We start from the raw sequence: 72,089 nt of genomic DNA, 5'->3' as shown, positions 1-72,089 counted from the left end.
GTGTGTTTGATTGTGTGTGTATATATGTTTGCGCGCGTGTGTGTGTGCGTACGTATTTGTATGTCTGTGCATGCGTGTGCGTGTGTGTGTTTGTGTGTGTGTGCGTGCTTATTTGTGTGCATGCTTGTGTGGGCGTGTGTGTGCATGCATGTGTGTGTGTACGTGTGTGCACGCATGGGTGTGCGTGGGTGTGCATATGCGTGCATTTGTGCGTTTGCACGCATGTGCGTGTTTGTGTGTGTGTGTGCCTGCGTGCGTGTTTGTGTGTATGCATGTGTTTTATTGTGTGTGTGTGTGTGTGTGTGTGTCTGTGTGCGTATGCGAGTGTGCGCGCGTATGCATGCTTGTGTGTGTGTGTGTGTGTGTGTGTTTGTGTGTTATACCAGCCCATAGAGGAGGACATTAAGAGTCTGAAAGTAGCTCTGGAGATGAAGAACCAGGAGATCCGAGATCAGCATGATCATCTGGTAAAACTATATACTCTGTATATATACTATATACTCTGTATGTAGTACCTGGTTTATCACTATACCCTCTGTATGTTTTAAGTTGCAATCGGCTCATAATCAAACTCATACACGTATATATCAGCTTACTCTACTCTGCAGATGTGAAAAAATTAAACAAAATCTGTATCTGTGTATATGTGTGCACCTGTATTTGTTCCCCTGTGTGTGTGTGTGTGTGTGTATGTGTGTGTGTTCTGGTTCTCCTGCAGCAGAATGCAGCACTAAATGCAAGGAAAGACCTCATCACTCACACATCAGCATGTTGTATCAGCAGGACTAAGACCTTTAAGGGAGACTCCTTTAAACCTTTAATGGACTAACCCAGTGCTAACCCTAACCCAGTGCTTGTTTTGCTCATGTGGCTGGGTTTTTCACCTTTCATCAGAAGAATCTTTAGCACTAAATCTGGTAAAACTATACACTATATACTCTGTACATATCAAGTTGAAATCAGCTCATAATCAAACTCATAAACGTATATATATCAACTTATGCTAGTGTATCTACAGATGTGAAGAAATTAAACAGTTTGCCCGTGTGTGTGCGTGTGCATGTGTGTGTGCGTTGTCATCAAGCTCAGAAGAACGTGCTGTTGGAGAAGCGTGTTCAGGTTCTCTAGCAACAGAATAGGACCAGACTGCAAGGATAGGCCTGCATCTCACCAAGTCCAGGTCTCTACACCTCTGCACTGTTTCACTCACATATCATCATGTGGTATGAGCAGGACTGAGACCTTTAAGGGATTTAACCTTTAAGGGATTATCTGATCAGAACATCCTAAAAGATTATAGGAAAATTCTTAAGGGCTATGGTAGTGTTATTCAAATGATGTCATGAAAGTTTGTAAGGGTTACGTTAGGGTTGATCGAATGAGATCATTCCAAATTACCTCTATAAGGCTTCATATAATAAGCTCTGTTAGCTTCACAGATGTACTATATCTGTAGCCTTTAACAGCAGGCTACGCTTCACACCACGTCTCTTCTGCCCTCAGGTGGTTGGCAGAGATTGCTAACCTGCAGGAGTACCTGGAGAAAGAGGACATCGAGAAGGAGTTATCAACAATTCTTATCAATGCACATGTTCTGGAAAAAACTTATGTGAGGGTAAGGCTATCATGTTATTTAAATAGTCAGAATTTTAGCACAGAGTTACTGTGTGTGGTTCCCACAAGTGGATATATTTCAAAACACTATAAAACTCTTTATGACAGTCCTATGAATTTGCATAAAGCCTATTCCAACCCTTCAATGATGCGCTGGCGTGATGTTGAATTGTCTTTGAAAACTGAAACATTATCACAAAACAAATTCAGTGCATTGCAAGCATGTTTTGCATTGATTCTAGTGTTAAATCAAAGATGAAAAATAATACCCATTTCTTGAAATATTGCAAAATTTCTCTTTGAATTTGGAAAAGAAATGCATTTTAGTCATTTTACATATTTTTGAACCCTGAGTGATACCTTACACCTTGGACAGCTCCTTTTTAAACAGCAGGGTGATCTCTTGCCAATAAAGTCATCAGATGAACTCTAAGTTGATAAAAAGGGGAATGAAATATAAGACCTTCTCATTAGGAGATATACAGGCTTTAGTAGATAAGCTTCCCCCTGTGTCGGACGGAGGTGGAATATGGCTACAAAAATTTGATACGCTAACAGCAGGACAAACCCTAGCCTTAGGGGATTTCAGGGTTGTAGCAGCTCGATGCATGACACCCTCATGCCTTAGGGAGCTGGAGATCGATGGGGGCATGACAAATGAATCTGATGAGATTAGATTAACACATGTGATTTGTAAACTAGGAGAAGCTATGCGCACCAAATATCCCTTATTATCCGCAGTGGTGATCCCTAAATTAAAGTGGGATCCTATACAGAATCTGGGAGAATATTTAGATTTATGTCAGGAAAAATGGGTTAGATCCACAGGTCACCACCCAGGAAAAAAGGGGCTACATCGGGAGTGGTACCGGAGGGCAGTGTTAGAAGGGGTACCGAAGGTAGTGAGAGAGGCTATGCAAAATAACCCGGATTTGCCTGATAGCGACTCTCAGATGTGGGATAAACATTTAGTACATCACTTATTGTTAGCGCAAGATGAGACATCTAAAATGGAGGAGGCGGATAAGGAATTAGAGAAGCAGTTGACTAGAATTGCAGCTGGCAGAGGTTAAACAGAGATTGAATAAGGAAAAAAAGAATAAGCAGCCGGCTAAGTTAATGATCACCGCGGCCCCCCAGCTGGGACCGGCCGGTGCAGAGACTCAGACTCCACCACTGTGGGGTGGTCAGGGACACATATTTGCAGCTCCCCAATGGGGGCCCACTGGAGGAAGAGGAACGTGCGGAGGGTATTACGGATGCGGGAGAACCTGGGGGAAAGGTCGGGGTGGACGAGGGGCTTTCCGGCAGGGTATTCAGACGGGGTAAGTGTGTTATAATTGTGGACAACCGGGGCATATGGCCAGAGATTGCGAGGGACCGGTGACCTCACCTTGTTTCAACTGTGGACAGTTAGGTCATTGGGCCAGAGACTGTCAGGCACCCGGCCCCCCAGCATCCAGAGGTAGAGGTCAAGGAGGACGTGGACAAGGAACTGTTCAGGCCCCTTACCCACAGGTGGCCCCAGGAAGACAATATCCAGCAGGATACTGGGAATCCAGGGAGGGGGCCGAATGGGGCCCGGAATGACAGACCCCACAGGGAGGCCCTGACAGCGTGACAACACGTGTCAGCGTGTCAGCACGAGTCAATGAAGATGACCTGCCATTTTTGGTGGACACTGGCGCAACGTGTTCAACGTTCAACACGAGACAAGTAATCCATTTTTTATCACACTAAACCAGTGTGATGGGCTTCTCAGGGGTAAGTCAGACCCTGCTGATCATCAAACCATTATGCACCAAAGTGGGGACACAGACTGTGATGCACCCCTTCGTCTATTCACCGACAGTGCCTGTTAATCTGATGGGCTGTGATTTGCTCATTAGATTGGGGGCTACAATATTATGTGGCCCGGAGGGACTTATGGTTATGTTACCAGATGGAACTAAACTTCCTTGTTCTTCAGGACTGAGAACCACATCCCAGTATCTCATTCAGCCAGTTCAGGAACAATGGGCCGACATCTATTAGTGCCTGCTGGAACCGGAGTCCACCTGCCATACGGGAGCTCTGTCTGCATACCTCAGCTGGAAGCCTTGGATCTCCTTACTTGAACCCTACTCCCCGCCTCCTGACCCTCCTCACGTCATTTTGTATTATGACCGTCTTGGGGAGTTCCACGAGAACCTTGAAGGAGAACAATGGTATGTTATTACTAACTACATCTACGTCGCTCCTGAGGGCGTTGCCGCGGCAGTCCAGTTAACTGAGGCTCAAGAGCCTTGGTATAGGATGGGGAGCGAAGCGGTACCACATGTGTCATTGGCTCTCCATCCTAAACATCAGGCGAAGGACCTGGAGCCTATGGTCCTCAGGGCTTCACGTGTGACCGATTGGGTCCCGACTCAGATACCCAATTTGTTTTATTTTGCCAGCTGCAAGACTTATAGGATTGAGATGGACGGGATTGACTGGACCACCTTAGAGCACAGACCTATCGCTAGACATCATGGTAGAGAACAGCTAGATCACCCTGACGCTTAGGTAATGCTCAGTAATCTCCCTGAACATTTGTGGGCAGACAGTCCGACGGGTGTTGGACTAACAAACTGCATTCCAATAGATTTTCAGGTCCAACAGGGGAATCCCATATGGATCCACCAGTATCCTCACAAGCAAGTGGCAGAATTAGGTATTAGAGACACAATAGAGGGGCTGTTGCAGGCGGGAGTGTTAGAACCTTCATATTCAGCATGGAATACACCTATTCTACCGGTAGAGGAAAAAAAAGGGACTGGGAAGTATCGTACGGTACATGATTTACGGGCTTTTAATGATATCCTCCTGACCACAACTGTTCCGGTGCCTAACCCATATGTGGCCCTGACGAATCTGGGACCCCAGCATAAGTGGTTTACATGTATAGACTTAGCCAACGCATTCTTCTGTCTGCCTTTAGCTGAGCAATGCAGGGACATCTTCTCATTCACATTTCAGGGTCATCAACTCAGATATTCTCGCCTCCCTCAGGGGTTTGCATTATCCCCAGGTTTATTCAATCAAGTGCTTAAGGAGGCATTGGGTGAGTGCTCCTTACCACAGGACACCATAGTTATACAGTACGTAGATGATTTGATGATTGCGGCTCCAACCGCACAGACATGCCTGATTGGGACTCAAACAGTACTCCAGAACTTAGCTGACCGGGGATTCAAAGTTAGTAAGGACAAACTGCAGGTAACCAGAACTCAGGTTTCCTTCTTAGGCAGGCTTATTTCCCAGAAGGGAGCCGGCATGTCCCCCGCACATCGGTCGACGATATTACATCACCCTAAGCCTGAAAAGGTTAAAGACATGCTCTCTTTCCTTGGTCTCACCGGCTACAGTCATAATTACATCCCTGACTACGTGGGCCTTACACAGCCCCTCAGACGACTGGTTACTGAACAAGGTATGCGAAATCTCACCAACCCTCTTAATTGGATGGCAGATGCCAAAAAGGCATTCATGGCATTGAAACAACAGTTTGCTCAAGCTACGGACCTCAGCACTCCAGACTACGCTTTACCGTTTCATCTGGATGTTTCTGAAACAGAAGGGGTTAGTAATGGGGTTCTATTTCAGAAAAAAGGGGGGGTGAGGAAAGTACTCATGTATGCTAGTGTATTACTCGACCAAATGGAGAAACGGCACCCAATGTGTACTGAGCACGCAGCAGGAGTGGCAAAATTGATTCAGAAAACGGCCCATTTATTCATGGGGCACCCATTGCATGTACTTATAACACATAGTGTTGTAGCATATGTGAACTCACAAGCATTTACACTCACTTCACTGTTTAAATGGTATACAGAGTGTTAGTAAAGTTCTTTAAAAGCCACGTTGTTCTTTCAGTTCGGTTCCTTCGTAACAAACCCAAACTACGCAAGCCTTTGATTAACTGAAAATGCACGCTACTGACGTAAAGGTTTTCCTGAATAGAGCATTAGCCCCCCCCCCCTTTTCTTTTTTATATTGATTTTTATTGGCGGTTGCAGCGCCATTGTCTTGGAGTGACAGCAATTCACCCCTATGTGTGAAGGGGAAAGGGGGCAGGAGGGTGACTAGCATTTACTTCCAGGTGTTTCCAAGAGTTTCCAGGGCAAGCTGTTTGATTGGCAGCAGTTTCATCAAATAGAGGCTTAGATGAAAACGTAGACCCCTCACTTGCCTTATTTAGTCATACCTTTAATGCTTAAAGGTCTGTACACTGTGTACTGTCAGTGCTTCAGTGTTGTTAGCAGATAGCAAAGCGTATCGGTTTGACGCTGTTTGGTGAAACTCGTGCAACCACAAGAATGATTTGATGATTTTGCCAATACGTTTGGACATCATGGAAATGAAGTGGCTTATTTTCCATGAGGTTTATGTGGAGTTGTTTGGCTGCTGCTAGCATGGACTAGCTTGGCTGCTAGCTTCGATGTTTGCATAGCAAATCACTGGATGTTTCCATTCACTGATGGGAAAATTCATAATCCTGTAAATCGTAAGTATAAATGATAAAGTATACTATTTCTTTACAGTGTTACAGCATTTACAGTATTAGCTAGTATAGTAGTAGTAGCTAGTACAGTATTTTCTGCTAATGATGCCAACAATGATGCTATGAAGCCAATATTGTTGTGGAACTTACTAAAGTAACTTACTGTTATGTTTTAGCAAAAAGAAACATGCAAACTTGATATATAGTGATTAATAACTGTTTGCATTGGAGAGGTTTTTGGACCCTTCGCAGAAGTCTAGGACACCTAGTGGAAAACATTGTGTAGATATTTAGTCATTTCATGTATATGCTCAAAACCGTTCAATTTATTACACAAGACTCTGGTGAATCAGAAAATGCAGAGTATGAGTGAAAATCAGTCTCCAGCCTCAATAGACACATTATACACCAAAAAAAACAAAAAACAAAGGCGTTTTATGTTTTTTTTTACATTTTCTTCTGTATTAGATGAGCTCAAATGGAACCTAAATGATGGACAAATAAGCCAGGATATGAATGGATGTCTAATCCCTAGTGTCTACTTCAATTTGAATCCTAAATGATTATTGTGCTATGTGTACAATTCAGATACCTAATGTTAAAGTGAACAAGTACAAATCGATCATAAATGAGCTTAAAACTGTAGGTGCATAAAGGTTAACCAGAATGTGTCCAAAAATGGACATGAGCAGTCGTGTGAGTGGAGGGAAGGCGAGCTGCAGTCACCCTAATAACCCACTTTGAGAAACACCCTATTTGGAGAAGACACAACAGTGAGAGAGAGTAGCCTGCTGAAGCCTGTTTTTGCTGTGTGTGCCCTTTATGCAAGCAAGAGATGAAGGTGGATGAAATAATGCCCCTTCATGTCAAGCTGTGTTGGTGTCCTCGCTTGGGTCACAATTTAAAAGATTTATACTACACGTGCATGAATGAGGGGAAAAAAGAATGAACAAATAGCACAGTTATTAAATCTCTATAGATTTTCCTACTTTTCACCAAATGTGGCCTGCAGATGAATATAATTGATCTATAATGTTATATATCTTCTAGTTGTTGAAGTCAGGTGCTCGTTGATCACATTGACCTTTAAGAAATTAAGGCTATTCACACTTTGCCTTGGATTCATGGGATAGAATAATATGGGTAGATATCACTTTTCAAAACTGCTGTAAACAAATTAATTCTTCTCCCATTTTCAGCTGTCTATTTATTTTAATTTGCTCTTATGGAAGTTTTTCATCACAGCCAGAATTGGGCAGTTATTCATTCATCCAACATAGAGAAGAAAGAGCAACATTATAAGGGTTGGGGCACCTGCCTCTAACCTCATGTAACTAGACAAAGGTTTACCTTCATGCAGGGTGTATGCTTGGTCTTTACTGACTGACACAACATAACTGGAAAACAAGGAGCTGCCCAGCTTCTCATAACATCAAGATACAATCAAACACTATGACTAAGGTGATGAGGTCAGAAAGAGACATATGAAATTTGACATTTGAAGTTTGAAATTTCTAGGAAGTAAAAAGGACATCTTCATGGTATAAACCACTGCCTGATATTCAGCCACTGTAACAGCATCTATAGTCCACTGTGAAAGGACTGAATGTTTGCAGTCGACTCCCAGACTCCTTGACAAAAATAGCCTGCAGTCTTTTAATCTCTAGAAACTCTAGAAACAGTTTAATCCAGCTGTTGTATTTGTCGCATTTCCTAAGCGATATGACGGCTCCCCCGATCGTTGCAAGAAGTTCTTGATGCAATGTACTTTCCATCTACTTTACATATCACGCTTCTCAGTTTACGACTTTATGAAGTACAAAAAACAATAAATCAATGTGCATCGCTTTGTGAGAAGTACAATACACTATAAATCAGTGCTCATTCACTTTTGAAAGTACAAATGATTATGAAACAGTGCTCATTCACAACTGTTACATGCCCCTGGTTGGTGGCAAAAATGACAGGGCTGTAACATTCCTAAGAGGAGTGTGTGTGTGTGAGGCATGTGTAAACTAGCCAAGGATGAGACCATAACAACAGATAGGGGAAACATAACAGCAATCTGGTAAGTAAACTAAACAGTATCGTTCATACACTGTCACAAGACTTTAGTACTAACTCTCAATCATGCCCCGAATCAGCGCCACCCCGCATGCTTTTGCAGGAGATCTGCCTTTAAAGCAGTAGTCCTGCCTCCGTCTCGGCCCACAAGGCTTCTTATTGGTTTACCTGTAACGGAAAAGCAACCAATATAAAACACACAAATGTGCACACCTGGCACGTAACAAGAACACAGAATAAATAATGAAAAAAGGAATAAATATAAAACTATATACAACTATTTACAATGGGGTGAGTGGGCTGGTCAGTATCTTGTCTTCATCGCCTCCATCCACTGTTCCACGGTCTTCCCCGCTGCTGCCATGCAGAAGTGCACCCCACGAAAATGGCTGTGGCCAAACACAAACGCAGATTCTTGGTCAGTGCCAGCCTCCCAGAGTGCGCTCCGGTGAAGGGCGCCCTGCTGACCCTCTGATGCTGCTCTCTGTGCAGTGTCTGCTTCCAACCCTCGGGCAGAAGCACCTTAAACAAACAAACAGACGCATTATGAATATGGGCTTGGCATTTTCCTCAACCTACCACAAAAGCACCAGAGGCACGGTGGTGGTGCTCACCTCAGCAGTGGGCACTGGCTGCTTTTCCAGTTCAGCCGTCGGCAGGGAGCGCTGAGGTGGTGCAGGGACCTGCAGATGAAGAGGGAGCTGGAACGACACGCATTAATGAGCTTAGAAAAGGTGTCACTTAACATCACAGCATGGGTGTACACCAGCCTGTGGGGACGACTGACATAGCCAAGATGCCTGAAAGTATCTAATTTCATATATGTACTCAAAAGTGTTCAATTTATTAGCCAAGACCCTGGTGAATCAGGAAATGTAGAGCATGACTGAAAATGAATCTCCAGCACATTATAAACCCCAAAAATAAAAGGCTTTTTTTTTGTTTTTTTGACATTTTATTCTGTATATGATGAGCTCAACTGGAACCTAAATGATGGAAAAATAAGCCTGGATGTGAATGGATGTTTTGTCCCAAGCTTCTGCTTCAATTTGAATTCTGAATGATCATTGTGCTGTGTGTACAATTTCAGTTAACTAGTGTTAAAGTGAACAAGTACAAATCGTTCGAAAATGAGCTCAAAACTGGAGGTGCGCATAGGCCTGATACAAGCTGTCCACCTAACACTGTCATTCACTCTGACCCTGACTCTGACCTTACACACCTAACTGTCCACCTAACACTGTCATTCAGTCAGACCCTGACTCTGACCTTACATACCTAACTGTCCACCTAACACTGTCATTCACCATGACCCTGACACTGACCTTACACACCTAACTGTCCACCTAACACTGTCATTCAGTCAGACCCTGACTCTGACCTTACACACCTAATTATCCACCTAACACTGTCATTCAGTCAGACCCTGACTCTGACCTTACACACCTAACTGTCCACCTAACACTGTCATTCACCCTGACTCTGACTCTGACATGCCAGGGACTTGAAGATCTCCATGATTCTGCATCATTTGTTTCCAATCTCAATCTTTCCTGGATCACTTTTGCAACAATGGCAGATTTGCAATGGTACGTAGTACCTGCTGTGGTTATGAACCCACTCGAAAAAGCCAAAAAAGCAGAGTACACGTTGAACTGTCCTGAATCTTTTGAAGGAAGGGTTTTAAAATGTTACTGATGGTAACAACAAAACGAAAACTTTTAGCAAATATTTAGCATTGGTTATTTGCATAATGCTAATTATAGGCTTCTCACTTTGTTGATATTCATGATGATATGTTCACCATGGCAGTGTCTACAAGAGAGAATTGTCAAAATTATTTATTTCTTGTTTTTGATTGATTGATTTGATTGACTGACAACTGTCAATCATTCCCCCACCCTCACCCTTTCGTCCACCTCACCCCCCCAATTATTTATTAAAAGATAACATTATTTTACATTACATTATGTTATTGTAACATTGCCCGAATGCCGCAGGGCGCGGAACAGGACCCAGAGACTCCCTCGATCTAGTGAAATATTTATTAACATGAAACACAAATGACAACGGTGGCACTTACAAATAGACAACGGTGGATGTGACAAATAGACAACGGTTTTACACACTTGAACATTCAACGATGGTTAACATACACCGACACTAACATTAACACTACCATGAACATGAACATTAACATTTACAGTGACAAACCCTGAGGCACCCACTGATGGGTGTTTAAATAGATGAACAAACACTCAACAATAAACCCCAGGTGCGTGCCATCACGGGGGTGTGGCTATAGACATGGGTGAACCCCCCTGCACAGGGCAGGCCGTACCACGTGACTCGGGGGGGAGCGTCCTGTGACAGTTATCATATATATATATATATATATATATATATAGTCCTCAAAAATGTTTTATTGACTTTTTAAAAAATCTTTAATTGAGAAATGATCAAGTGATTAAAGAAAATATTTTTTTTTTTTAATTCAGAGAAAATAAAAGAGTCTCAAATGAATACATCCTACCCCAGTGTTTAATCTCCACTCCGCTCCCCTGGTCACTCTGGCACACTGATACTCAAACACATGTACGGACTCAGGTCTGTCTCTCTCTCTCACTCCCTCACCCACTCAAACCGTCTTTTTTGTTCTCCCAACCAAACCCCCTGTAACCCCCCCCCCCCCCAACATTGGAATACACCTCCCATCAAAATTGATGTAAGGGCCTACTTACATCAAGAGATGTAACCCACTTTGGTCAGAGATCAGAAAAAAAAACTGTCATGCTTTGTGAAACGTTTGCTTTTTTCAAGTTTGAGTACATCTGCCAGATGAGAGGTGCCAGGGAGAGGTAGGGCTACAGTTATACATCCCCTTCTAGTGGACAAATTAATGAACACAACATCCCAAATGCATGTCCAAAGAACCACCTTGTTCCACTAATCTTAAGCCAGTTTTGCTGTTGCTCCACTTAAGAAGAAAAAAAAAAAGTCATGTATAGAAAAGCAATTATTACCGCTCAAACAGCATATTATCTCTCGACCCTAATAGAAAATAACCAAAATAATCCTGGATTTCTTTTTAGTACAATTGCACACCTAACTAGGAATAAATCTGACACCAGTGCTCAGATTATATCACACAGTAGTAATGAATTCATGAATTTTTTTAAAGAGAAAATTAAGCACAATTAGAGATAACATTAAGCAATTCATGTCTCTGAATTTTCCATTCCCACAGTGGAGGTCAATGTGTCATGAGCTGAAACAGATGAGGAGAAACGTGAATTCAGTGCTGAATCCAACCAAGGTGTTAAGACGACCCAATCAGGTCATTATTTGACTAACTCAACTAGACCTGGATGAGTCAATGTTGTGCTTACAGAAGTTACATAATTAATCAGAATACTGTGTGTCACAAAAGAGATCATGTGAGGAATCATAAAGTGCAGACAAATAAACCAAATGACAGTGAACAGATTTGATACTTTGACAGTGACAGCAAGCACATTTGGAAAAATATTTTCATATATATATATATATATAAAGTATATTGTTTATCCAAACTCACTGTGATCAGTTTCTGAGTACACGTGCACCACTTTTCCCAAGATTCTATTTCACTTAGAGCCCTTGTTATGGCAGAGAGAGCTGAACCTGGCAGACTTGGAATGCTGTTTATGTTTAGGGCACAAATCTAACCAGTAATATCTGTACTAATATCTGTAGTTATATCTGTGTTACTTTGAACTCTCCGCTGTAATGAGAATGTAGAAGTGAACACTGGGTTTCTGTTGTGTTGGGAAATACAGGCCTTTGCAGACAGAACTGCACGTTTGCATTACAACATGTAGCAGATGCTTTTGTCCAGAGGGACTTACAGTAGTAACAGCTTTGTTGTCTCAGTAGAAGAAATTATGTCTCCATTTGGATGCTGTTATATTTAGGTCAACTATAAGGATACCATTAAGATAGAAAAATGTCCCAAAACGCACAGTACATTTTTTTTTTTGATGATATGTATACATATGTAAATAAGTGTAGGACTGCTGATTAATTAAGTGCCTTAAGTAGCTAACCTATCACATTTTTTATAAATTTGTAGGTTCATATATGTTAAGAGAAAGAATGCTCAGATCTGTGAGACCTAAAATATGGAGCTTTATTTTTCACATGACAAGCAAGGTAGAAACCCTGTTTCAGTTTCATATATGCAATATTTGCAGCTCTATAAAATACACATATCACAAACAGGATCGTGCTTTTTCAACAGCTGTTGTCACAAAGCAGCTTTACAAATATCCAAGCCCAAGCCCCCAGTGAGCAAGCCAAGTGCAGCAGTGAAATATTCCCTAGAGCATGAGGAAGAAACCTTAAATGGAACCAAGGTTCAAATGCCGGCCCATCCTCGTCTAGCCAACAACGATCACCACAATAGTAGCAATTTTATGGGGAAAAAATTAATAAAATGAATAAACAAGCAATTGATGTCTAGTCCGGTTTTCTAGAGGTAATAGTCTTGTCCCAATGGTGTGGATGTGTCCAAACCCATCCCACAAGAGAACGTCCATCAGGGGCAATGGAGAAGTAGATGGCTGGGTGGAGGTGTGGTGGGCTACAGCAGGGGACATATGGGGTGGTGGTAGTAGCCATGGCAGCTGAGACAGTTTGAGGATCAGTAACATCATGCTGTCAGGGGCAGAAAAAGAGAATAGAATTATTAGGCATGTCCAGGTATGAGGGTGTGTGAATTAGGGAACTATAATGTGCAACGATAAGTATAATCTATAACTTTAAAAAGGAGCTATCCCAGAGAAAGGTCTCACTCATTCATGTCCTAGAGAGAGGTCTAACTCACTCATTCTCATTGTGACCTTCCATGTACTGAGCTGTCTTATTTTGCCATCAAAGGCATGATAACTTCAGGCTTTTTTTATGCCTTTGGCTATGCTGTGTTTCCACCATAGCTGGCTTTCTTACTTCACCCAATTGTTACGAAGAGGTGTATCTGTAATAGGTACAGAAAGACAACCCATTAAAAAAAAACAAAACATGACCATGAGGCTTTTGCATCAATGATTTCACTTAGCCACATGAAATTCAATGGCTTTAATCTAGGCCTTAGACAGAGGGAAGTCACCGACTTTTAAAGCGCTAGCTTTAAAGTTGTTCCTAGGGCGACCCATTTATCTCTAGACATAGACATTGCTTTAAGGTGAGGGTTGCCATTGTAAATTCCTAAAAACCTAACAAGCCAATTTTGGACCCCGAGAGTTTATTTCTAAACCCAAGGTAACGCAAGTTTTAGAGTTAATGCACTCTTTCAATTATTTTAGAGTAAACTGTACAAAATGTATTCTCTGTGGGACACTGGATCACCAGGAAAGGACGTGGGCACCATTGCTTTGTCTGAAGCTGAACTTCACTTACCAAAATTAAACACAAACCTAAATGCTCTCACAGCAACCAGTGTTTCAAGGTCAAGGTGGGCTTTTGGGCCAGTTGAACATAGGAACTGTTGCACCCAAAGCTACTATCGCAAGCCTAGAATAACAAGCCTCTTAGTAGGCCAATCTAGTGCCATTTTTACTGGACATTCGTAAGAAGCAGAAGTCATTTATTTTGCTCATTTCATAAGGAGACAATGACGCATGGTGCAGTGCAACTGTGTATCAGAAGTAAAGATGAAAGGCTCATCAACCAATTGAACCTGGGACCACTCACACCCTAAGCAAAAATCAGACACCTAGACCAACGAGCCCACTTCAAGCAGCTACTTTTGTTAGTGTTTCGACTTTTGGCTCTTGTCCACATTCTGGTCGGTTGGTATTATTGATTTGTTACAATTTTCCTTTTATCAATTGAGAGTTCATTCAATGACTTTATTGGCAAGAGATCAGCATGCTGTTTAAAAAGGAGCTGTCCCAGAGAAAGGTCTCACTCATTTTGCAAAATATATACCATTTTCTTTTTTCCTTTTTTTTCCTGTTGAAATCGAAAGCTAATCAGACGCTGGTATATAAATTTCACAACATAGCGTGTTATGTAAATATAAGTAAATAGCATTGCTTATCCAAATTTTGCAATATTTCAAGAAACGGGTATTATTTCTCATCTTTGATTTAACACTAGAATCAATCCTAAACATGCTTGCAATGCAATGAATTTGTTTTATGAGAATGTTTCAGTTTTCAAAGACGATTCACCATCACACCGGCGCATCATTGAAGGCTAAGGAATAGGCTTTATGCAAGTTCAGAGGACTGTCATATAGAGTTTTATAGTGTTTTGAAATATATCCACTTGTGGGAACCACACACAGTAACTCTGTGCTAAAATTCTGACTATTCAAATAACATGATAGCCTTACCCTCACATAAGATTTTTCCAGAACATGTGCATTGATAAGAATTGTTGATAACTTTCTTTATTTGTAGCATGTTAGAGCCCTGTCAGTTTATGGACAACTCTGGCTCAAAGATGGTGCGCTTCGTTACATAAAAAGAGGGTGCATGGTCTCGTGGTCGCCGGCACATCAGCCGGTGTGTCAGAGTGGCCCAGGAGACAAAGGCTCTGCGTTTGGGTCTCAGCCATTTCTAGATGCATGGGTTTGAATCCCACTTCTGGGAAGCTTTTCTCACTCATCATTTGCTGCATTGCATCGGTGCTCTTCAGCGTGAGAGCTGTACAGCATCGCCTTGAGCCCTGTAGTAGTCATGGCCGAGAGGTTAAGGCGATGGACTAGAAATCCATTGGGGTTTCCCTGCGCAGGTTCGAGTCCTGCTGACTATGTGAGTGTGCTCTACTGCTCTGATCTGTGAGTCTGTGCACAAAACCTGCTTGGCTATTTGTGAGGGAATCCAAGCTGTCTTCTCATTGTGACCTTCCATGTGCTGAGCTGTCTGGCCTTACCATCAAAGGCATGATAATTTCTGGCTTTCTTTTATGCCTTTGGCTATGCTGTGTTTCCACTATAGCTGGCTTTCTTACTTCACCCAATTGTTACGAAAAGGTGTATCTGTAATAGGTACAGAAAGGCAACCCATTTCTGGCCCTGTAGTTCTTCCACCCTACAGAGTCTAGTTGCAAGCCAAATATAACTTGACTGTTACATTATAGCCAGTCCTTCGATATCATCTTTACATAGCCTTTGAAAAGAACACTCCTAAGGCCTGCACACTAGTGCTTTGACCTATCGGCACCAAACTCGCTGGCCCTAATCTAAGCCTTGACCAGATGATACACAGAGATTTTCGTGGCGCTGCATCATCTGCCTCAACGTGTTTAGCCTGTGAAATACACATTGGAAATGACAAGGCAAAATGCACCTTAAAAAAAAACAAAACATGACCATGAGGCTTTTGCATCAATGATTTCACTTAGCCACATGAAATTCAATGGCTTTAATCTAGGCCTTAGACAGAGGGAAGTCACCGACTTTTAAAGCGCTAGCTTTAAAGTTGTTCCTAGGGCGACCCATTTATCTCTAGACATAGACATTGCTTTAAGGTGAGGGTTGCCATTGTAAATTCCTAAAAACCTAACAAGCCAATTTTGGACCCCGAGAGTTTATTTCTAAACCCAAGGTAACGCAAGTTTTAGAGTTAATGCACTCTTTCAATTATTTTAGAGTAAACTGTACAAAATGTATTCTCTGTGGGACACTGGATCACCAGGAAAGGACGTGGGCACCATTGCTTTGTCTGAAGCTGAACTTCACTTACCAAAATTAAACACAAACCTAAATGCTCTCACAGCAACCAGTGTTTCAAGGTCAAGGTGGGCTTTTGGGCCAGTTGAACATAGGAACTGTTGCACCCAAAGCTACTATCGCAAGCCTAGAATAACAAGCCTCTTAGTAGGCCAATCTAGTGCCATTTTTACTGGACATTCGTAAGAAGCAGAAGTCATTTATTTTGCTCATTTCATAAGGAGACAATGACGCATGGTGCAGTGCAACTGTGTATCAGAAGTAAAGATGAAAGGCTCATCAACCAATTGAACCTGGGACCACTCACACCCTAAGCAAAAATCAGACACCTAGACCAACGAGCCCACTTCAAGCAGCTACTTTTGTTAGTGTTTCGACTTTTGGCTCTTGTCCACATTCTGGTCGGTTGGTATTATTGATTTGTTACAATTTTCCTTTTATCAATTGAGAGTTCATTCAATGACTTTATTGGCAAGAGATCAGCATGCTGTTTAAAAAGGAGCTGTCCCAGAGAAAGGTCTCACTCATTTTGCAAAATATATACCATTTTCTTTTTTCCTTTTTTTTCCTGTTGAAATCGAAAGCTAATCAGACGCTGGTATATAAATTTCACAACATAGCGTGTTATGTAAATATAAGTAAATAGCATTGCTTATCCAAATTTTGCAATATTTCAAGAAACGGGTATTATTTCTCATCTTTGATTTAACACTAGAATCAATCCTAAACATGCTTGCAATGCAATGAATTTGTTTTATGAGAATGTTTCAGTTTTCAAAGACGATTCACCATCACACCGGCGCATCATTGAAGGCTAAGGAATAGGCTTTATGCAAGTTCAGAGGACTGTCATATAGAGTTTTATAGTGTTTTGAAATATATCCACTTGTGGGAACCACACACAGTAACTCTGTGCTAAAATTCTGACTATTCAAATAACATGATAGCCTTACCCTCACATAAGATTTTTCCAGAACATGTGCATTGATAAGAATTGTTGATAACTTTCTTTATTTGTAGCATGTTAGAGCCCTGTCAGTTTATGGACAACTCTGGCTCAAAGATGGTGCGCTTCGTTACATAAAAAGAGGGTGCATGGTCTCGTGGTCGCCGGCACATCAGCCGGTGTGTCAGAGTGGCCCAGGAGACAAAGGCTCTGCGTTTGGGTCTCAGCCATTTCTAGATGCATGGGTTTGAATCCCACTTCTGGGAAGCTTTTCTCACTCATCATTTGCTGCATTGCATCGGTGCTCTTCAGCGTGAGAGCTGTACAGCATCGCCTTGAGCCCTGTAGTAGTCATGGCCGAGAGGTTAAGGCGATGGACTAGAAATCCATTGGGGTTTCCCTGCGCAGGTTCGAGTCCTGCTGACTATGTGAGTGTGCTCTACTGCTCTGATCTGTGAGTCTGTGCACAAAACCTGCTTGGCTATTTGTGAGGGAATCCAAGCTGTCTTCTCATTGTGACCTTCCATGTGCTGAGCTGTCTGGCCATCAAAGGCATGATAATTTCTGGCTTTCTTTTATGCCTTTGGCTATGCTGTGTTTCCACTATAGCTGGCTTTCTTACTTCACCCAATTGTTACGAAAAGGTGTATCTGTAATAGGTACAGAAAGGCAACCCATTTCTGGCCCTGTAGTTCTTCCACCCTACAGAGTCTAGTTGCAAGCCAAATATAACTTGACTGTTACATTATAGCCAGTCCTTCGATATCATCTTTACATAGCCTTTGAAAAGAACACTCCTAAGGCCTGCACACTAGTGCTTTGACCTATCGGCACCAAACTCGCTGGCCCTAATCTAAGCCTTGACCAGATGATACACAGAGATTTTCGTGGCGCTGCATCATCTGCCTCAACGTGTTTAGCCTGTGAAATACACATTGGAAATGACAAGGCAAAATGCACCTTAAAAAAAAACAAAACATGACCATGAGGCTTTTGCATCAATGATTTCACTTAGCCACATGAAATTCAATGGCTTTAATCTAGGCCTTAGACAGAGGGAAGTCACCGACTTTTAAAGCGCTAGCTTTAAAGTTGTTCCTAGGGCGACCCATTTATCTCTAGACATAGACATTGCTTTAAGGTGAGGGTTGCCATTGTAAATTCCTAAAAACCTAACAAGCCAATTTTGGACCCCGAGAGTTTATTTCTAAACCCAAGGTAACGCAAGTTTTAGAGTTAATGCACTCTTTCAATTATTTTAGAGTAAACTGTACAAAATGTATTCTCTGTGGGACACTGGATCACCAGGAAAGGACGTGGGCACCATTGCTTTGTCTGAAGCTGAACTTCACTTACCAAAATTAAACACAAACCTAAATGCTCTCACAGCAACCAGTGTTTCAAGGTCAAGGTGGGCTTTTGGGCCAGTTGAACATAGGAACTGTTGCACCCAAAGCTACTATCGCAAGCCTAGAATAACAAGCCTCTTAGTAGGCCAATCTAGTGCCATTTTTACTGGACATTCGTAAGAAGCAGAAGTCATTTATTTTGCTCATTTCATAAGGAGACAATGACGCATGGTGCAGTGCAACTGTGTATCAGAAGTAAAGATGAAAGGCTCATCAACCAATTGAACCTGGGACCACTCACACCCTAAGCAAAAATCAGACACCTAGACCAACGAGCCCACTTCAAGCAGCTACTTTTGTTAGTGTTTCGACTTTTGGCTCTTGTCCACATTCTGGTCGGTTGGTATTATTGATTTGTTACAATTTTCCTTTTATCAATTGAGAGTTCATTCAATGACTTTATTGGCAAGAGATCAGCATGCTGTTTAAAAAGGAGCTGTCCCAGAGAAAGGTCTCACTCATTTTGCAAAATATATACCATTTTCTTTTTTCCTTTTTTTTCCTGTTGAAATCGAAAGCTAATCAGACGCTGGTATATAAATTTCACAACATAGCGTGTTATGTAAATATAAGTAAATAGCATTGCTTATCCAAATTTTGCAATATTTCAAGAAACGGGTATTATTTCTCATCTTTGATTTAACACTAGAATCAATCCTAAACATGCTTGCAATGCAATGAATTTGTTTTATGAGAATGTTTCAGTTTTCAAAGACGATTCACCATCACACCGGCGCATCATTGAAGGCTAAGGAATAGGCTTTATGCAAGTTCAGAGGACTGTCATATAGAGTTTTATAGTGTTTTGAAATATATCCACTTGTGGGAACCACACACAGTAACTCTGTGCTAAAATTCTGACTATTCAAATAACATGATAGCCTTACCCTCACATAAGATTTTTCCAGAACATGTGCATTGATAAGAATTGTTGATAACTTTCTTTATTTGTAGCATGTTAGAGCCCTGTCAGTTTATGGACAACTCTGGCTCAAAGATGGTGCGCTTCGTTACATAAAAAGAGGGTGCATGGTCTCGTGGTCGCCGGCACATCAGCCGGTGTGTCAGAGTGGCCCAGGAGACAAAGGCTCTGTGTTTCGGTCTCAGCCTTTTCTAGATGCATGGGTTTGAATCCCACTTCTGGGAAGCTTTTCTCACTCATCATTTGCTGCATTGCATCGGTGCTCTTCAGCGTGAGAGCTGTACAGCATCGCCTTGAGGCCTGTAGTAGTCATGGCCGAGAGGTTAAGGCGATGGACTAGAAATCCATTGGGGTTTCCCCGCGCAGGTTCGAGTCCTGCTGACTACGTGAGTGTGCTCTACTGCTCTGATCTGTGAGTCTGTGCACAAAACCTGCTTGGCTATTTGTGAGGGAATCCAAGCTGTCTTCTCATTGTGACCTTCCATGTGCTGAGCTGTCTGGCCTTACCATCAAAGGCATGATAATTTCTGGCTTTTTTTTATGCCTTTGGCTATGCTGTGTTTCCACTATAGCTGGCTTTCTTACTTCACCCAATTGTTACGAAAAGGTGTATCTGTAATAGGTACTGAAAGACAACCCATTTCTGGCTCTGTAGTTCTTCCACCCTACAGAGTCTAGTTGCAAGCCAAATATAACTTGACTGTTACATTATAGCCAGTCCTTCGATATCATCTTTACATAGCCTTTGAAAAGAACACTCCTAAGGCCTGCACACTAGTGCTTTGACCTATTGGCACCAAACTCGCTGGCCCTAATCTAAGCCTTGACCAGATGATACACAGAGATTTTCGTGGCGCTGCATCATCTGCCTCAACGTGTTTAGCCTGTGAAATGCACATTGGAAATGACAAGGCAAAATGCACCTTAAAAAAAAAACAAACATGACCACGAGGCTTTTGCATCAATGATTTCACTTAGCCACATGAAATTCAATGGCTTTAATCTAGGCCTTAGACAGAGGGAAGTCACCGACTTTTAAAGCGCTAGCTTTAAAGTTGTTCCTAGGGCGACCCATTTATCTCTAGACATAGACATTGCTTTAAGGTGAGGGTTGCCATTGTAAATTCCTAAAAACCTAACAAGCCAATTTTGGACCCCGAGAGTTTATTTCTAAACCCAAGGTAACGCAAGTGTTAGAGTTAATGCACTCTTTCAATTATTTTAGAGTAAACTGTACAAAATGTATTCTCTGTGGGACACTGGATCACCAGGAAAGGACGTGGGCACCATTGCTTTGTCTGAAGCTGAACTTCACTTACCAAAATGAAACACAAACCTAAATGCTCTCACAGCAACCAGTGTTTCAAGGTCAAGGTGGGCTTTTGGGCCAGTTGAACATAGGAACTGTTGCACCCAAAGCTACTATCGCAAGCCTAGAATAACAAGCCTCTTAGTAGGCCAATCTAGTGCCATTTTTACTGGACATTCGTAAGAAGCAGAAGTCATTTATTTTGCTCATTTCATAAGGAGACAATGACGCATGGTGCAGTGCAACTGTGTATCAGAAGTAAAGATGAAAGGCTCATCAACCAATTGAACCTGGGACCACTCACACCCTAAGCAAAAATCAGACACCTAGACCAATGAGCCCACTTCAAGCAGCTCTTTTGTTAGTGTTTCGACTTTTGGCTCTTGTCCACATTCTGGTCGGTTGGTATTATTGATTTGTTACAATTTTCCTTTTATCAATTGAGAGTTCATTCAATGACTTTATTGGCAAGAGATCAGCATGCTGTTTAAAAAGGAGCTGTCCCAGAGAAAGGTCTCACTCATTTTGCAAAATATATACCATTTTCTTTTTTCCTTTTTTTTCCTGTTGAAATCGAAAGCTAATCAGACGCTGGTATATAAATTTCACAACATAGCGTGTTATGTAAATATAAGTAAATAGCATTGCTTATCCAAATTTTGCAATATTTCAAGAAACGGGTATTATTTCTCATCTTTGATTTAACACTAGAATCAATCCTAAACATGCTTGCAATGCAATGAATTTGTTTTATGAGAATGTTTCAGTTTTCAAAGACGATTCACCATCACACCGGCGCATCATTGAAGGCTAAGGAATAGGCTTTATGCAAGTTCAGAGGACTGTCATATAGAGTTTTATAGTGTTTTGAAATATATCCACTTGTGGGAACCACACACAGTAACTCTGTGCTAAAATTCTGACTATTCAAATAACATGATAGCCTTACCCTCACATAAGATTTTTCCAGAACATGTGCATTGATAAGAATTGTTGATAACTTTCTTTATTTGTAGCATGTTAGAGCCCTGTCAGTTTATGGACAACTCTGGCTCAAAGATGGTGCGCTTCGTTACATAAAAAGAGGGTGCATGGTCTCGTGGTCGCCGGCACATCAGCCGGTGTGTCAGAGTGGCCCAGGAGACAAAGGCTCTGCGTTTGGGTCTCAGCCTTTTCTAGATGCATGGGTTTGAATCCCACTTCTGGGAAGCTTTTCTCACTCATCATTTGCTGCATTGCATCGGTGCTTTTCAGCGTGAGAGCTGTACAGCATCGCCTTGAGCCCTGTAGTAGTCATGGCCGAGAGGTTAAGGCGATGGACTAGAAATCCATTGGGGTTTCCCCGCGCAGGTTCGAGTCCTGCTGACTACGTGAGTGTGCTCTACTCCTCTGATCTGTGAGTCTGTGCACAAAACCTGCTTGGCTGTTTGTGAGGGAATCCAAGCTGTCTTCTCATTGTGACCTTCCATGTGCTGAGCTGTCTGGCCTTACCATCAAAGGCATGATAATTTCTGGCTTTTTTTTATGCCTTTGGCTATGCTGTGTTTCCACTATAGCTGGCTTTCTTACTTCACCCAATTGTTACGAAAAGGTGTATCTGTAATAGGTACCGAAAGACAACCCATTTCTGGCCCTGTAGTTCTTCCACCCTACAGAGTCTAGTTGCAAGCCAAATATAACTTGACTGTTACATTATAGCCAGTCCTTCGATATCATCTTTACATAGCCTTTGAAAAGAACACTCCTAAGGCCTGCACACTAGTGCTTTGACCTATCGGCACCAAACTCGCTGGCCCTAATCTAAGCCTTGACCAGATGATACACAGAGATTTTCGTGGCGCTGCATCATCTGCCTCAACGTGTTTAGCCTGTGAAATGCACATTGGAAATGACAAGGCAAAATGCACCTTAAAAAACAAACAAACATGACCACGAGGCTTTTGCATCAATGATTTCACTTAGCCACATGAAATTCAATGGCTTTAATCTAGGCCTTAGACAGAGGGAAGTCACCGACTTTTAAAGCGCTAGCTTTAAAGTTGTTCCTAGGGCGACCCATTTATCTCTAGACATAGACATTGCTTTAAGGTGAGGGTTGCCATTGTAAATTCCTAAAAACCTAACAAGCCAATTTTGGACCCCGAGAGTTTATTTCTAAACCCAAGGTAACGCAAGTGTTAGAGTTAATGCACTCTTTCAATTATTTTAGAGTAAACTGTACAAAATGTATTCTCTGTGGGACACTGGATCACCAGGAAAGGACGTGGGCACCATTGCTTTGTCTGAAGCTGAACTTCACTTACCAAAATGAAACACAAACCTAAATGCTCTCACAGCAACCAGTGTTTCAAGGTCAAGGTGGGCTTTTGGGCCAGTTGAACATAGGAACTGTTGCACCCAAAGCTACTATCGCAAGCCTAGAATAACAAGCCTCTTAGTAGGCCAATCTAGTGCCATTTTTACTGGACATTCGTAAGAAGCAGAAGTCATTTATTTTGCTCATTTCATAAGGAGACAATGACGCATGGTGCAGTGCAACTGTGTATCAGAAGTAAAGATGAAAGGCTCATCAACCAATTGAACCTGGGACCACTCACACCCTAAGCAAAAATCAGACACCTAGACCAACGAGCCCACTTCAAGCAGCTACTTTTGTTAGTGTTTCGACTTTTGGCTCTTGTCCACATTCTGGTCGGTTGGTATTATTGATTTGTTACAATTTTCCTTTTATCAATTGAGAGTTCATTCAATGACTTTATTGGCAAGAGATCAGCATGCTGTTTAAAAAGGAGCTGTCCCAGAGAAAGGTCTCACTCATTTTGCAAAATATATACCATTTTCTTTTTTCCTTTTTTTTCCTGTTGAAATCGAAAGCTAATCAGACGCTGGTATATAAATTTCACAACATAGCGTGTTATGTAAATATAAGTAAATAGCATTGCTTATCCAAATTTTGCAATATTTCAAGAAACGGGTATTATTTCTCATCTTTGATTTAACACTAGAATCAATCCTAAACATGCTTGCAATGCAATGAATTTGTTTTATGAGAATGTTTCAGTTTTCAAAGACGATTCACCATCACACCGGCGCATCATTGAAGGCTAAGGAATAGGCTTTATGCAAGTTCAGAGGACTGTCATATAGAGTTTTATAGTGTTTTGAAATATATCCACTTGTGGGAACCACACACAGTAACTCTGTGCTAAAATTCTGACTATTCAAATAACATGATAGCCTTACCCTCACATAAGATTTTTCCAGAACATGTGCATTGATAAGAATTGTTGATAACTTTCTTTATTTGTAGCATGTTAGAGCCCTGTCAGTTTATGGACAACTCTGGCTCAAAGATGGTGCGCTTCGTTACATAAAAAGAGGGTGCATGGTCTCGTGGTCGCCGGCACATCAGCCGGTGTGTCAGAGTGGCCCAGGAGACAAAGGCTCTGTGTTTCGGTCTCAGCCTTTTCTAGATGCATGGGTTTGAATCCCACTTCTGGGAAGCTTTTCTCACTCATCATTTGCTGCATTGCATCGGTGCTCTTCAGCGTGAGAGCTGTACAGCATCGCCTTGAGGCCTGTAGTAGTCATGGCCGAGAGGTTAAGGCGATGGACTAGAAATCCATTGGGGTTTCCCCGCGCAGGTTCGAGTCCTGCTGACTACGTGAGTGTGCTCTACTGCTCTGATCTGTGAGTCTGTGCACAAAACCTGCTTGGCTATTTGTGAGGGAATCCAAGCTGTCTTCTCATTGTGACCTTCCATGTGCTGAGCTGTCTGGCCTTACCATCAAAGGCATGATAATTTCTGGCTTTTTTTTATGCCTTTGGCTATGCTGTGTTTCCACTATAGCTGGCTTTCTTACTTCACCCAATTGTTACGAAAAGGTGTATCTGTAATAGGTACTGAAAGACAACCCATTTCTGGCTCTGTAGTTCTTCCACCCTACAGAGTCTAGTTGCAAGCCAAATATAACTTGACTGTTACATTATAGCCAGTCCTTCGATATCATCTTTACATAGCCTTTGAAAAGAACACTCCTAAGGCCTGCACACTAGTGCTTTGACCTATTGGCACCAAACTCGCTGGCCCTAATCTAAGCCTTGACCAGATGATACACAGAGATTTTCGTGGCGCTGCATCATCTGCCTCAACGTGTTTAGCCTGTGAAATGCACATTGGAAATGACAAGGCAAAATGCACCTTAAAAAAAAAAAAAACATGACCACGAGGCTTTTGCATCAATGATTTCACTTAGCCACATGAAATTCAATGGCTTTAATCTAGGCCTTAGACAGAGGGAAGTCACCGACTTTTAAAGCGCTAGCTTTAAAGTTGTTCCTAGGGCGACCCATTTATCTCTAGACATAGACATTGCTTTAAGGTGAGGGTTGCCATTGTAAATTCCTAAAAACCTAACAAGCCAATTTTGGACCCCGAGAGTTTATTTCTAAACCCAAGGTAACGCAAGTGTTAGAGTTAATGCACTCTTTCAATTATTTTAGAGTAAACTGTACAAAATGTATTCTCTGTGGGACACTGGATCACCAGGAAAGGACGTGGGCACCATTGCTTTGTCTGAAGCTGAACTTCACTTACCAAAATGAAACACAAACCTAAATGCTCTCACAGCAACCAGTGTTTCAAGGTCAAGGTGGGCTTTTGGGCCAGTTGAACATAGGAACTGTTGCACCCAAAGCTACTATCGCAAGCCTAGAATAACAAGCCTCTTAGTAGGCCAATCTAGTGCCATTTTTACTGGACATTCGTAAGAAGCAGAAGTCATTTATTTTGCTCATTTCATAAGGAGACAATGACGCATGGTGCAGTGCAACTGTGTATCAGAAGTAAAGATGAAAGGCTCATCAACCAATTGAACCTGGGACCACTCACACCCTAAGCAAAAATCAGACACCTAGACCAATGAGCCCACTTCAAGCAGCTCTTTTGTTAGTGTTTCGACTTTTGGCTCTTGTCCACATTCTGGTCGGTTGGTATTATTGATTTGTTACAATTTTCCTTTTATCAATTGAGAGTTCATTCAATGACTTTATTGGCAAGAGATCAGCATGCTGTTTAAAAAGGAGCTGTCCCAGAGAAAGGTCTCACTCATTTTGCAAAATATATACCATTTTCTTTTTTCCTTTTTTTTCCTGTTGAAATCGAAAGCTAATCAGACGCTGGTATATAAATTTCACAACATAGCGTGTTATGTAAATATAAGTAAATAGCATTGCTTATCCAAATTTTGCAATATTTCAAGAAACGGGTATTATTTCTCATCTTTGATTTAACACTAGAATCAATCCTAAACATGCTTGCAATGCAATGAATTTGTTTTATGAGAATGTTTCAGTTTTCAAAGACGATTCACCATCACACCGGCGCATCATTGAAGGCTAAGGAATAGGCTTTATGCAAGTTCAGAGGACTGTCATATAGAGTTTTATAGTGTTTTGAAATATATCCACTTGTGGGAACCACACACAGTAACTCTGTGCTAAAATTCTGACTATTCAAATAACATGATAGCCTTACCCTCACATAAGATTTTTCCAGAACATGTGCATTGATAAGAATTGTTGATAACTTTCTTTATTTGTAGCATGTTAGAGCCCTGTCAGTTTATGGACAACTCTGGCTCAAAGATGGTGCGCTTCGTTACATAAAAAGAGGGTGCATGGTCTCATGGTCGCCGGCACATCAGCCGGTGTGTCAGAGTGGCCCAGGAGACAAAGGCTCTGCGTTTGAGTCTCAGCCATTTCTAGATGCATGGGTTTGAATCCCACTTCTGGGAAGCTTTTCTCACTCATCATTTGCTGCATTGCATCGGTGCTCTTCAGCGTGAGAGCTGTACAGCATCGCCTTGAGTCCTGTAGTAGTCATGGCCGAGAGGTTAAGGCGATGGACTAGAAATCCATTGGGGTTTCCCCGCGCAGGTTCGAGTCCTGCTGACTACGTGAGTGTGCTCTACTGCTCTGATCTGTGAGTCTGTGCACAAAACCTGCTTGGCTATTTGTGAGGGAATCCAAGCTGTCTTCTCATTGTGACCTTCCATGTGCTGAGCTGTCTGGCCTTACCATCAAAGGCATGATAATTTCTGGCTTTTTTTTATGCCTTTGGCTATGCTGTGTTTCCACTATAGCTGGCTTTCTTACTTCACCCAATTGTTACGAAAAGGTGTATCTGTAATAGGTACCGAAAGACAACCCATTTCTGGCCCTGTAGTTCTTCCACCCTACAGAGTCTAGTTGCAAGCCAAATATAACTTGACTGTTACATTATAGCCAGTCCTTCGATATCATCTTTACATAGCCTTTGAAAAGAACACTCCTAAGGCCTGCACACTAGTGCTTTGACCTATCGGCACCGAACTCGCTGGCCCTAATCTAAGCCTTGACCAGATGATACACAGAGATTTTCGTGGCGCTGCATCATCTGCCTCAACGTGTTTAGCCTGTGAAATGCACATTGGAAATGACAAGGCAAAATGCACCTTAAAAAAAAAACAAACATGACCACGAGGCTTTTGCATCAATGATTTCACTTAGCCACATGAAATTCAATGGCTTTAATCTAGGCCTTAGACAGAGGGAAGTCACCGACTTTTAAAGCGCTAGCTTTAAAGTTGTTCCTAGGGCGACCCATTTATCTCTAGACATAGACATTGCTTTAAGGTGAGGGTTGCCATTGTAAATTCCTAAAAACCTAACAAGCCAATTTTGGACCCCGAGAGTTTATTTCTAAACCCAAGGTAACGCAAGTGTTAGAGTTAATGCACTCTTTCAATTATTTTAGAGTAAACTGTACAAAATGTATTCTCTGTGGGACACTGGATCACCAGGAAAGGACGTGGGCACCATTGCTTTGTCTGAAGCTGAACTTCACTTACCAAAATGAAACACAAACCTAAATGCTCTCACAGCAACCAGTGTTTCAAGGTCAAGGTGGGCTTTTGGGCCAGTTGAACATAGGAACTGTTGCACCCAAAGCTACTATCGCAAGCCTAGAATAACAAGCCTCTTAGTAGGCCAATCTAGTGCCATTTTTACTGGACATTCGTAAGAAGCAGAAGTCATTTATTTTGCTCATTTCATAAGGAGACAATGACGCATGGTGCAGTGCAACTGTGTATCAGAAGTAAAGATGAAAGGCTCATCAACCAATTGAACCTGGGACCACTCACACCCTAAGCAAAAATCAGACACCTAGACCAACGAGCCCACTTCAAGCAGCTACTTTTGTTAGTGTTTCGACTTTTGGCTCTTGTCCACATTCTGGTCGGTTGGTATTATTGATTTGTTACAATTTTCCTTTTATCAATTGAGAGTTCATTCAATGACTTTATTGGCAAGAGATCAGCATGCTGTTTAAAAAGGAGCTGTCCCAGAGAAAGGTCTCACTCATTTTGCAAAATATATACCATTTTCTTTTTTCCTTTTTTTTCCTGTTGAAATCGAAAGCTAATCAGACGCTGGTATATAAATTTCACAACATAGCGTGTTATGTAAATATAAGTAAATAGCATTGCTTATCCAAATTTTGCAATATTTCAAGAAACGGGTATTATTTCTCATCTTTGATTTAACACTAGAATCAATCCTAAACATGCTTGCAATGCAATGAATTTGTTTTATGAGAATGTTTCAGTTTTCAAAGACGATTCACCATCACACCGGCGCATCATTGAAGGCTAAGGAATAGGCTTTATGCAAGTTCAGAGGACTGTCATATAGAGTTTTATAGTGTTTTGAAATATATCCACTTGTGGGAACCACACACAGTAACTCTGTGCTAAAATTCTGACTATTCAAATAACATGATAGCCTTACCCTCACATAAGATTTTTCCAGAACATGTGCATTGATAAGAATTGTTGATAACTTTCTTTATTTGTAGCATGTTAGAGCCCTGTCAGTTTATGGACAACTCTGGCTCAAAGATGGTGCGCTTCGTTACATAAAAAGAGGGTGCATGGTCTCGTGGTTGCCGGCACATCAGCCGGTGTGTCAGAGTGGCCCAGGAGACAAAGGCTCTGCGTTTGGGTCTCAGCCTTTTCTAGATGCATGGGTTTGAATCCCACTTCTGGGAAGCTTTTCTCACTCATCATTTGCTGCATTGCATCGGTGCTTTTCAGCGTGAGAGCTGTACAGCATCGCCTTGAGCCCTGTAGTAGTCATGGCCGAGAGGTTAAGGCGATGGACTAGAAATCCATTGGGGTTTCCCCGCGCAGGTTCGAGTCCTGCTGACTACGTGAGTGTGCTCTACTGCTCTGATCTGTGAGTCTGTGCACAAAACCTGCTTGGCTATTTGTGAGGGAATCCAAGCTGTCTTCTCATTGTGACCTTCCATGTGCTGAGCTGTCTGGCCTTACCATCAAAGGCATGATAATTTCTGGCTTTTTTTTATGCCTTTGGCTATGCTGTGTTTCCACTATAGCTGGCTTTCTTACTTCACCCAATTGTTACGAAAAGGTGTATCTGTAATAGGTACCGAAAGACAACCCATTTCTGGCCCTGTAGTTCTTCCACCCTACAGAGTCTAGTTGCAAGCCAAATATAACTTGACTGTTACATTATAGCCAGTCCTTCGATATCATCTTTACATAGCCTTTGAAAAGAACACTCCTAAGGCCTGCACACTAGTGCTTTGACCTATCGGCACCAAACTCGCTGGCCCTAATCTAAGCCTTGACCAGATGATACACAGAGATTTTCGTGGCGCTGCATCATCTGCCTCAACGTGTTTAGCCTGTGAAATGCACATTGGAAATGACAAGGCAAAATGCACCTTAAAAAACAAACAAACATGACCACGAGGCTTTTGCATCAATGATTTCACTTAGCCACATGAAATTCAATGGCTTTAATCTAGGCCTTAGACAGAGGGAAGTCACCGACTTTTAAAGCGCTAGCTTTAAAGTTGTTCCTAGGGCGACCCATTTATCTCTAGACATAGACATTGCTTTAAGGTGAGGGTTGCCATTGTAAATTCCTAAAAACCTAACAAGCCAATTTTGGACCCCGAGAGTTTATTTCTAAACCCAAGGTAACGCAAGTGTTAGAGTTAATGCACTCTTTCAATTATTTTAGAGTAAACTGTACAAAATGTATTCTCTGTGGGACACTGGATCACCAGGAAAGGACGTGGGCACCATTGCTTTGTCTGAAGCTGAACTTCACTTACCAAAATGAAACACAAACCTAAATGCTCTCACAGCAACCAGTGTTTCAAGGTCAAGGTGGGCTTTTGGGCCAGTTGAACATAGGAACTGTTGCACCCAAAGCTACTATCGCAAGCCTAGAATAACAAGCCTCTTAGTAGGCCAATCTAGTGCCATTTTTACTGGACATTCGTAAGAAGCAGAAGTCATTTATTTTGCTCATTTCATAAGGAGACAATGACGCATGGTGCAGTGCAACTGTGTATCAGAAGTAAAGATGAAAGGCTCATCAACCAATTGAACCTGGGACCACTCACACCCTAAGCAAAAATCAGACACCTAGACCAACGAGCCCACTTCAAGCAGCTACTTTTGTTAGTGTTTCGACTTTTGGCTCTTGTCCACATTCTGGTCGGTTGGTATTATTGATTTGTTACAATTTTCCTTTTATCAATTGAGAGTTCATTCAATGACTTTATTGGCAAGAGATCAGCATGCTGTTTAAAAAGGAGCTGTCCCAGAGAAAGGTCTCACTCATTTTGCAAAATATATACCATTTTCTTTTTTCCTTTTTTTTCCTGTTGAAATCGAAAGCTAATCAGACGCTGGTATATAAATTTCACAACATAGCGTGTTATGTAAATATAAGTAAATAGCATTGCTTATCCAAATTTTGCAATATTTCAAGAAACGGGTATTATTTCTCATCTTTGATTTAACACTAGAATCAATCCTAAACATGCTTGCAATGCAATGAATTTGTTTTATGAGAATGTTTCAGTTTTCAAAGACGATTCACCATCACACCGGCGCATCATTGAAGGCTAGGGAATAGGCTTTATGCAAGTTCAGAGGACTGTCATATAGAGTTTTATAGTGTTTTGAAATATATCCACTTGTGGGAACCACACACAGTAACTCTGTGCTAAAATTCTGACTATTCAAATAACATGATAGCCTTACCCTCACATAAGATTTTTCCAGAACATGTGCATTGATAAGAATTGTTGATAACTTTCTTTATTTGTAGCATGTTAGAGCCCTGTCAGTTTATGGACAACTCTGGCTCAAAGATGGTGCGCTTCGTTACATAAAAAGAGGGTGCATGGTCTCGTGGTCGCCGGCACATCAGCCGGTGTGTCAGAGTGGCCCAGGAGACAAAGGCTCTGCGTTTCGGTCTCAGCCTTTTCTAGATGCATGGGTTTGAATCCCACTTCTGGGAAGCTTTTCTCACTCATCATTTGCTGCATTGCATCGGTGCTCTTCAGCGTGAGAGCTGTACAGCATCGCCTTGAGGCCTGTAGTAGTCATGGCCGAGAGGTTAAGGCGATGGACTAGAAATCCATTGGGGTTTCCCCGCGCAGGTTCGAGTCCTGCTGACTACGTGAGTGTGCTCTACTGCTCTGATCTGTGAGTCTGTGCACAAAACCTGCTTGGCTATTTGTGAGGGAATCCAAGCTGCCTTCTCATTGTGACCTTCCATGTGCTGAGCTGTCTGGCCTTACCATCAAAGGCATGATAATTTCTGGCTTTTTTTTATGCCTTTGGCTATGCTGTGTTTCCACTATAGCTGGCTTTCTTACTTCACCCAATTGTTACGAAAAGGTGTATCTGTAATAGGTACTGAAAGACAACCCATTTCTGGCCCTGTAGTTCTTCCACCCTACAGAGTCTAGTTGCAAGCCAAATATAACTTGACTGTTACATTATAGCCAGTCCTTCGATATCATCTTTACATAGCCTTTGAAAAGAACACTCCTAAGGCCTGCACACTAGTGCTTTGACCTATCGGCACCAAACTCGCTGGCCCTAATCTAAGCCTTGACCAGATGATACACAGAGATTTTCGTGGCGCTGCATCATCTGCCTCAACGTGTTTAGCCTGTGAAATGCACATTGGAAATGACAAGGCAAAATGCACCTTAAAAAAAAAAAAAACATGACCACGAGGCTTTTGCATCAATGATTTCACTTAGCCACATGAAATTCAATGGCTTTAATCTAGGCCTTAGACAGAGGGAAGTCACCGACTTTTAAAGCGCTAGCTTTAAAGTTGTTCCTAGGGCGACCCATTTATCTCTAGACATAGACATTGCTTTAAGGTGAGGGTTGCCATTGTAAATTCCTAAAAACCTAACAAGCCAATTTTGGACCCCGAGAGTTTATTTCTAAACCCAAGGTAACGCAAGTGTTAGAGTTAATGCACTCTTTCAATTATTTTAGAGTAAACTGTACAAAATGTATTCTCTGTGGGACACTGGATCACCAGGAAAGGACGTGGGCACCATTGCTTTGTCTGAAGCTGAACTTCACTTACCAAAATGAAACACAAACCTAAATGCTCTCACAGCAACCAGTGTTTCAAGGTCAAGGTGGGCTTTTGGGCCAGTTGAACATAGGAACTGTTGCACCCAAAGCTACTATCGCAAGCCTAGAATAACAAGCCTCTTAGTAGGCCAATCTAGTGCCATTTTTACTGGACATTCGTAAGAAGCAGAAGTCATTTATTTTGCTCATTTCATAAGGAGACAATGACGCATGGTGCAGTGCAACTGTGTATCAGAAGTAAAGATGAAAGGCTCATCAACCAATTGAACCTGGGACCACTCACACCCTAAGCAAAAATCAGACACCTAGACCAACGAGCCCACTTCAAGCAGCTACTTTTGTTAGTGTTTCGACTTTTGGCTCTTGTCCACATTCTGGTCGGTTGGTATTATTGATTTGTTACAATTTTCCTTTTATCAATTGAGAGTTCATTCAATGACTTTATTGGCAAGAGATCAGCATGCTGTTTAAAAAGGAGCTGTCCCAGAGAAAGGTCTCACTCATTTTGCAAAATATATACCATTTTCTTTTTTCCTTTTTTTTCCTGTTGAAATCGAAAGCTAATCAGACGCTGGTATATAAATTTCACAACATAGCGTGTTATGTAAATATAAGTAAATAGCATTGCTTATCCAAATTTTGCAATATTTCAAGAAACGGGTATTATTTCTCATCTTTGATTTAACACTAGAATCAATCCTAAACATGCTTGCAATGCAATGAATTTGTTTTATGAGAATGTTTCAGTTTTCAAAGACGATTCACCATCACACCGGCGCATCATTGAAGGCTAAGGAATAGGCTTTATGCAAGTTCAGAGGACTGTCATATAGAGTTTTATAGTGTTTTGAAATATATCCACTTGTGGGAACCACACACAGTAACTCTGTGCTAAAATTCTGACTATTCAAATAACATGATAGCCTTACCCTCACATAAGATTTTTCCAGAACATGTGCATTGATAAGAATTGTTGATAACTTTCTTTATTTGTAGCATGTTAGAGCCCTGTCAGTTTATGGACAACTCTGGCTCAAAGATGGTGCGCGTCGTTACATAAAAAGAGGGTGCATGGTCTCGTGGTCGCCGGCACATCAGCCGGTGTGTCAGAGTGGCCCAGGAGACAAAGGCTTTGCGTTTGGGTCTCAGCCTTTTCTAGATGCATGGGTTTGAATCCCACTTCTGGGAAGCTTTTCTCACTCATCATTTGCTGCATTGCATCGGTGCTCTTCAGCGTGAGAGCTGTACAGCATCGCCTTGAACCCTGTAGTAGTCATGGCCGAGAGGTTAAGGCGATGGACTAGAAATCCATTGGGGTTTCCCCGCGCAGGTTCGAGTCCTGCTGACTACGTGAGTGTGCTCTACTGCTCTGATCTGTGAGTCTGTGCACAAAACCTGCTTGGCTATTTGTGAAGGAATCCAAGCTGTCTTCTCATTGTGACCTCCCATGTGCTGAGCTGTCTGGCCTTACCATCAAAGGCATGATAATTTCTGGCTTTTTTTTATGCCTTTGGCTATGCTGTGTTTCCACTATAGCTGGCTTTCTTACTTCACCCAATTGTTACGAAAAGGTGTATCTGTAATAGGTACCGAAAGACAACCCATTTCTGGCCCTGTAGTTCTTCCACCCTACAGAGTCTAGTTGCAAGCCAAATATAACTTGACTGTTACATTATAGCCAGTCCTTCGATATCATCTTTACATAGCCTTTGAAAAGAACACTCCTAAGGCCTGCACACTAGTGCTTTGACCTATCGGCACCAAACTCGCTGGCCCTAATCTAAGCCTTGACCAGATGATACACAGAGATTTTCGTGGCGCTGCATCATCTGCCTCAACGTGTTTAGCCTGTGAAATGCACATTGGAAATGACAAGGCAAAATGCACCTTAAAAAACAAACAAACATGACCACGAGGCTTTTGCATCAATGATTTCACTTAGCCACATGAAATTCAATGGCTTTAATCTAGGCCTTAGACAGAGGGAAGTCACCGACTTTTAAAGCGCTAGCTTTAAAGTTGTTCCTAGGGCGACCCATTTATCTCTAGACATAGACATTGCTTTAAGGTGAGGGTTGCCATTGTAAATTCCTAAAAACCTAACAAGCCAATTTTGGACCCCGAGAGTTTATTTCTAAACCCAAGGTAACGCAAGTGTTAGAGTTAATGCACTCTTTCAATTATTTTAGAGTAAACTGTACAAAATGTATTCTCTGTGGGACACTGGATCACCAGGAAAGGACGTGGGCACCATTGCTTTGTCTGAAGCTGAACTTCACTTACCAAAATGAAACACAAACCTAAATGCTCTCACAGCAACCAGTGTTTCAAGGTCAAGGTGGGCTTTTGGGCCAGTTGAACATAGGAACTGTTGCACCCAAAGCTACTATCGCAAGCCTAGAATAACAAGCCTCTTAGTAGGCCAATCTAGTGCCATTTTTACTGGACATTCGTAAGAAGCAGAAGTCATTTATTTTGCTCATTTCATAAGGAGACAATGACGCATGGTGCAGTGCAACTGTGTATCAGAAGTAAAGATGAAAGGCTCATCAACCAATTGAACCTGGGACCACTCACACCCTAAGCAAAAATCAGACACCTAGACCAACGAGCCCACTTCAAGCAGCTACTTTTGTTAGTGTTTCGACTTTTGGCTCTTGTCCACATTCTGGTCGGTTGGTATTATTGATTTGTTACAATTTTCCTTTTATCAATTGAGAGTTCATTCAATGACTTTATTGGCAAGAGATCAGCATGCTGTTTAAAAAGGAGCTGTCCCAGAGAAAGGTCTCACTCATTTTGCAAAATATATACCATTTTCTTTTTTCCTTTTTTTTCCTGTTGAAATCGAAAGCTAATCAGACGCTGGTATATAAATTTCACAACATAGCGTGTTATGTAAATATAAGTAAATAGCATTGCTTATCCAAATTTTGCAATATTTCAAGAAACGGGTATTATTTCTCATCTTTGATTTAACACTAGAATCAATCCTAAACATGCTTGCAATGCAATGAATTTGTTTTATGAGAATGTTTCAGTTTTCAAAGACGATTCACCATCACACCGGCGCATCATTGAAGGCTAAGGAATAGGCTTTATGCAAGTTCAGAGGACTGTCATATAGAGTTTTATAGTGTTTTGAAATATATCCACTTGTGGGAACCACACACAGTAACTCTGTGCTAAAATTCTGACTATTCAAATAACATGATAGCCTTACCCTCACATAAGATTTTTCCAGAACATGTGCATTGATAAGAATTGTTGATAACTTTCTTTATTTGTAGCATGTTAGAGCCCTGTCAGTTTATGGACAACTCTGGCTCAAAGATGGTGCGCGTCGTTACATAAAAAGAGGGTGCATGGTCTCGTGGTCGCCGGCACATCAGCCGGTGTGTCAGAGTGGCCCAGGAGACAAAGGCTTTGCGTTTGGGTCTCAGCCTTTTCTAGATGCATGGGTTTGAATCCCACTTCTGGGAAGCTTTTCTCACTCATCATTTGCTGCATTGCATCGGTGCTCTTCAGCGTGAGAGCTGTACAGCATCGCCTTGAGCCCTGTAGTAGTCATGGCCGAGAGGTTAAGGCGATGGACTAGAAATCCATTGGGGTTTCCCCGCGCAGGTTCGAGTCCTGCTGACTACGTGAGTGTGCTCTACTGCTCTGATCTGTGAGTCTGTGCACAAAACCTGCTTGGCTATTTGTGAAGGAATCCAAGCTGTCTTCTCATTGTGACCTCCCATGTGCTGAGCTGTCTGGCCTTACCATCAAAGGCATGATAATTTCTGGCTTTTTTTTATGCCTTTGGCTATGCTGTGTTTCCACTATAGCTGGCTTTCTTACTTCACCCAATTGTTACGAAAAGGTGTATCTGTAATAGGTACCGAAAGACAACCCATTTCTGGCCCTGTAGTTCTTCCACCCTACAGAGTCTAGTTGCAAGCCAAATATAACTTGACTGTTACATTATAGCCAGTCCTTCGATATCATCTTTACATAGCCTTTGAAAAGAACACTCCTAAGGCCTGCACACTAGTGCTTTGACCTATCGGCACCAAACTCGCTGGCCCTAATCTAAGCCTTGACCAGATGATACACAGAGATTTTCGTGGCGCTGCATCATCTGCCTCAACGTGTTTAGCCTGTGAAATGCACATTGGAAATGACAAGGCAAAATGCACCTTAAAAAACAAACAAACATGACCACGAGGCTTTTGCATCAATGATTTCACTTAGCCACATGAAATTCAATGGCTTTAATCTAGGCCTTAGACAGAGGGAAGTCACCGACTTTTAAAGCGCTAGCTTTAAAGTTGTTCCTAGGGCGACCCATTTATCTCTAGACATAGACATTGCTTTAAGGTGAGGGTTGCCATTGTAAATTCCTAAAAACCTAACAAGCCAATTTTGGACCCCGAGAGTTTATTTCTAAACCCAAGGTAACGCAAGTGTTAGAGTTAATGCACTCTTTCAATTATTTTAGAGTAAACTGTACAAAATGTATTCTCTGTGGGACACTGGATCACCAGGAAAGGACGTGGGCACCATTGCTTTGTCTGAAGCTGAACTTCACTTACCAAAATGAAACACAAACCTAAATGCTCTCACAGCAACCAGTGTTTCAAGGTCAAGGTGGGCTTTTGGGCCAGTTGAACATAGGAACTGTTGCACCCAAAGCTACTATCGCAAGCCTAGAATAACAAGCCTCTTAGTAGGCCAATCTAGTGCCATTTTTACTGGACATTCGTAAGAAGCAGAAGTCATTTATTTTGCTCATTTCATAAGGAGACAATGACGCATGGTGCAGTGCAACTGTGTATCAGAAGTAAAGATGAAAGGCTCATCAACCAATTGAACCTGGGACCACTCACACCCTAAGCAAAAATCAGACACCTAGACCAACGAGCCCACTTCAAGCAGCTACTTTTGTTAGTGTTTCGACTTTTGGCTCTTGTCCACATTCTGGTCGGTTGGTATTATTGATTTGTTACAATTTTCCTTTTATCAATTGAGAGTTCATTCAATGACTTTATTGGCAAGAGATCAGCATGCTGTTTAAAAAGGAGCTGTCCCAGAGAAAGGTCTCACTCATTTTGCAAAATATATACCATTTTCTTTTTTCCTTTTTTTTCCTGTTGAAATCGAAAGCTAATCAGACGCTGGTATATAAATTTCACAACATAGCGTGTTATGTAAATATAAGTAAATAGCATTGCTTATCCAAATTTTGCAATATTTCAAGAAACGGGTATTATTTCTCATCTTTGATTTAACACTAGAATCAATCCTAAACATGCTTGCAATGCAATGAATTTGTTTTATGAGAATGTTTCAGTTTTCAAAGACGATTCACCATCACACCGGCGCATCATTGAAGGCTAAGGAATAGGCTTTATGCAAGTTCAGAGGACTGTCATATAGAGTTTTATAGTGTTTTGAAATATATCCACTTGTGGGAACCACACACAGTAACTCTGTGCTAAAATTCTGACTATTCAAATAACATGATAGCCTTACCCTCACATAAGATTTTTCCAGAACATGTGCATTGATAAGAATTGTTGATAACTTTCTTTATTTGTAGCATGTTAGAGCCCTGTCAGTTTATGGACAACTCTGGCTCAAAGATGGTGCGCTTCGTTACATAAAAAGAGGGTGCATGGTCTCGTGGTCGCCGGCACATCAGCCGGTGTGTCAGAGTGGCCCAGGAGACAAAGGCTTTGCGTTTGGGTCTCAGCCTTTTCTAGATGCATGGGTTTGAATCCCACTTCTGGGAAGCTTTTCTCACTCATCATTTGCTGCATTGCATCGGTGCTCTTCAGCGTGAGAGCTGTACAGCATCGCCTTGAGCCCTGTAGTAGTCATGGCCGAGAGGTTAAGGCGATGGACTAGAAATCCATTGGGGTTTCCCCGCGCAGGTTCGAGTCCTGCTGACTACGTGAGTGTGCTCTACTCCTCTGATCTGTGAGTCTGTGCACAAAACCTGCTTGTGAGGGAATCCAAGCTGTCTTCTCATTGTGACCTTCCATGTGCTGAGCTGTCTGGCCTTACCATCAAAGGCATGATAATTTCTGGCTTTTTTTTATGCCTTTGGCTATGCTGTGTTTCCACTATAGCTGGCTTTCTTACTTCACCCAATTGTTACGAAAAGGTGTATCTGTAATAGGTACCGAAAGACAACCCATTTCTGGCCCTGTAGTTCTTCCACCCTACAGAGTCTAGTTGCAAGCCAAATATAACTTGACTGTTACATTATAGCCAGTCCTTCGATATCATCTTTACATAGCCTTTGAAAAGAACACTCCTAAGGCCTGCACACTAGTGCTTTGACCTATCGGCACCAAACTCGCTGGCCCTAATCTAAGCCTTGACCAGATGATACACAGAGATTTTCGTGGCGCTGCATCATCTGCCTCAACGTGTTTAGCCTGTGAAATGCACATTGGAAATGACAAGGCAAAATGCACCTTAAAAAAAAAACAAACATGACCACGAGGCTTTTGCATCAATGATTTCACTTAGCCACATGAAATTCAATGGCTTTAATCTAGGCCTTAGACAGAGGGAAGTCACCGACTTTTAAAGCGCTAGCTTTAAAGTTGTTCCTAGGGCGACCCATTTATCTCTAGACATAGACATTGCTTTAAGGTGAGGGTTGCCATTGTAAATTCCTAAAAACCTAACAAGCCAATTTTGGACCCCGAGAATTTATTTCTAAACCCAAGGTAACGCAAGTGTTAGAGTTAATGCACTCTTTCAATTATTTTAGAGTAAACTGTACAAAATGTATTCTCTGTGGGACACTGGATCACCAGGAAAGGACGTGGGCACCATTGCTTTGTCTGAAGCTGAACTTCACTTACCAAAATGAAACACAAACCTAAATGCTCTCACAGCAACCAGTGTTTCAAGGTCAAGGTGGGCTTTTGGGCCAGTTGAACATAGGAACTGTTGCACCCAAAGCTACTATCGCAAGCCTAGAATAACAAGCCTCTTAGTAGGCCAATCTAGTGCCATTTTTACTGGACATTCGTAAGAAGCAGAAGTCATTTATTTTGCTCATTTCATAAGGAGACAATGACGCATGGTGCAGTGCAACTGTGTATCAGAAGTAAAGATGAAAGGCTCATCAACCAATTGAACCTGGGACCACTCACACCCTAAGCAAAAATCAGACACCTAGACCAACGAGCCCACTTCAAGCAGCTACTTTTGTTAGTGTTTCGACTTTTGGCTCTTGTCCACATTCTGGTCGGTTGGTATTATTGATTTGTTACAATTTTCCTTTTATCAATTGAGAGTTCATTCAATGACTTTATTGGCAAGAGATCAGCATGCTGTTTAAAAAGGAGCTGTCCCAGAGAAAGGTCTCACTCATTTTGCAAAATATATACCATTTTCTTTTTTCCTTTTTTTTCCTGTTGAAATCGAAAGCTAATCAGACGCTGGTATATAAATTTCACAACATAGCGTGTTATGTAAATATAAGTAAATAGCATTGCTTATCCAAATTTTGCAATATTTCAAGAAACGGGTATTATTTCTCATCTTTGATTTAACACTAGAATCAATCCTAAACATGCTTGCAATGCAATGAATTTGTTTTATGAGAATGTTTCAGTTTTCAAAGACGATTCACCATCACACCGGCGCATCATTGAAGGCTAAGGAATAGGCTTTATGCAAGTTCAGAGGACTGTCATATAGAGTTTTATAGTGTTTTGAAATATATCCACTTGTGGGAACCACACACAGTAACTCTGTGCTAAAATTCTGACTATTCAAATAACATGATAGCCTTACCCTCACATAAGATTTTTCCAGAACATGTGCATTGATAAGAATTGTTGATAACTTTCTTTATTTGTAGCATGTTAGAGCCCTGTCAGTTTATGGACAACTCTGGCTCAAAGATGGTGCGCTTCGTTACATAAAAAGAGGGTGCATGGTCTCGTGGTTGCCGGCACATCAGCCGGTGTGTCAGAGTGGCCCAGGAGACAAAGGCTCTGCGTTTCGGTCTCAGCCTTTTCTAGATGCATGGGTTTGAATCCCACTTCTGGGAAGCTTTTCTCACTCATCATTTGCTGCATTGCATCGGTGCTCTTCAGCATGAGAGCTGTACAGCATCGCCTTGAGCCCTGTAGTAGTCATGGCTGAGAGGTTAAGGCGATGGACTAGAAATCCATTGGGGTTTCCCCGCGCAGGTTCGAGTCCTGCTGACTACGTGAGTGTGCTCTACTGCTCTGATCTGTGAGTCTGTGCACAAAACCTGCTTGGCTATTTGTGAAGGAATCCAAGCTGTCTTCTCATTGTGACCTCCCATGTGCTGAGCTGTCTGGCCTTACCATCAAAGGCATGATAATTTCTGGCTTTTTTTTATGCCTTTGGCTATGCTGTGTTTCCACTATAGCTGGCTTTCTTACTTCACCCAATTGTTACGAAAAGGTGTATCTGTAATAGGTACCGAAAGACAACCCATTTCTGGCCCTGTAGTTCTTCCACCCTACAGAGTCTAGTTGCAAGCCAAATATAACTTGACTGTTACATTATAGCCAGTCCTTCGATATCATCTTTACATAGCCTTTGAAAAGAACACTCCTAAGGCCTGCACACTAGTGCTTTGACCTATCGGCACCAAACTCGCTGGCCCTAATCTAAGCCTTGACCAGATGATACACAGAGATTTTCGTGGCGCTGCATCATCTGCCTCAACGTGTTTAGCCTGTGAAATGCACATTGGAAATGACAAGGCAAAATGCACCTTAAAAAACAAACAAACATGACCACGAGGCTTTTGCATCAATGATTTCACTTAGCCACATGAAATTCAATGGCTTTAATCTAGGCCTTAGACAGAGGGAAGTCACCGACTTTTAAAGCGCTAGCTTTAAAGTTGTTCCTAGGGCGACCCATTTATCTCTAGACATAGACATTGCTTTAAGGTGAGGGTTGCCATTGTAAATTCCTAAAAACCTAACAAGCCAATTTTGGACCCCGAGAGTTTATTTCTAAACCCAAGGTAACGCAAGTGTTAGAGTTAATGCACTCTTTCAATTATTTTAGAGTAAACTGTACAAAATGTATTCTCTGTGGGACACTGGATCACCAGGAAAGGACGTGGGCACCATTGCTTTGTCTGAAGCTGAACTTCACTTACCAAAATGAAACACAAACCTAAATGCTCTCACAGCAACCAGTGTTTCAAGGTCAAGGTGGGCTTTTGGGCCAGTTGAACATAGGAACTGTTGCACCCAAAGCTACTATCGCAAGCCTAGAATAACAAGCCTCTTAGTAGGCCAATCTAGTGCCATTTTTACTGGACATTCGTAAGAAGCAGAAGTCATTTATTTTGCTCATTTCATAAGGAGACAATGACGCATGGTGCAGTGCAACTGTGTATCAGAAGTAAAGATGAAAGGCTCATCAACCAATTGAACCTGGGACCACTCACACCCTAAGCAAAAATCAGACACCTAGACCAACGAGCCCACTTCAAGCAGCTACTTTTGTTAGTGTTTCGACTTTTGGCTCTTGTCCACATTCTGGTCGGTTGGTATTATTGATTTGTTACAATTTTCCTTTTATCAATTGAGAGTTCATTCAATGACTTTATTGGCAAGAGATCAGCATGCTGTTTAAAAAGGAGCTGTCCCAGAGAAAGGTCTCACTCATTTTGCAAAATATATACCATTTTCTTTTTTCCTTTTTTTTCCTGTTGAAATCGAAAGCTAATCAGACGCTGGTATATAAATTTCACAACATAGCGTGTTATGTAAATATAAGTAAATAGCATTGCTTATCCAAATTTTGCAATATTTCAAGAAACGGGTATTATTTCTCATCTTTGATTTAACACTAGAATCAATCCTAAACATGCTTGCAATGCAATGAATTTGTTTTATGAGAATGTTTCAGTTTTCAAAGACGATTCACCATCACACCGGCGCATCATTGAAGGCTAAGGAATAGGCTTTATGCAAGTTCAGAGGACTGTCATATAGAGTTTTATAGTGTTTTGAAATATATCCACTTGTGGGAACCACACACAGTAACTCTGTGCTAAAATTCTGACTATTCAAATAACATGATAGCCTTACCCTCACATAAGATTTTTCCAGAACATGTGCATTGATAAGAATTGTTGATAACTTTCTTTATTTGTAGCATGTTAGAGCCCTGTCAGTTTATGGACAACTCTGGCTCAAAGATGGTGCGCTTCGTTACATAAAAAGAGGGTGCATGGTCTCGTGGTCGCCGGCACATCAGCTGGTGTGTCAGAGTGGCCCAGGAGACAAAGGCTCTGCGTTTGGGTCTCAGCCTTTTCTAGATGCATGGGTTTGAATCCCACTTCTGGGAAGCTTTTCTCACTCATCATTTGCTGCATTGCATCGGTGCTCTTCAGCGTGAGAGCTGTACAGCATCGCCTTGAGCCCTGTAGTAGTCATGGCCGAGAGGTTAAGGCGATGGACTAGAAATCCATTGGGGTTTCCCCGCGCAGGTTCGAGTCCTGCTGACTACGTGAGTGTGCTCTACTCCTCTGATCTGTGAGTCTGTGCACAAAACCTGCTTGTGAGGGAATCCAAGCTGTCTTCTCATTGTGACCTTCCATGTGCTGAGCTGTCTGGCCTTACCATCAAAGGCATGATAATTTCTGGCTTTTTTTTATGCCTATGGCTATGCTGTGTTTCCACTATAGCTGGCTTTCTTACTTCACCCAATTGTTACGAAAAGGTGTATCTGTAATAGGTACCGAAAGACAACCCATTTCTGGCCCTGTAGTTCTTCCACCCTACAGAGTCTAGTTGCAAGCCAAATATAACTTGACTGTTACATTATAGCCAGTCCTTCGATATCATCTTTACATAGCCTTTGAAAAGAACACTCCTAAGGCCTGCACACTAGTGCTTTGACCTATCGGCACCAAACTCGCTGGCCCTAATCTAAGCCTTGACCAGATGATACACAGAGATTTTCGTGGCGCTGCATCATCTGCCTCAACGTGTTTAGCCTGTGAAATGCACATTGGAAATGACAAGGCAAAATGCACCTTAAAAAAAAAACAAACATGACCACGAGGCTTTTGCATCAATGATTTCACTTAGCCACATGAAATTCAATGGCTTTAATCTAGGCCTTAGACAGAGGGAAGTCACCGACTTTTAAAGCGCTAGCTTTAAAGTTGTTCCTAGGGCGACCCATTTATCTCTAGACATAGACATTGCTTTAAGGTGAGGGTTGCCATTGTAAATTCCTAAAAACCTAACAAGCCAATTTTGGACCCCGAGAGTTTATTTCTAAACCCAAGGTAACGCAAGTGTTAGAGTTAATGCACTCTTTCAATTATTTTAGAGTAAACTGTACAAAATGTATTCTCTGTGGGACACTGGATCACCAGGAAAGGACGTGGGCACCATTGCTTTGTCTGAAGCTGAACTTCACTTACCAAAATGAAACACAAACCTAAATGCTCTCACAGCAACCAGTGTTTCAAGGTCAAGGTGGGCTTTTGGGCCAGTTGAACATAGGAACTGTTGCACCCAAAGCTACTATCGCAAGCCTAGAATAACAAGCCTCTTAGTAGGCCAATCTAGTGCCATTTTTACTGGACATTCGTAAGAAGCAGAAGTCATTTATTTTGCTCATTTCATAAGGAGACAATGACGCATGGTGCAGTGCAACTGTGTATCAGAAGTAAAGATGAAAGGCTCATCAACCAATTGAACCTGGGACCACTCACACCCTAAGCAAAAATCAGACACCTAGACCAACGAGCCCACTTCAAGCAGCTACTTTTGTTAGTGTTTCGACTTTTGGCTCTTGTCCACATTCTGGTCGGTTGGTATTATTGATTTGTTACAATTTTCCTTTTATCAATTGAGAGTTCATTCAATGACTTTATTGGCAAGAGATCAGCATGCTGTTTAAAAAGGAGCTGTCCCAGAGAAAGGTCTCACTCATTTTGCAAAATATATACCATTTTCTTTTTTCCTTTTTTTTCCTGTTGAAATCGAAAGCTAATCAGACGCTGGTATATAAATTTCACAACATAGCGTGTTATGTAAATATAAGTAAATAGCATTGCTTATCCAAATTTTGCAATATTTCAAGAAACGGGTATTATTTCTCATCTTTGATTTAACACTAGAATCAATCCTAAACATGCTTGCAATGCAATGAATTTGTTTTATGAGAATGTTTCAGTTTTCAAAGACGATTCACCATCACACCGGCGCATCATTGAAGGCTAAGGAATAGGCTTTATGCAAGTTCAGAGGACTGTCATATAGTTTTATAGTGTTTTGAAATATATCCACTTGTGGGAACCACACACAGTAACTCTGTGCTAAAATTCTGACTATTCAAATAACATGATAGCCTTACCCTCACATAAGATTTTTCCAGAACATGTGCATTGATAAGAATTGTTGATAACTTTCTTTATTTGTAGCATGTTAGAGCCCTGTCAGTTTATGGACAACTCTGGCTCAAAGATGGTGCGCTTCGTTACATAAAAAGAGGGTGCATGGTCTCGTGGTTGCCGGCACATCAGCCGGTGTGTCAGAGTGGCCCAGGAGACAAAGGCTCTGCGTTTCGGTCTCAGCCTTTTCTAGATGCATGGGTTTGAATCCCACTTCTGGGAAGCTTTTCTCACTCATCATTTGCTGCATTGCATCGGTGCTCTTCAGCATGAGAGCTGTACAGCATCGCCTTGAGCCCTGTAGTAGTCATGGCTGAGAGGTTAAGGCGATGGACTAGAAATCCATTGGGGTTTCCCCGCGCAGGTTCGAGTCCTGCTGACTACGTGAGTGTGCTCTTCTGATCTGTGAGTCTGTGCACAAAACCTGCTTGGCTATTTGTGAGGGAATCCAAGCTGTCTTCTCATTGTGACCTTCCATGTGCTGAGCTGTCTGGCCTTACCATCAAAGGCATGATAATTTCTGGCTTTTTTTTATGCCTTTGGCTATGCTGTGTTTCCACTATAGCTGGCTTTCTTACTTCACCCAATTGTTACGAAAAGGTGTATCTGTAATAGGTACCGAAAGACAACCCATTTCTGGCCCTGTAGTTCTTCCACCCTACAGAGTCTAGTTGCAAGCCAAATATAACTTGACTGTTACATTATAGCCAGTCCTTCGATATCATCTTTACATAGCCTTTGAAAAGAACACTCCTAAGGCCTGCACACTAGTGCTTTGACCTATCGGCACCAAACTCGCTGGCCCTAATCTAAGCCTTGACCAGATGATACACAGAGATTTTCGTGGCGCTGCATCATCTGCCTCAACGTGTTTAGCCTGTGAAATACACATTGGAAATGACAAGGCAAAATGCACCTTAAAAAAAAACAAAACATGACCACGAGGCTTTTGCATCAATGATTTCACTTAGCCACATGAAATTCAATGGCTTTAATCTAGGCCTTAGACAGAGGGAAGTCACCGACTTTTAAAGCGCTAGCTTTAAAGTTGTTCCTAGGGCGACCCATTTATCTCTAGACATAGACATTGCTTTAAGGTGAGGGTTGCCATTGTACATTCCTAAAAACCTAACAAGCCAATTTTGGACCCCGAGAGTTTATTTCTAAACCCAAGGTAACGCAAGTGTTAGAGTTAATGCACTCTTTCAATTATTTTAGAGTAAACTGTACAAAATGTATTCTCTGTGGGACACTGGATCACCAGGAAAGGACGTGGGCACCATTGCTTTGTCTGAAGCTGAACTTCACTTACCAAAATGAAACACAAACCTAAATGCTCTCACAGCAACCAGTGTTTCAAGGTCAAGGTGGGCTTTTGGGCCAGTTGAACATAGGAACTGTTGCACCCAAAGCTACTATCGCAAGCCTAGAATAACAAGCCTCTTAGTAGGCCAATCTAGTGCCATTTTTACTGGACATTCGTAAGAAGCAGAAGTCATTTATTTTGCTCATTTCATAAGGAGACAATGACGCATGGTGCAGTGCAACTGTGTATCAGAAGTAAAGATGAAAGGCTCATCAACCAATTGAACCTGGGACCACTCACACCCTAAGCAAAAATCAGACACCTAGACCAACGAGCCCACTTCAAGCAGCTCTTTTGTTAGTGTTTCGACTTTTGGCTCTTGTCCACATTCTGGTCGGTTGGTATTATTGATTTGTTACAATTTTCCTTTTATCAATTGAGAGTTCATTCAATGACTTTATTGGCAAGAGATCAGCATGCTGTTTAAAAAGGAGCTGTCCCAGAGAAAGGTCTCACTCATTTTGCAAAATATATACCATTTTCTTTTTTCCTTTTTTTTCCTGTTGAAATCGAAAGCTAATCAGACGCTGGTATATAAATTTCACAACATAGCGTGTTATGTAAATATAAGTAAATAGCATTGCTTATCCAAATTTTGCAATATTTCAAGAAACGGGTATTATTTCTCATCTTTGATTTAACACTAGAATCAATCCTAAACATGCTTGCAATGCAATGAATTTGTTTTATGAGAATGTTTCAGTTTTCAAAGACGATTCACCATCACACCGGTGCATCATTGAAGGTTAAGGAATAGGCTTTATGCAAGTTCAGAGGACTGTCATAGTTTTATAGTGTTTTGAAATATATCCACTTGTGGGAACCACACACAGTAACTCTGTGCTAAAATTCTGACTATTCAAATAACATGATAGCCTTACCCTCACATAAGATTTTTCCAGAACATGTGCATTGATAAGAATTGTTGATAACTTTCTTTATTTGTAGCATGTTAGAGCCCTGTCAGTTTATGGACAACTCTGGCTCAAAGATGGTGCGCTTCGTTACATAAAAAGAGGGTGCATGGTCTCGTGGTCCCCGGCACATCACCCGGTGTGTCAGAGTGGCCCAGGAGACAAAGGCTCTGCGTTTCGGTCTCAGCCTTTTCTAGATGCATGGGTTTGAATCCCACTTCTGGGAAGCTTTTCTCACTCATCATTTGCTGCATTGCATCGGTGCTCTTCAGCGTGAGAGCTGTACAGCATCGCCTTGAGCCCTGTAATAGTCATGGCCGAGAGGTTAAGGCGATGGACTAGAAATCCATTGGGGTTTCCCCGCGCAGGTTCGAGTCCTGCTGACTACGTGAGTGTGCTCTACTGCTCTGATCTGTGAGTCTGTGCACAAAACCTGCTTGGCTATTTGTGAGGGAATCCAAGCTGTCTTCTCATTGTGACCTTCCATGTGCTAAGCTGTCTTGTTTTACCATCAAAGGCATGACAATTTCAGGCTTTTTTTTATGCCTTTAGCTATGCTGTGTTTCCACCATAGCTGGCTTTCTTACTTCACCCAATTGTTACGAAGAGGTGTATCTGTAATAGGTACCGAAAGACAACCCATTTCTGGCCCTGTAGTTTTTCCACCCTACAGAGTCTAGTTGCAAGCCGAATATAACTTGACTGTTACATTATAGCCAGTCCTTTGATATCATCTTTACATAGCCTTTGAAAAGAACACTCCTAAGGCCTGCACACTAGTGCTTTGACCTATTGGCACCAAACTCGCTGGCTCTAATCTAAGCCTTGACCAGATGATACAAGGAGATTTTCGTGGCGCTGCATCATCTGCCTCAACGTGTTTAGCCTGTGAAATGCACATTGGAAATGGCAGGGCAAAATGCACTTTAAAAAAAACAAAACATGACCATGAGGATTGTGCATCAATGATTTCACTTAGCCACATGAAATTCAATGGCTTTAATCTAGGCCTTGGCCAGAGGGAAGTCACCGACTTTTAAAGCGCTTGCTTTAAAGTTGTTCCTAGGGCGACCCATTTATCTCTAGACATAGACATTGCTTTAAGGTGAGGGTTGCCATTGTAAATTCCTAAAAACCTAACAAGCCAATTTTGGACCCGGAGAGTTTATTTCTAAACCCAAGGTAACGCAAGTGTTAGAGTTAATGCACTGTTTCAATTATTTTAGAGTAAACTGTACAAAATGTATTCTCTGTGGGACACTGGATCACCAGGAAAGGACGTGGGTACCATTGCTTATCGGTAAGTATGTATCTATGTATTTATCTATCTGCATGTATGTATCTGTAGATATGTATCTGTCTATCTCTCTATAGGTATATATAGTTATCTATGTATTTGTCCATCTGCAGGTATGTATCAATAAGTATGTATCTATATATTTATCTATCTGCACGTATGTATCGGTAGGTATGTATTTATGTATTTATCTATCTGTAGGTATTTATCTAGCTATCTCTCTCTATAGGTATGTGTAGTTATGCATGAATCTGTCTGTCCATCTGCAGGCATGTATCGGTAAGTATGTATCTATGTCTTTATCTATCTGCAGGTATGTATCGATATGTATGTATCTATCTATATCTCTTTAGGTATTGATAGTTGTTCATGTATCTGTCTATCCATCTATAGGTACGTATCAGTAGGTATATATCTATCTATCTCTCTGTAGGTATGTAGTGTAATGTATGTATCTATCTATCTATCCATCTGCAGGTATGTATCGATAAATATGTATGTATTTATCTATCTGCAGGTATGTATCGGTATGTATATATGTATTTATGTATCTGCAGGTATGTATCGGTAGGTATGCATCTATCGATCTCTCTGTAGGTATGTATAGTTATGTATCTATCTGTCTATCCAACTGCAGGTATGTTTCAGTAAGTATGTATCTATGTATTTATCTGCATGTATGTATCTGTAGGTATTTATCTAGCTATCTCTCTATAGGTATGTATAATTATGTATGTATCCGCAAGTACGTATCGGGAGGTATGTATCTATCTATCTCTCTGTATGTATCTGTCTATCCATGTGAATGTATGTATCTAGTTATTTATCTATCTATCTTTCTATAGGTATGTATAGTTATGTATGTATCTGTCTAACCATCTACAGGTATGTATCGGTAAGTATGTATCTATGTATTTGTCTATCTGTAGGTATTTATCTATCTCTCTCTCTCTATAGGTATGTGTAGTTATGTATGAATCTGTCTGTCCATCTGCAGGCATGTATCGGTAAGTATGTATGTATGTCTTTATCTATCTGCAGGTATGTATCAGTAGGTATTTATCTATCTATCTCTCTACAAGTATGTATTGTTATGTATGCATCTGTTTATCCATCTGCAGGGGTGTTTCGGTAAGTATGCATCTATGTATTTATCTATCTGCAGGTATGTATTGATAGGTATGTGTCTGTCTCTCTTTAGGTATGTATAGTTGTTTATGTATCTGTCTATCCATCTACAGGTACGTATCGGTAGGTATGTATCTCTCTATCTCTCTATAGGTATGTATAGTTGTTTATGTATCTGTCTATCCATCTACAGGTATGTATTGTTAGGTATGCATCTATCTATTTCTCTATAGGTATGTATATTTAAGTATATATCCGAAGGTATGTATCTATCTCTCTGTCTATAGGTATGTATAGTTATGTATGTATCTGTCTATCCATCTGCAGGTATGTATTGGTAAGTATGTATGTGTTTTTATCTATCAACAGGTATATATCGGTAGATATGTATCTATCTATCTCTCTATAGGTATGTATAGTTATGTATTTATCTTTCTATCCATCTACAAGTATGTATCGTTAAGTATGTATCTATGTATTTATCTATCTGCAGGTATGTATCTGTAGGTATCTCAACAGAGAGAAGAGCCTATTGTTGGGATGGGTGGGGTCCCTCACAATCTCCCTGGCTTTGCTTTGGCACCGCTTGTGATAGATAGTCTGCAGGTTAGGAAGTTCCGTAGGAATGATGCGCTCTGCTGAATGCACCACCCTCCATTCTCAAACCAGGCTGTATTCCCCGTGAGGATGTTCCCCGTGAGGATGCTCTCGATAGTGCAGGTGGTTCCGTATGAGTGATGCGCTCTGCTGAACGCACTACCCTTTGGAGTGTTTGTCTGTCCTGCTTGGTGCTGTTCCCAAACCAGACTGTGATGTTCCCCGTGAGGATGCTCTCGATAGTGCAGGTGTAGAAGTTCCGCAGTACCTTGGAGGGCAGTCTGAAGTCTCTTAGACGTCTGAGGTGGTAAAGACGCTGACGAGCCTTCTTTGCCAAGGAGTTGGTATGGCGGGACCGGGACAGGTCCTGCGAGATGTGAACACCAAGGTACCTGAAACTATCTACTCTCTCCACCGTGGTTCCACTGATCCTCACAGGTTGGTAGTGCCGCTCCTGCTTTTTGCTGCAATCCACGATCAGCTCCTTTGTCTTACTGACGTTTAGGAGGAGATTATTTTCCTGGCACCACTTTTCCAGGTGTTTAATCTCCGGCAGGTAGGCCCTCTCATCGTTGTCCGAAATCAGGCCCATGACAACGGTGTTGTCAGCAAACTTGACAATGACAGACCAGACAGAGCTTCACATCTGCAGACTAGAGTAAGTTGAGGGTATAGTGTTAAACTAGGCACTACATAAACAATATATAGCATATATACAGAGGATATAGTATTAAACCAGGTACTACATATAGAGTATATAGTATATATACACAGAGTATATAGTTTTACCAGATGAACATGCTGATCTTTGATCTCCTGGTTCTTCATCTCCAGCGCCACTTTCAGACTCATAATGTCCTCCTCTATGGGCTGGTATAACACACACACAAACACACGCAAACGCACGCAAACGCAAACGCACACACAAACAAACACACACACACACACACACACACACACACACACACACACACACACACACACACATACACACACACACACATACACACATACACGAATCATCACTACAGCCAGTACAATGGAAAGGTGGGAATGTGTACTGAATGTGTACTGCAGCTATAAGTGAAAGGTGGAGGTACTGGTGGATGTGTACTGACACTATAAGGGATCTCTACCTGCAGTGACAGTCTGAGCTTCTCAAGTTCTTTCTCCAGAGATTTCTTCTCCTGTTCACCGGCCATTTTCATATCTGCCAGAGCAAGTATCATTACTGCTGGATATATATAGAACACAGATTGTACATCCTGCATAATTACTACTGGATATATAAAATATACTATATATAGTACTATACATATATTAGTATCACTTTTATTGGAGCCTAAAGGCTAACATTCATTATTAGTTATGTTAGTATTATTGTATTTCCATAGTACTTACTCTTGATGGACCTGTTATGCTCCTCCTCCTCCTGCTGTTTCTGCAGGAGCTCTGTCTCCTCCTGCAGCTCGTGTTTCAGCATCTGCTGAAGAACCTGGAGCTCCTTCTGCTTCTGCAACCTCAACTCCTTCAGCTGCTCCAATAAACTGTTCTCCAACTCCTCCTTCTCACGCCGCAAACACTCCAATCGGGCCACAGGCCCCACTACTGACACAGAACCACACACACACACACACACACATACACACACACAGAGACAAACAGAAAGAGAGACAGACATATGAAATTAGAAAGTGATATAGTGTAGAAATAGATTGATGTTATTCAGGGACCTCATTTATAAAGCTTTGTGGATTCCACAGTGAAAGTGTGTGTATTTTGCACAAATAACAGGAAATGGCATATACCCCCCAAAAAATTTGATTTCTAAAGCCTCGAGTATGAATTATTGGGAGTTAGAGTTGACAATGCAGCTCTAAAGACAAAAAAGGAATTTTAACCACAGTTATGAGTGGCAGCACCAGCAACCACAGGTGTGAGTGGCATTATATTTACATTTAACCTCCACATCCTTTGTGTCTGTGTATTCGTCCAGCACACCATCTCCAGAAACGCCTCATTTTTCCTGTCCTCTTCAGTGTCTTTCCACAGACTGATTTATAAAGGTGTTCATGGGATTCCCCTCACATTTGACATCAGGCCACAGGACATATGGGGTTCTAAAGTTCCAAGAGTATAGATGAGTTGTTTTTCTTTGAATTTCCTAATTTCATTGCTGCCATAGCAACAACTGGCAATGCAAACAGACGTGTCATTAATGCAGTGACTCTACCTCAACATGGCTTGATTAACCATGTACGGCTCACCGGAGACTGTGATACATATAACATCCCAAAGTGTACTTCATTCTGAGCAAAATCTAACTAGCCTCATTACTGCTGAACTATGAGGGGCCATTTAGGGAGAAATCAGGGAAACACTACTTGTACATACTTGTACATACATAGGAAGACTGTTGAACTATTAATATTAGGACAGTTATTGACATTTGTGTAATAAGTAGTGCTTCTCTTAATGACAAATGTAACTGTTTTCCCATATAGAATTGTGTGGTTTATATTGTTTGGAAGAACTTTTTCTTCTCATTTAGAAATATGTTCACTAAGTGCTCAGATTGTCTTATTATTTATTATGCTCAGTCTCAGCATTTTTGGCAGATTTCACCACGTTATTACGAACGTGGATACGTTATCTTATAATTATAAGCAGTGTGAGATGTGAAGCTAAGCGAATCACATGTACAGAATTTCTAACAATAGCCTGTTTTGTATAGCCGGGCTAACTGACCAATCAGTGAAATTAAATGTGGTTGTTGAGCTTGTTGCAGCTGGGACAATTTAATTTGATTTCATTGTGTTTAATCTTAAACTCAGCCGCGTGCCATGAGACACAAATTAATCTGAGCATTTTTTGTTCTAGCTGCAAGCTAACGCCGACTTAACCTAGCCATGTTTTACAGTTAGCTTGAAATAATTGAGGTTAATCGCTAGAGGGTGCTGTTCATTTTTTTCTTTTTTCTTTTTCTATTATTGATCAGGAAAAAACTATAAAATAGATGAGGTGGACGTTTTCTATGTATGATATGGAATTTGAGTATATGAGTGAATGTTACTATGTAAATGTATAAGAATTTGTGGATAAGATTATTATGAGATTATTTATAATCAAACGACTACACTATACAACCACATCTTCCTTTTATTTACATATTATACAGATATTTACAGATATTTATTTTTTACTTACAGAGCAGCTCCTCATTGGTTTGCCTCAGAAGCTTCTTTTCAATGTCCTCTTTCTCCAGGTACTCCTGCAGTTTAGGCATCTCATCTGCCAACCGCCTGAGAGCAGAAGAGACGTGGTGTGAAGCGTAGCCTGCTGTTAAAGGCTACAGATATAGTACATCTGTGATGCTAACAGCGTTTATTATATGAAGCTTTATAGAGGTCATTTGGACCTTATAGAGGTCATTATCTCTTAAAGGTTAAATCTTCTGAAGGTCTTAGTCCTGATGTGTGAGTGAAACAGTGCATAGGTGTGAGTGAATCAGTGATGTGTGAGTGAAACAGTGCATAGGTGTAGAGACCTGGACTTGCCGAGATGCAGGCCTATCCTCGCAGTCTGGTGCTATTCTTTTGTTAGAGAACCTGATCACGCTTCTCCAACAGTACGTTCTTCTGGGCCTGATGACAATGTACACACACACACACACACACACACGGGCACACATACAGACATACAGATACATACAGACACTGTTTAATTTCTTCACATCTGTAGATACACTAGCATAAGTTGATATATATGTTTATGCGTTTGATTATGAGCTGATTTCAACTCGACACGTACAGAGTATATAGTATACATAGAGAGTGCATAGTTTTACCAGATTGAGTGCTACAGATTCTTGTGATGAAAGGTGACAAACCCAGCCATATGAAGAAAACAAGTACTGGGTTAATCCCTTAAAGGTTTAAAGGAGTCTCCCTTAAATGTCTTAGTCCTGCTCTTACTACATGCTGATGTGTGAGTGAAACAGTGCAGAGGTGTAGAGACATGGACTTGGCGACATGCAGGTCTTTCCTCACAATTAGTGCCGCATTCTTCTGCAGGAGAACCAGAACATGCTTCCACATCCAGTATAATTTACTCCAGTTATTCTTTTTATGAGCCTATACACACACACACACACACACACACACACACACACACACACATATATATATATATATATATATATATATATGTGTGTGTGTGTGTGTGTGTGTGTGTGTGTGTATATATATATATATATATTTTTTTTTTTTTATTATTATTATTTTTTTTTAACACAGATCACCACACAGGGGTGATGTCCGCATTGAAAATACCTTTGAATATAATTTACTTGAATATCAGTTTTCCTTCAATCTGGCAACGGTAATTTTCATGTCTTACTTGATCGTTTTATGCTTATTCATATCCCCCAAAAGTCTGTTTAGACAAGCGGTACGTTTAAGCTCTTTCGTGGTGCTCTGTGGTATCTTTGCGCACTCCATGTCTTGTCTTAAACTGGTTGTTTTTCCACAGCCAATAGTTTGACGCTTTATCGTGGACGTTGAGCCAAAGCCATCATTTAGGGCCAGCCGACGTTTATCTGTCTAAAACGGTATCTGGAGAGAGAGTCTAGCTAACTGGAAGATGTCCACTCTTTTGAAGAAAAATCATGGACAACAAGAAGATGGAAACAGACGGCGGAAAAGAAATCATATCTGCTTATATACACGCAGTGTCCCCGATAAAAAAAAAAAATGTCAACGTGAAACAACAAGTAGTTAAATGCAATAATTCAGATGGGCAGAGATGAACACCACCACTGGAGAAACATGAGGGTCGCGGCTGACAGAAACTCCACCAGTTAAATTAATAAAAACAACAAAAGTATTAAGTAAGTAACGATGTCAAATCACTGTCAGAAATTTAACTGTTCGGGCAACGAATGCAGCGCAATGAGTTTCCTAGTTGTACCTGGTTTTGTGATCGCGAATGGCGAACGTTTGCTGCTAGCTAGCTATTTCTATTAACTCGCTAGTTAGCTCTATATCAGCTAGCAAAAGTCAATCTATACCATCAAACCTATACGTTTAAGCAACACCACATAAGTAGCCATCTATATCACTATAAATGGCACCTTTCCAAAGAATGAAACAAAGTAGCTAATTAATCTTCGCTATCTTGTTAATAGCGACATAATTGTATGGAAATGCAGAGTTGCAGTAGCTAGTTGGCGCTATAGCTTGCTAGCTACGAAGCCGCCGTCTTAGGATGTCAAACCCAGACTTGCTAGTGGGATGCTTTTTCCAGCATGACGGAGCACCATGTCACAAGGGCAAAATGATGATAACCAAGTGGCTCGGTGAACAAAACATTGACATTTTTGGTCCATGGCCAGATCTCCCCAGATCTCAATCCCATTGAGAACCTGTGGTCTCTCCTCAAAAGATGGTAGAAAAACAAAAATTGATCAACTTCAAGCACTGATTAGGCAAGATTGAGTTGCCATCAGTTAAGACTTTGCCCAGAAGCTGATATCCAGCATGCCAAGGTGAATTGCAGAAGGGTCAACATTGTAAATATTAAGTCTGCTTAAACTGGATGTATTTGTCAATAAAAAGTAAAAAAATATTATGAAATTACTTCACTGTGCCATATAAACATCTGACCAAAGGATCTAAAAACTTGTGAAACCCAAAATTTGTCAATCTCAAAACTTTTGGCCACAACTGTACACACACACACACATGCTTAGCGTATGTTTGTGTAATGCACAGTAACGGACCTCAATCACACACGCTACAGTTTTTACCAGTGAAGGATATGCAAAATGTCTGCTATTGTCAAGACTGCAGAATTTACCAACCATAACAGGATCTGCAGTTCCCAGATGTGAAGTAATGGATGTAACTTCATCCCCAAAGTAACACATCCAGATGAATCTCTCTCCTCTTTTCTGCATTTGTAGGTGCGTGGGTTTGATAGTGCTGATCACTTTCAGAGCGTAGAGGCCTGTGACCCCATGACCAACATGTGGAGAGACATCCCCTTGGTGCTAAACCCACAAAGCAACTATGGCATGGAGGTGGCAACACACTCTCTCACCAACACACTCACTCACAGAGGCGGTGATGATGATGATTGCGGCAGTATTTTGTCAAATAATACAGTCTCACAAAAAGGACTATGCAGGTGTCTGCACAATAAAGGAAGACTACAGTCTTCCCCGTTTCACCAAAGACAGTGGTTACACTGTCACACTTAAAATACACTACACTTAACAGTTTTAATAGAGGTTTAATTGAGGACAAACCTGGAGAGACCTGTAGCTCATCTGAGTGCAGGTAGTGTTGGATTCTCTCTTGGTTGGGTTTGATTAGCTTGACTAATGATTTAAATGAACTGAAAAGCAACTTAAAAAGTCTTTACGTTTTTTATATACCAGCTGTTCTTAGTGACACATACTCAAATCACATTTGTGGTCTGAAATTTCTGTAAGTGTTTTGTTATTTTGATCATTAGTCATTTTCATAAAAACATGCTCTAAAACAATATTTTTATCTGGATTTTGGAAGAAATGTTGCTAGTAGTTTATAGAATAAAACACATCTGCTCAGTCTGGTCAAACATATACCCATCAATTGTAAAATTAGAGAAACTGATAATTTTGTAGTGGTCTCATTTTTTTTCCCAGAGGGGTGGGTGTGGATGTGGGTGTGTGTGTGTGTGTGTGTGTGTGTGTGGTATAATACACCAGCAACATTTAAACTACCATGGTCTTTCCTTGTGTTTCCCTTCTTTCTACATTCACTTCTGTTGTCTGGTTTTCTCATCACTCCTGTACAGCTTTGCTGCCTAGTCAAGGCCGTAACAGTGGTCTGATGATCTAAGTCACAATGTGCCCGAGAGACATGAGATGCTTCAAGTGCTTGAGGCCTGTGGTTCGGGAGCCGTTGCCGTGGACATTTAAAGGGTAACGGTCCAACTATTGTTTGAATTTTTCTGTAGTCCTTCGTTCATTATTTTCATGAAGCATGCATCCTGGATTGAAAGAGCCATCTTATTATTCTCTTTGGTCCTCTTAAACACAAGCTTCTGTACATTGAGGTTTACACCTCTTGTGGTGTTGAGAAAAGAGAGGTCAGGCAAGTCACCTTCAGCCTTGGCTGACTGTAGTTCCAGTAGCAGATCACTCAACTTTGTTAATTTAGAAAAAAGGCATCAATGCAATCGAACATAGCATCTTCTATTGCTTCTGCTGAGCCATAAGATTGTTTCAGTCTGTTCCATATCATAGCCAGTCCTGCTTCTGGATGATTGATGTGTATTGCTCTTGTCTGTTCAACATGGTCTGCTGACTCTTTGCCTAACCACTTGAGAAGATAATCCATCTCCTCATTTGGCGGTAGATTTAAACCACTTTTAAACCACTGGTAGCAGTCTGAAAGGAATCTTTCCAGGCTCTGTAGTTCTGAGGTTTGTCATTAAATTGAAATAAACCTGTAGCCACAAGCTAACAATGAGTAAGATATCTCAAAGTCATTCACGTCTGTGTTGCTATCATGGGTGTTTGAAAACATGGGATTGAATGAGGGAGTAGGATGCCATTTTGGGGCGTGAAATATTGCATTGGCAGGGCATAGTTGTTCTCAAACCTAACTCCATGCGGTTCATGGACTTATCCATCTTCACCAAGAAAAGGGTGCTGTGAGTTAAAATGGGAAGTAGTGTTGATTTGAAATTGGCTTTAGGTTTGAAAGCTGAAGGTGGAAACCTGTTGCTAGAGGTTGTTTCTGGTTTTGCTGAAACACCATCCTTTCTTAAATGGAGTTCTGTCGCTTGTGCTATTGCCTGCTCTATCACATACTGTTCAGTACGTTGTGTGGTTTTCAAGGAAACAGAATTTAAGCTTAACTTGCAAGTAAGCTTCTAGCGTTTCTGCTTCAGCAATGCTTCTGTTCTTGCCTTGGCTGTAGAAGTTCTGTTCTCTGTACATGTACGATACACAAATTGACAGGCAGAGAAACGTTCTTCTGACAGCAAAACTGAAAAAGATCAGTTCTTGTCCACAGGTTTACTGACGTCATGAGGAAAGGTGAGATTAAACCCATCAAGACAATCAGCAACACACCCGGCACAACTCGTACCGAAATACACAATGCACCAAATTTCACAGAGAATTGTTATCCACAAAATAATCTGTGATTACAAATAACAATAAAATAAGATATACATACTCGTAACACTTTCAAATGGCATGCAGACAACTGGACTCGCACAGATACAATGAACTATAACTCCTTGTTCTTTCGCTCTCCAATCGCTATACACATCAATCGACTCACTGCTATTGACATCGTGTACTTCTTAAATGAATTACAGGTAACCACAAAAAATGGAAGTTTCTAAACTCAGGACAGAACAGTGTTGCTTTTCGGTGAGTTAAGCTACAGTGTAAGTAAGTGCATGTATATGCAAGTTTAAATTATTATACACAAATGTAAGTAGTAGGCTATTTATGTGAAAATGTTTCATATGTATGTACAAGTAGTGTTTCCCTGATTTCTCCCTAAATGGCCCCTCATAGTTCAGCAGTAATGAGGCTAGTTAGATTTTGCTCAGGATTAAGTACACTTTGGGATTTTATATGTATCACAGTCTCCGGTGAGCCGTACATGGTTAATCAATCCAGGTTGAGGTAGAGTCACTGCATTAATGACACGTCTGTTTGCATTGCCAGTTGTAGCTATGGCAGCAATGAAATTAGGAAATTCAAAGAAAAACAACTCATCTACACTCTTGGAACTTTAGAACCCCATATGTCCTGTGGCCTGATGTCAAATGTGAGGGGAATCCCATGAACACCTATACAAATCAGTCTGTGGAAAGACACTGAAGAGGACAGAGAAAAAATGAGGCGTTTCTGGAGATGGTGTACTGGACGCATCGAGGACGAATATACAGGCACAAAGGATGTGGAGGGTAAATGTAAATATAATGCCGCTCACACCTGCGGTTGCTGGTGCTGCCACTCATAACTGCGGTTAAAATTCCTTTTTTGTCTTTAGCGCTGCATTGTCGCCTCTATCTCCCAATAATTCATAATCCAGGCTTTAGAAATCTAATTTTTAACAGTTAACAATTTACTTAAGGTTTTGGTCTTTTTACCACAGGTTTTTACCATTGCGTTTGTATACTCAGTTTCGTCGAATAGTTAGCTAGCAAGCTAACCTAGCTGATTTAGCTAACCTAGCTAGTCAAAGCAAAAGATCCGTAACAGTCCTGTGAGTAGCATATTTTAATCACGCTAAAACGACACAGTGGTGTATATGACTGCCACTCATAACTGCGGTTAAAATTCCTTTTTTGTCTTTAGCGCTGCATTGTCGCCTCTATCTCCCAAAAATTCATACTCGAGGCTTTAGAAATCTAATTTTTTGGGGGGGGGGGGTATATGCCATTTCCTGTTATTTGTGCAGAATACACACACTTTCACTTGGGAATCCGCAAAGATTTATAAATGAGGTCCCTGAATAACATCAATTTATTTCTACACTATATCACTTTCTAATTTCATATGTCTGTCTCTCTTTCTGTTTGTCTCTGTGTGTGTGTGTGTGTGTTTCTGTGTCAGTAGTGGGGCCTGTGGCCCGATTGGAGTGTTTGCGGCGTGAGAAGGAGGAGTTGGAGAACAGTTTGTTGGAGCAGCTGAAGGAGTTGAGGTTGCAGAAACAGAAGGAGCTCCAGGTACTTCAGAAGATGCTGAAACACGAGCAGCAGGAGGAGACAGAGCTCCTGCAGAAACAGCAGGAGGAGGAGGAGCATAACAGGTCCATCAAGAGTAAGTACTATGGAAATGCAATAATACTAACATAACTAATAATGAATGTTAGCCTTTAGGCTCCAATAAAAGTGATACTAATATATGTATAGTACTATATATAGTATATTTTATATATCCAGTAGTAATTATGCAGTATATACAATCTGTGTTCTATATATATCCAGCAGTAATGATACTTGCTCTGGCAGATATGAAAATGGCCTGTGAACAGGAGACGAACTCTCTGGAGGAAGAACTTGAGAAGCTCAGACTGTCACTGCAGGTAGAGATCCCTTATAGTGTCAGTACACATGCACCAGTACCTCCATCTTTCACTTATAGCGGCAGTACACATTCAGTACACATTCCCACCTTTCCATTGTACTGGCTGTAGTGATGATTCGTGTGTGTGTGTTATACCAGCCCATAGAGGAGGACATTATGAGCCTGAAAGTGGCGCTGGAGATGAAGAACCAGGAGATCAAAGATCAGCACAATCATCTGGTAAAACTATATACTCTGTATATATACTATATACTCTGTATGTACTACCTGATTTAACACTATAACCTCTGTATATATACTATATACTGTTTATGTAGTACCTGCTTTAACACTATACCCTCATCTTACGCTAGTCTGCAGATGTGAAGAAATTAAACAAAATGTGTATCTGTGTATATTTGCGCACATACACTGTATGTGCGCACCTGTGTGTGTGTGTCTGTGTGTCTGTGTGTGTGTGAAGCATGTTCTGGTTCTCCTGCAGCAGAATGCAGCACTAATTGCCAGGAAAGACCTGCATGTCGCCAAGTCCAGGTCTCTACACCTCTGCACTGTTTCACTCACACATCAGCATGTAGTATGAGCAGGACTAAGACCTTTAAGGGAGACTCCTTGAAACCTTTAAGGGATTAACCCAGTACTTGTTTTCTTCATATGGCTGGGTTTGTCACCTTTCATCACAAGAATCTGTAGCACTCAATCTGTTAAAACTATGCACTCTCTATGTATATTATATACTCTGTACGTGCCAAGTTGAAATCAGCTCATAATCAAACTCATAAACGTATATATCAACTTATGCTAGTGTATCTACAGATGTGAAGAAATTAAATAGTATCTGTATGTCTGTATTTGTGCCCGTGTGTGTGTGTGTGTGCGTGTGCATGTGTGTGTGCGTTGTCATCAGGCCCAGAAGAACGTACTGTTGGAGAAGCGTGTTCAGGTTCTCTAGCAACAGAATAGCACCAGACTGCGAGGATAGGCCTGCATCTCGCCAAGTCGAGGTCTCTACACCTATGCACTGTTTCACTCACACATCAGCATGTGGGATGAGCAGGACTAAGACCTTTAAGGGATTTAAGCTTTAAGAGATAATCTGTTCAGAACATCCTAAAAATTTTTAGGAAATTTCTTAAGGGCTATGGTAGTGTTATTCAAATGAGCTCATGAAAGTTTGTAAGGGTTACAATAGGGTTGATCGAAAGAGATCATTCCAAATGACCTCTATAAGGCTTCATATAATAAGCGCTTTTAGCCTCACAGATGTACTATATCTGTAGCCTTTAACAGCAGGCTAAGATTCACACCACGTCTCTTCTGCCCTCAGACGGTTGGCAGATGAGATGTCTAAACTGCAGGAGTACCTGGAGAAAGAGGACATTGAAAAGAAGCTTCTGAGCCAAACAATGAGGAGCTGCTCTGTAAGTAAAATATAAATATCTGTAAATATCTGTATAATATGTAAATAAAAGGAAGATGTGGTTGTATAGTGTAGTCGTTTGATTATAAATAATCTCATAATAATCTTATCTACAAATTCTGCAGGAGTACCTGGAGAAAGAGGACATCAAAAAGAAACTTCTGAGCTGAACCAATGAGGAGCTGCTCTGTAAATAAAATATCTGTATAATATGTAAATAAAAGGAAGATGTGGTTGTATAATGTAGTCGTTTGATTATAAATAATCTCATAATAATCTTATCCACAAATTCTTACACAGTTACATTGTAACATTCACTCATATACTCCAATTCCATATCATACATGGAAAACGTCCACCTCATCTATTTTATAGTTTTTTCCTGATCAATAATACAAAAAGAAAAAAGAAAAAAAGTGAACAGCACCCTCTAGCGATGAACCTCAATTATTTCAAGCTAACTGTAAAACATGGCTAGGTTAAGTCGGCGTTAGCTTGCAGCTAGAAAAAAAATTTTGCTCAGATTAACTTGTGTCTCATGGCACGCAGCTGAGTTTAAAATTAAACACAATGAAATCAAATTAAATTGAGCCAGCTGCAACAAGCTCAGCAACCACATTTAATTTCACTGATTGGTCAGTTAGCCAGGCTATACAAAACAGGCTATCGTTAGAAATTCTGCACGTGATACGCTTAGCTTCACATCTCACACTGTTTATAATTATAAGATAACGTATCCACGTTCGTAATAACGTGGTGAAATCTGCCAAAAATGCTGAGACTGAGCATAATAAATAATAAGACAATCTGAGCACTTAGTGAACATATTTCTAAATGAGAAGAAAAAGTTCTTCCAAACAATATAAAGCACACAATTCTATATGGGAAAACAGTTACATTTGTCATTAAGAGAAGCACTACTTATTACACAAATGTCAATAACTGTCCTAATATTAATAGTTCAACAGTCTTCCTCTGTCTATTATACGCACTGTACACATGTTAAATATCTGCCTTGAAGTTACAATGAAATGACTTCCGGGCGCCCAGAAAATTGTTATATACACACAGACACCCCCATACCAACATAAGCATAGTGCAACTCTGTTTACGCACCAGGGATTGAGTGGGCAAGTGCGTGTATATGCAAGTTTAAATTATTATACACAAATGTAAGTAGTAGGCTATTTATGTGAAAATGTTTCATATGTATGTACAAGTAGTGTTTCCCTGATTTCTCCCTAAATGGCCCCTCATAGTTCAGCAGTAATGAGGCTAGTTAGATTTTGCTCAGGATTAAGTACACTTTGGGATTTTATATGTATCACAGTCTCCGGTGAGCCGTACATGGTTAATCAATCCAGGTTGAGGTAGAGTCACTGCATTAATGACACGTCTGTTTGCATTGCCAGTTGTAGCTATGGCAGCAATGAAATTAGGAAATTCAAAGAAAAACAACTCATCTACACTCTTGGAACTTTAGAACCCCATATGTCCTGTGGCCTGATGTCAAATGTGAGGGGAATCCCATGAACACCTATACAAATCAGTCTGTGGAAAGACACTGAAGAGGACAGAGAAAAAATGAGGCGTTTCTGGAGATGGTGTACTGGACGCATCGAGGACGAATATACAGGCACAAAGGATGTGGAGGGTAAATGTAAATATAATGCCGCTCACACCTGCGGTTGCTGGTGCTGCCACTCATAACTGCGGTTAAAATTCCTTTTTTGTCTTTAGCGCTGCATTGTCGCCTCTATCTCCCAATAATTCATAATCCAGGCTTTAGAAATCTAATTTTTAACAGTTAACAATTTACTTAAGGTTTTGGTCTTTTTACCACAGGTTTTTACCATTGCGTTTGTATACTCAGTTTCGTCGAATAGTTAGCTAGCAAGCTAACCTAGCTGATTTAGCTAACCTAGCTAGTCAAAGCAAAAGATCCGTAACAGTCCTGTGAGTAGCATATTTTAATCACGCTAAAACGACACAGTGGTGTATATGACTGCCACTCATAACTGCGGTTAAAATTCCTTTTTTGTCTTTAGCGCTGCATTGTCGCCTCTATCTCCCAAAAATTCATACTCGAGGCTTTAGAAATCTAATTTTTTGGGGGGGGGGGGGGGTATATGCCATTTCCTGTTATTTGTGCAGAATACACACACTTTCACTTGGGAATCCGCAAAGATTTATAAATGAGGTCCCTGAATAACATCAATTTATTTCTACACTATATCACTTTCTAATTTCATATGTCTGTCTCTCTTTCTGTTTGTCTCTGTATGTGTGTGTGTGTGTGTGTGTGTGTTTCTGTGTCAGTAGTGGGGCCTGTGGCCCGATTGGAGTGTTTGCGGCGTGAGAAGGAGGAGTTGGAGAACAGTTTGTTGGAGCAGCTGAAGGAGTTGAGGTTGCAGAAACAGAAGGAGCTCCAGGTACTTCAGAAGATGCTGAAACACGAGCAGCAGGAGGAGACAGAGCTCCTGCAGAAACAGCAGGAGGAGGAGGAGCATAACAGGTCCATCAAGAGTAAGTACTATGGAAATGCAATAATACTAACATAACTAATAATGAATGTTAGCCTTTAGGCTCCAATAAAAGTGATACTAATATATGTATAGTACTATATATAGTATATTTTATATATCCAGTAGTAATTATGCAGTATATACAATCTGTGTTCTATATATATCCAGCAGTAATGATACTTGCTCTGGCAGATATGAAAATGGCCTGTGAACAGGAGACGAACTCTCTGGAGGAAGAACTTGAGAAGCTCAGACTGTCACTGCAGGTAGAGATCCCTTATAGTGTCAGTACACATGCACCAGTACCTCCATCTTTCACTTATAGCGGCAGTACACATTCAGTACACATTCCCACCTTTCCATTGTACTGGCTGTAGTGATGATTCGTGTGTGTGTGTTATACCAGCCCATAGAGGAGGACATTATGAGCCTGAAAGTGGCGCTGGAGATGAAGAACCAGGAGATCAAAGATCAGCACAATCATCTGGTAAAACTATATACTCTGTATATATACTATATACTCTGTATGTACTACCTGATTTAACACTATAACCTCTGTATATATACTATATACTGTTTATGTAGTACCTGCTTTAACACTATACCCTCATCTTACGCTAGTCTGCAGATGTGAAGAAATTAAACAAAATGTGTATCTGTGTATATTTGCGCACATACACTGTATGTGCGCACCTGTGTGTGTGTGTCTGTGTGTCTGTGTGTGTGTGAAGCATGTTCTGGTTCTCCTGCAGCAGAATGCAGCACTAATTGCCAGGAAAGACCTGCATGTCGCCAAGTCCAGGTCTCTACACCTCTGCACTGTTTCACTCACACATCAGCATGTAGTATGAGCAGGACTAAGACCTTTAAGGGAGACTCCTTTAAACCTTTAAGGGATTAACCCAGTACTTGTTTTCTTCATATGGCTGGGTTTGTCACCTTTCATCACAAGAATCTGTAGCACTCAATCTGTTAAAACTATGCACTCTCTATGTATATTATATACTCTGTACGTGCCAAGTTGAAATCAGCTCATAATCAAACTCATAAACGTATATATCAACTTATGCTAGTGTATCTACAGATGTGAAGAAATTAAATAGTATCTGTATGTCTGTATTTGTGCCCGTGTGTGTGTGTGTGTGCGTGTGCATGTGTGTGTGCGTTGTCATCAGGCCCAGAAGAACGTACTGTTGGAGAAGCGTGTTCAGGTTCTCTAGCAACAGAATAGCACCAGACTGCGAGGATAGGCCTGCATCTCGCCAAGTCGAGGTCTCTACACCTATGCACTGTTTCACTCACACATCAGCATGTGGGATGAGCAGGACTAAGACCTTTAAGGGATTTAAGCTTTAAGAGATAATCTGTTCAGAACATCCTAAAAATTTTTAGGAAATTTCTTAAGGGCTATGGTAGTGTTATTCAAATGAGCTCATGAAAGTTTGTAAGGGTTACAATAGGGTTGATCGAAAGAGATCATTCCAAATGACCTCTATAAGGCTTCATATAATAAGCGCTTTTAGCCTCACAGATGTACTATATCTGTAGCCTTTAACAGCAGGCTAAGATTCACACCACGTCTCTTCTGCCCTCAGACGGTTGGCAGATGAGATGTCTAAACTGCAGGAGTACCTGGAGAAAGAGGACATTGAAAAGAAGCTTCTGAGCCAAACAATGAGGAGCTGCTCTGTAAGTAAAATATAAATATCTGTAAATATCTGTATAATATGTAAATAAAAGGAAGATGTGGTTGTATAGTGTAGTCGTTTGATTATAAATAATCTCATAATAATCTTATCTACAAATTCTGCAGGAGTACCTGGAGAAAGAGGACATCAAAAAGAAACTTCTGAGCTGAACCAATGAGGAGCTGCTCTGTAAATAAAATATCTGTATAATATGTAAATAAAAGGAAGATGTGGTTGTATAATGTAGTCGTTTGATTATAAATAATCTCATAATAATCTTATCCACAAATTCTTACACAGTTACATTGTAACATTCACTCATATACTCCAATTCCATATCATACATGGAAAACGTCCACCTCATCTATTTTATAGTTTTTTCCTGATCAATAATACAAAAAGAAAAAAGAAAAAAAGTGAACAGCACCCTCTAGCGATGAACCTCAATTATTTCAAGCTAACTGTAAAACATGGCTAGGTTAAGTCGGCGTTAGCTTGCAGCTAGAAAAAAAATTTTGCTCAGATTAACTTGTGTCTCATGGCACGCAGCTGAGTTTAAAATTAAACACAATGAAATCAAATTAAATTGAGCCAGCTGCAACAAGCTCAGCAACCACATTTAATTTCACTGATTGGTCAGTTAGCCAGGCTATACAAAACAGGCTATCGTTAGAAATTCTGCACGTGATACGCTTAGCTTCACATCTCACACTGTTTATAATTATAAGATAACGTATCCACGTTCGTAATAACGTGGTGAAATCTGCCAAAAATGCTGAGACTGAGCATAATAAATAATAAGACAATCTGAGCACTTAGTGAACATATTTCTAAATGAGAAGAAAAAGTTCTTCCAAACAATATAAAGCACACAATTCTATATGGGAAAACAGTTACATTTGTCATTAAGAGAAGCACTACTTATTACACAAATGTCAATAACTGTCCTAATATTAATAGTTCAACAGTCTTCCTCTGTCTATTATACGCACTGTACACATGTTAAATATCTGCCTTGAAGTTACAATGAAATGACTTCCGGGCGCCCAGAAAATTGTTATATACACACAGACACCCCCATACCAACATAAGCATAGTGCAACTCTGTTTACGCACCAGGGATTGAGTGGGCAAGTGCGTGTATATGCAAGTTTAAATTATTATACACAAATGTAAGTAGTAGGCTATTTATGTGAAAATGTTTCATATGTATGTACAAGTAGTGTTTCCCTGATTTCTCCCTAAATGGCCCCTCATAGTTCAGCAGTAATGAGGCTAGTTAGATTTTGCTCAGGATTAAGTACACTTTGGGATTTTATATGTATCACAGTCTCCGGTGAGCCGTACATGGTTAATCAATCCAGGTTGAGGTAGAGTCACTGCATTAATGACACGTCTGTTTGCATTGCCAGTTGTAGCTATGGCAGCAATGAAATTAGGAAATTCAAAGAAAAACAACTCATCTACACTCTTGGAACTTTAGAACCCCATATGTCCTGTGGCCTGATGTCAAATGTGAGGGGAATCCCATGAACACCTATACAAATCAGTCTGTGGAAAGACACTGAAGAGGACAGAGAAAAAATGAGGCGTTTCTGGAGATGGTGTACTGGACGCATCGAGGACGAATATACAGGCACAAAGGATGTGGAGGGTAAATGTAAATATAATGCCGCTCACACCCGCGGTTGCTGGTGCTGCCACTCATAACTGCGGTTAAAATTCCTTTTTTGTCTTTAGCGCTGCATTGTCGCCTCTATCTCCCAATAATTCATAATCCAGGCTTTAGAAATCTAATTTTTAACAGTTAACAATTTACTTAAGGTTTTGGTCTTTTTACCACAGGTTTTTACCATTGCGTTTGTATACTCAGTTTCGTCGAATAGTTAGCTAGCAAGCTAACCTAGCTGATTTAGCTAACCTAGCTAGTCAAAGCAAAAGATCCGTAACAGTCCTGTGAGTAGCATATTTTAATCACGCTAAAACGACACAGTGGTGTATATGACTGCCACTCATAACTGCGGTTAAAATTCCTTTTTTGTCTTTAGCGCTGCATTGTCGCCTCTATCTCCCAAAAATTCATACTCGAGGCTTTAGAAATCTAATTTGGGGGGGGGGGGGGGGGGTATATGCCATTTCCTGTTATTTGTGCAGAATACACACACTTTCACTTGGGAATCCGCAAAGATTTATAAATGAGGTCCCTGAATAACATCAATTTATTTCTACACTATATCACTTTCTAATTTCATATGTCTGTCTCTCTTTCTGTTTGTCTCTGTGTGTGTGTGTGTGTTTCTGTGTCAGTAGTGGGGCCTGTGGCCCGATTGGAGTGTTTGCGGCGTGAGAAGGAGGAGTTGGAGAACAGTTTGTTGGAGCAGCTGAAGGAGTTGAGGTTGCAGAAACAGAAGGAGCTCCAGGTACTTCAGAAGATGCTGAAACACGAGCAGCAGGAGGAGACAGAGCTCCTGCAGAAACAGCAGGAGGAGGAGGAGCATAACAGGTCCATCAAGAGTAAGTACTATGGAAATGCAATAATACTAACATAACTAATAATGAATGTTAGCCTTTAGGCTCCAATAAAAGTGATACTAATATATGTATAGTACTATATATAGTATATTTTATATATCCAGTAGTAATTATGCAGTATATACAATCTGTGTTCTATATATATCCAGCAGTAATGATACTTGCTCTGGCAGATATGAAAATGGCCTGTGAACAGGAGACGAACTCTCTGGAGGAAGAACTTGAGAAGCTCAGACTGTCACTGCAGGTAGAGATCCCTTATAGTGTCAGTACACATGCACCAGTACCTCCATCTTTCACTTATAGCGGCAGTACACATTCAGTACACATTCCCACCTTTCCATTGTACTGGCTGTAGTGATGATTCGTGTGTGTGTGTTATACCAGCCCATAGAGGAGGACATTATGAGCCTGAAAGTGGCGCTGGAGATGAAGAACCAGGAGATCAAAGATCAGCACAATCATCTGGTAAAACTATATACTCTGTATATATACTATATACTCTGTATGTACTACCTGGTTTAACACTATAACCTCTGTATATATACTATATACTGTTTATGTAGTACCTGCTTTAACACTATACCCTCATCTTACTCTAGTCTGCAGATGTGAAGAAATTAAACAAAATGTGTATCTGTGTATATTTGCGCACATACACTGTATGTGCGCACCTGTGTGTGTGTGTGTGTGTGTGTGTGTGTCTGTGTGTCTGTGTGTGTGTGAAGCATGTTCTGGTTCTCCTGCAGCAGAATGCAGCACTAATTGCCAGGAAAGACCTGCATGTCGCCAAGTCCAGGTCTCTACACCTCTGCACTGTTTCACTCACACATCAGCATGTAGTATGAGCAGGACTAAGACCTTTAAGGGAGACTCCTTTAAACCTTTAAGGGATTAACCCAGTACTTGTTTTCTTCATATGGCTGGGTTTGTCACCTTTCATCACAAGAATCTGTAGCACTCAATCTGTTAAAACTATGCACTCTCTATGTATATTATATACTCTGTACGTGCCAAGTTGAAATCAGCTCATAATCAAACTCATAAACGTATATATCAACTTATGCTAGTGTATCTACAGATGTGAAGAAATTAAATAGTATCTGTATGTCTGTATTTGTGCCCGTGTGTGTGTGTGTGTGCGTGTGCATGTGTGTGTGCGTTGTCATCAGGCCCAGAAGAACGTACTGTTGGAGAAGCGTGTTCAGGTTCTCTAGCAACAGAATAGCACCAGACTGCGAGGATAGGCCTGCATCTCGCCAAGTCGAGGTCTCTACACCTATGCACTGTTTCACTCACACATCAGCATGTGGGATGAGCAGGACTAAGACCTTTAAGGGATTTAAGCTTTAAGAGATAATCTGTTCAGAACATCCTAAAAATTTTTAGGAAATTTCTTAAGGGCTATGGTAGTGTTATTCAAATGAGCTCATGAAAGTTTGTAAGGGTTACAATAGGGTTGATCGAAAGAGATCATTCCAAATGACCTCTATAAGGCTTCATATAATAAGCGCTTTTAGCCTCACAGATGTACTATATCTGTAGCCTTTAACAGCAGGCTAAGATTCACACCACGTCTCTTCTGCCCTCAGACGGTTGGCAGATGAGATGTCTAAACTGCAGGAGTACCTGGAGAAAGAGGACATTGAAAAGAAGCTTCTGAGCCAAACAATGAGGAGCTGCTCTGTAAGTAAAATATAAATATCTGTAAATATCTGTATAATATGTAAATAAAAGGAAGATGTGGTTGTATAGTGTAGTCGTTTGATTATAAATAATCTCATAATAATCTTATCTACAAATTCTGCAGGAGTACCTGGAGAAAGAGGACATCAAAAAGAAACTTCTGAGCTGAACCAATGAGGAGCTGCTCTGTAAATAAAATATCTGTATAATATGTAAATAAAAGGAAGATGTGGTTGTATAATGTAGTCGTTTGATTATAAATAATCTCATAATAATCTTATCCACAAATTCTTACACAGTTACATTGTAACATTCACTCATATACTCAAATTCCATATCATACATGGAAAACGTCCACCTCATCTATTTTATAGTTTTTTCCTGATCAATAATACAAAAAGAAAAAAGAAAAAAAGTGAACAGCACCCTCTAGCGATGAACCTCAATTATTTCAAGCTAACTGTAAAACATGGCTAGGTTAAGTCGGCGTTAGCTTGCAGCTAGAAAAAAAATTTTGCTCAGATTAACTTGTGTCTCATGGCACGCAGCTGAGTTTAAAATTAAACACAATGAAATCAAATTAAATTGAGCCAGCTGCAACAAGCTCAGCAACCACATTTAATTTCACTGATTGGTCAGTTAGCCAGGCTATACAAAACAGGCTATCGTTAGAAATTCTGCACGTGATACGCTTAGCTTCACATCTCACACTGTTTATAATTATAAGATAACGTATCCACGTTCGTAATAACGTGGTGAAATCTGCCAAAAATGCTGAGACTGAGCATAATAAATAATAAGACAATCTGAGCACTTAGTGAACATATTTCTAAATGAGAAGAAAAAGTTCTTCCAAACAATATAAAGCACACAATTCTATATGGGAAAACAGTTACATTTGTCATTAAGAGAAGCACTACTTATTACACAAATGTCAATAACTGTCCTAATATTAATAGTTCAACAGTCTTCCTCTGTCTATTATACGCACTGTACACATGTTAAATATCTGCCTTGAAGTTACAATGAAATGACTTCCGGGCGCCCAGAAAATTGTTATATACACACAGACACCCCCATACCAACATAAGCATAGTGCAACTCTGTTTACGCACCAGGGATTGAGTGGGCAAGTGCGTGTATATGCAAGTTTAAATTATTATACACAAATGTAAGTAGTAGGCTATTTATGTGAAAATGTTTCATATGTATGTACAAGTAGTGTTTCCCTGATTTCTCCCTAAATGGCCCCTCATAGTTCAGCAGTAATGAGGCTAGTTAGATTTTGCTCAGGATTAAGTACACTTTGGGATTTTATATGTATCACAGTCTCCGGTGAGCCGTACATGGTTAATCAATCCAGGTTGAGGTAGAGTCACTGCATTAATGACACGTCTGTTTGCATTGCCAGTTGTAGCTATGGCAGCAATGAAATTAGGAAATTCAAAGAAAAACAACTCATCTACACTCTTGGAACTTTAGAACCCCATATGTCCTGTGGCCTGATGTCAAATGTGAGGGGAATCCCATGAACACCTATACAAATCAGTCTGTGGAAAGACACTGAAGAGGACAGAGAAAAAATGAGGCGTTTCTGGAGATGGTGTACTGGACGCATCGAGGACGAATATACAGGCACAAAGGATGTGGAGGGCAAATGTAAATATAATGCCGCTCACACCTGCGGTTGCTGGTGCTGCCACTCATAACTGCGGTTAAAATTCCTTTTTTGTCTTTAGCGCTGCATTGTCGCCTCTATCTCCCAATAATTCATAATCCAGGCTTTAGAAATCTAATTTTTAACAGTTAACAATTTACTTAAGGTTTTGGTCTTTTTACCACAGGTTTTTACCATTGCGTTTGTATACTCAGTTTCGTCGAATAGTTAGCTAGCAAGCTAACCTAGCTGATTTAGCTAACCTAGCTAGTCAAAGCAAAAGATCCGTAACAGTCCTGTGAGTAGCATATTTTAATCACGCTAAAACGACACAGTGGTGTATATGACTGCCACTCATAACTGCGGTTAAAATTCCTTTTTTGTCTTTAGCGCTGCATTGTCGCCTCTATCTCCCAAAAATTCATACTCGAGGCTTTAGAAATCTAATTTGGGGGGGGTATATGCCATTTCCTGTTATTTGTGCAGAATACACACACTTTCACTTGGGAATCCGCAAAGATTTATAAATGAGGTCCCTGAATAACATCAATTTATTTCTACACTATATCACTTTCTAATTTCATATGTCTGTCTCTCTTTCTGTTTGTCTCTGTGTGTGTGTGTGTGTGTGTGTGTTTCTGTGTCAGTAGTGGGGCCTGTGGCCCGATTGGAGTGTTTGCGGCGTGAGAAGGAGGAGTTGGAGAACAGTTTGTTGGAGCAGCTGAAGGAGTTGAGGTTGCAGAAACAGAAGGAGCTCCAGGTAC

General features: G+C 40.9%; 15 non-coding genes across 15 annotated transcripts; all 15 read left to right on the top strand.

Annotated features, from left to right (window-relative positions):
• The first annotated feature begins 14,919 nt into the window (after window positions 1-14,919).
• On the top strand, window positions 14,920-15,001 carry trnas-aga (transfer RNA serine (anticodon AGA)). Its single transcript has one exon. It is a non-coding gene; the product is annotated as a tRNA-Ser (tRNA).
• Window positions 15,002-17,213: 2,212 nt separating this feature from the next.
• On the top strand, window positions 17,214-17,295 carry trnas-aga (transfer RNA serine (anticodon AGA)). The gene has a single exon. It is a non-coding gene; the product is annotated as a tRNA-Ser (tRNA).
• Window positions 17,296-19,502: 2,207 nt separating this feature from the next.
• On the top strand, window positions 19,503-19,584 carry trnas-aga (transfer RNA serine (anticodon AGA)). The gene has a single exon. It is a non-coding gene; the product is annotated as a tRNA-Ser (tRNA).
• A 2,211-nt stretch (window positions 19,585-21,795) lies between these two features.
• trnas-aga (transfer RNA serine (anticodon AGA)) lies at window positions 21,796-21,877 on the top strand. The gene has a single exon. It is a non-coding gene; the product is annotated as a tRNA-Ser (tRNA).
• Window positions 21,878-24,089: 2,212 nt separating this feature from the next.
• Window positions 24,090-24,171, top strand: trnas-aga (transfer RNA serine (anticodon AGA)). Its single transcript has one exon. It is a non-coding gene; the product is annotated as a tRNA-Ser (tRNA).
• A 2,211-nt stretch (window positions 24,172-26,382) lies between these two features.
• trnas-aga (transfer RNA serine (anticodon AGA)) lies at window positions 26,383-26,464 on the top strand. The gene has a single exon. It is a non-coding gene; the product is annotated as a tRNA-Ser (tRNA).
• Window positions 26,465-28,676: 2,212 nt separating this feature from the next.
• trnas-aga (transfer RNA serine (anticodon AGA)) lies at window positions 28,677-28,758 on the top strand. The gene has a single exon. It is a non-coding gene; the product is annotated as a tRNA-Ser (tRNA).
• A 2,212-nt stretch (window positions 28,759-30,970) lies between these two features.
• On the top strand, window positions 30,971-31,052 carry trnas-aga (transfer RNA serine (anticodon AGA)). The gene has a single exon. It is a non-coding gene; the product is annotated as a tRNA-Ser (tRNA).
• A 2,212-nt stretch (window positions 31,053-33,264) lies between these two features.
• Window positions 33,265-33,346, top strand: trnas-aga (transfer RNA serine (anticodon AGA)). Its single transcript has one exon. It is a non-coding gene; the product is annotated as a tRNA-Ser (tRNA).
• A 2,212-nt stretch (window positions 33,347-35,558) lies between these two features.
• Window positions 35,559-35,640, top strand: trnas-aga (transfer RNA serine (anticodon AGA)). Its single transcript has one exon. It is a non-coding gene; the product is annotated as a tRNA-Ser (tRNA).
• A 2,212-nt stretch (window positions 35,641-37,852) lies between these two features.
• Window positions 37,853-37,934, top strand: trnas-aga (transfer RNA serine (anticodon AGA)). Its single transcript has one exon. It is a non-coding gene; the product is annotated as a tRNA-Ser (tRNA).
• Window positions 37,935-40,138: 2,204 nt separating this feature from the next.
• trnas-aga (transfer RNA serine (anticodon AGA)) lies at window positions 40,139-40,220 on the top strand. The gene has a single exon. It is a non-coding gene; the product is annotated as a tRNA-Ser (tRNA).
• A 2,212-nt stretch (window positions 40,221-42,432) lies between these two features.
• Window positions 42,433-42,514, top strand: trnas-aga (transfer RNA serine (anticodon AGA)). Its single transcript has one exon. It is a non-coding gene; the product is annotated as a tRNA-Ser (tRNA).
• Window positions 42,515-44,716: 2,202 nt separating this feature from the next.
• Window positions 44,717-44,798, top strand: trnas-aga (transfer RNA serine (anticodon AGA)). The gene has a single exon. It is a non-coding gene; the product is annotated as a tRNA-Ser (tRNA).
• A 2,202-nt stretch (window positions 44,799-47,000) lies between these two features.
• On the top strand, window positions 47,001-47,082 carry trnas-aga (transfer RNA serine (anticodon AGA)). The gene has a single exon. It is a non-coding gene; the product is annotated as a tRNA-Ser (tRNA).
• The last annotated feature ends 25,007 nt before the right edge of the window (window positions 47,083-72,089 follow it).

The sequence above is a fragment of the Electrophorus electricus genome, chromosome 23 (assembly GCF_041902795.1).
Source record: "Electrophorus electricus isolate QZ-2024a chromosome 23, ASM4190279v1, whole genome shotgun sequence".
Lineage (NCBI taxonomy): Eukaryota > Metazoa > Chordata > Actinopteri > Gymnotiformes > Gymnotidae > Electrophorus > Electrophorus electricus.
The sequence above is the reverse complement of the archived record's forward strand: the minus strand, read 5'-3'. Positions and strand labels throughout refer to the sequence as shown.